At 47.5% G+C, this 69,949-nt stretch overlaps 4 protein-coding genes across 5 annotated transcripts; 2 read left to right on the top strand and 2 right to left on the bottom strand.

The window, feature by feature from the left end:
- Positions 1–19,273: 19,273 nt before the first annotated feature.
- Positions 19,274–27,443, bottom strand: LOC123164323 (uncharacterized WD repeat-containing protein C2A9.03). Its single transcript, XM_044581748.1, has 10 exons — positions 27,274–27,443; positions 26,988–27,182; positions 25,545–25,712; positions 25,368–25,454; positions 22,162–22,296; positions 21,918–22,028; positions 21,050–21,141; positions 20,861–20,966; positions 20,686–20,772; positions 19,274–19,996 (listed from the first exon to the last, which is right to left on the bottom strand). Exons 2-10 carry the CDS (start codon positions 27,165–27,167, stop codon positions 19,583–19,585), a joined length of 1,380 nt encoding a protein of 459 aa, XP_044437683.1. The 5' UTR covers positions 27,168–27,182; positions 27,274–27,443; the 3' UTR covers positions 19,274–19,582.
- Positions 27,444–37,097: 9,654 nt separating this feature from the next.
- On the top strand, positions 37,098–44,832 carry LOC123166999 (fanconi-associated nuclease 1 homolog). Its single transcript, XM_044584837.1, has 15 exons — positions 37,098–37,354; positions 37,441–37,579; positions 38,120–38,655; positions 38,734–38,838; positions 40,152–40,413; positions 40,495–40,557; positions 40,745–40,819; positions 40,902–41,020; positions 42,225–42,295; positions 42,373–42,460; positions 42,546–42,686; positions 42,767–42,990; positions 43,466–43,739; positions 43,872–44,105; positions 44,255–44,832. The coding sequence occupies exons 1-15, from the start codon at positions 37,202–37,204 to the stop codon at positions 44,702–44,704; spliced, it is 2,934 nt and encodes a 977-aa protein (XP_044440772.1). The 5' UTR covers positions 37,098–37,201; the 3' UTR covers positions 44,705–44,832.
- Positions 44,833–45,238: 406 nt separating this feature from the next.
- LOC123167001 (uncharacterized) lies at positions 45,239–47,414 on the bottom strand. Its single transcript, XM_044584841.1, has 5 exons — positions 47,224–47,414; positions 47,036–47,109; positions 46,831–46,934; positions 46,636–46,704; positions 45,239–45,815 (listed from the first exon to the last, which is right to left on the bottom strand). Exons 1-5 carry the CDS (start codon positions 47,295–47,297, stop codon positions 45,552–45,554), a joined length of 585 nt encoding a protein of 194 aa, XP_044440776.1. The 5' UTR covers positions 47,298–47,414; the 3' UTR covers positions 45,239–45,551.
- A 143-nt stretch (positions 47,415–47,557) lies between these two features.
- LOC123167000 (ALBINO3-like protein 2, chloroplastic) lies at positions 47,558–60,414 on the top strand. 2 transcript variants are annotated; one of them, XM_044584839.1, is made up of 16 exons: positions 47,558–48,045; positions 48,291–48,397; positions 48,746–48,873; positions 49,098–49,169; positions 49,821–49,922; positions 50,769–50,828; positions 51,575–51,640; positions 52,110–52,157; positions 52,672–52,785; positions 53,001–53,135; positions 53,225–53,280; positions 53,355–53,472; positions 53,567–53,632; positions 53,713–53,822; positions 54,865–55,069; positions 60,251–60,414. In XM_044584839.1, the coding sequence occupies exons 1-15, from the start codon at positions 47,573–47,575 to the stop codon at positions 55,025–55,027; spliced, it is 1,818 nt and encodes a 605-aa protein (XP_044440774.1). In that variant the 5' UTR covers positions 47,558–47,572; the 3' UTR covers positions 55,028–55,069; positions 60,251–60,414. The 2 variants fall into 2 exon arrangements, with proteins under 2 accessions (XP_044440774.1, XP_044440773.1); XM_044584838.1 differs by lacking the exon at positions 60,251–60,414 and having other exon boundaries at positions 54,865–55,288.
- The last annotated feature ends 9,535 nt before the right edge of the window (positions 60,415–69,949 follow it).

Here is a 69,949-nt window from a genome sequence, read left to right as displayed (position 1 = left end):
TGAAGATTTCCTCCTCCACATCCACATGGCCCGCGGTGACGATCTACATGCCATCAAGTACGTCCCACTAAAACTCAAAGGGCCGGCTCGGCATTGGCTGAATAGCCTGCCGGCAAACTCCATTGGCAGCTGGGAGAATTTGGAAGACGCATTCCTTGACAACTTCCAGGGCACTTATGTGCGACCACCGGATGCCGATGACTTGAGTCACATAACCCAACAGCCGGGGGAATCAGCCAGGAAATTCTGGACTCGCTTCCTAACTAAAAAGAACCAAATTGTCGACTGTCCGGATGCCGAGGCCTTAGCGGCATTTAAGCATAACATCCGCGACGAGTGGCTCGCCCGACACCTCGGCCAAGAGAAGCCGAAGTCCATGGCAGCCCTCACGACACCCATGACCCACTTTTGTGCGGGCGAGGACAGTTGGCTGGCTCGCAGCAATAACACATCAAGAAACCATGGCAATTCAAATGCCAAAGATAGCAACGGCAGGCCACGTCGCAACAGACACAAGCGCCGCAACAACGGCGACAACACCGAAGACACGACAGTTAATGCCGAATTCAGTGGCTCTAAATCCGGTCAGCGAAAAAAGCCGTTCAAAAGAAACAATCCGGGCCCGTCCAGTTTGGACCGCATACTCGATCGCTTGTGTCAAATTCATGGCACCCCCGATAAACTAGCCAACCACACCAACAGAGAATGTTGGGTGTTCAAACAGGCCGACAAGTTGAATGCCGAAAACAAGGAAAAGGGGCTGCATAGTGACGACGAGGAGGAGCCTCGGCCGCCGAACACAGGAGGACAAAAGAAATTTCCTCCCCAAGTGAAAACGGTGAACATGATATACGCAACCCATATTCCCAAGCGGGAACGGAAGCGTGCACTAAGGGACGTCTATGCGATGGAGCCAGTCGCCCCAAAGTTCAACCCATGGTCTTCTTGTCCGATCACATTCGATCGCAGGGACCACCCCACCAATATCCGTCATGGCGGTTCTGCCGCATTGGTCCTTGACCCCATCATTGATGGATTTCACCTCACTCGAGTCCTTATGGACGGTGGCAGCAGCCTGAACCTGCTCTATCAGGATACAGTGCGCAAAATGGGTATAGACCCCTCGAGGATCAAACCCACCAAAACCACCTTTAAAGGTGTCATACCAGGTGTAGAGGCCTGTTGTACGGGCTCAATCACACTGGAAGTGGTCTTCGGATCTCCGGACAACTTCCGAAGCGAGGAGTTAATCTTCGATATCGTCCCCTTCTGCAGTGGCTATCACGCACTGCTCGGGCGAACCGCATTTGCCAGATTCAATGCGGTACCGCATTATGCATACCTCAAGCTCAAAATGCCAAGACCTCGCGGGGTTATAACAGTTAATGGAAACACAGAACGCTCGCTTCGCACGGAGGAGCACACTGCGGCCCTCGCAGCAGAAGTGCAAAGCAGCCTTATGAGGCAAACCGCCAATTCGGCGAAAAAGACCCCGGACACCTTCAAGCGAGTCCGGAGTACCCTGCAAGAGGATCGCCAGGCACGTTCAGAGCTCGCCTAGCAATTCGGCCTCCGTCCTAGTCCTAGTCAAGCGGCGAAATTCGCGCCACGCGTACATAATTACGCACTCAAGATACCGTGGGCATAGGCGGAGGCACAGCTACGGCACGGCCCACAAGGCGGCTCGACCGCTTCAGGACCCGTATACCTTTAACATTTTTCTTCCTTTCAGGCCCCTATTCTCTGAAGGCCCTCTCCGATCGTCTGATTATCGGACCCGTCACGGGAAGGAAACACCAAGGAAGCAAGAAGCTTTGACGTACAAGGGAATCCCCAGGTGGTCTCTGATAACGATCGCTATACCTGTTTTGCATACCCACACGCAGCTTGCCCTTGGATAGGACATGTCAAATAGTCCTATTTTTACTTATTGCACTACTTGTATACATACGTTTTGACGTATCACTTAAATAACAATGTACAACATTAGCTCATTATTGCATTCCTTCACCTTTTTTCCCTTGTCTGCTTATTTACGACAAATTGCACCCGTATATTCTGATACGTCCAGTGCGCCAGGGGCTTCAGTGTACCCCATAACACGGCATGCCAAGTCCGAACACTTTCGACAGGGCGGCATCCCAAACTTATAGCATTATATGCATCAGCTCCGAATCATGTTTTGGGTCAATAGTTGGGTTTGCCCGGCTCCCATGTTTTGGTACCTTACGTTCCGCTATATCGGCTAAGGTAGCACTGGGAGAACTACTGCGATTGTGTCTCGGTTCTTCCGGACGAGCACCTCAGTAGACAAAGCCGAAAGCTGACTGTCATGATGCGGCGAGAGCTGGTCGCTGTTCGAGAGGTCTCAAATCCTTAAAGATTTTTTCCGCTTCGGGCGAAGAGTCGGCCTTGTCCGATTTAGGCGTACATAGCGCCCCAAGTTCGGCCTTCCGAATACTAGGGGCTTCGCCAAAATTTAAAATTATAGACTTCTATGGCTAAGTGAGAGCGATAAAGCTTTATAGTCTGATTGTCTCGTTCGTCGTGCTGAACACCTCCTTCGAAGGGCCCAAAACTGGGATAAAGCGTGATCAGGCTTATCCCGAACACCTCGGTACTAGTTACATGGGGGCAGAAGCTGACGACTCGCCAACTCTCAAATTTTATAAACGGCCGCACAGAAGGTAATATTTTAAATCAACAAAGCGCTATATAGCGCGCATGAACTCGTTTTCATATTACAGAATCACATGAGTACATTCATTCAAATATTATATCCTTAGCACATTCCTCCGCCACAAGGCGAGCACCCTTCAGAACACTATCATAATACTTTTTGGGGTGGCGATGCTCCTTGCCCTCCGGCGGCCTTTCCTTCACCAGCTTTTCGGCGTCCATCTTCGCCCAGTGCACTTTCGCCCGGGCAAAAGCCCTGCGCGCACCCTCAATGCAGACGGACCGCTTTATGACTTCAAGCCGTGGGTAGGCATTCACAAGCCGCCTTACCAGGCCGAAATAGCTGCCAGGCAGGGGCTCGCCAGGCCACATACGGACTATGAGACCCTTCATGGCCCGTTCGGCCGCCTTGTGAAGCTCGACCAATTGCTTCAGCTGGTCGCTCAAGGGCATTGGATGTTCGGTCCCAGTATACTGAGACCAGAACAACTTCTCCGTCGAACTCCCTTCCTCGGCCCGGTAGAACTCCGCGGCATCCGACACACTGCTGGGTAGATCTGCGAACGCTCCTGGAGAGCTCCGAATTCGGGTAAGTAAAAGGAAAGCTTCCTTCACATGCTTGCTTTGCATAATGAATGCCTTACCCGCCGCTATCTTCTTGACCGCCTGAATCTCCTGGAGGGCCTTTCGGGTTTCGGCCTTGGCATTTTGTGCGTTCTCGAGGGCCTTCGCAAGCTCGGACCCTTGCGTCTTAGAGTCACGCTCCAAGGAGTCGTATTTCTTGACAAACTCCTGGAGCTCTTGCCGAACCTCGCCGACTCGGGCCTCTTGCTTCTCGCGCTCGACGCGCTCCTTGGCCGCTTTGCCTTCGGCCTCGGACAGCGCCTTCTTCAGGGCCGCCACTTCGGTCGTGGCCCCTAGCAAAATTCATGACGATCCTGTGATCTAACAACCACCTTATTTTTTTCTTTATCAACATAAAAACGGGGTATCACTTACCTTTGTTCTCTTCGAGCTGCCTTTTGGTAAGGCCGAGCTCTTCTTCAAACCGCTCAAGGTCCCGCTTCAGTCCGGCGACCTCCGTAGTACGAGCGGCAGCGGCCAGCAGCGAAGCCTGCTTATTCACATAGACATATTCTGATTAGACTCCTGCGATTGTTATTTGATCCTCTGTTCGGCCTTTCTTTCCGAACACCAAACAGAGCATCAGGGGCTACTGTCTATACTGTGATATTTTTTCATAATTTGATTACTTACCTCAAAGCCTGTTAGAAGGCTGGCACAAGCTTCGGTCAATCCGCTTTTGGCGGACCGAACTTTCTCGACCACCGCACTCATGACGGCGCGGTGCTCTTCGTCAATGGAAGCGCCGCGAAGCGCTTCCAGCAAGTTGTCCGATGCCTCTGGTTGTACAGAGGCCATCGGCACAGACGGCTCGCCCCCCTTAGCGAGGGGTCACCTGTCAGAATGGAACCATTGGAGGTTCCGGCGCAGTATCCGGCTGGGGGCCAAACCTGCTGCGGCCCCCGTCATCAGAACCCGTGGGAGTCTTATCCCCCACGCGCCCGGCGCCTGGAATGTCGCCTTGGGGCGCCTCTAGAACTATCTCCCCTTGGTCCGGCATCCTCTGAGACAGCACCTCGGTGTCGTCCGTGGGCCGGGGGGAGGTGGCTGTCGGGAGCGAATCGTTGTTCATCGCCGACGGGCCAAAAGATCCATCCGAAGAGGATACGTTGATGTGGGCTTTGGACGGACTGCACGATCATGTTCGACATGATATAAGAAGCAATAAAACAAAAATAGCAGAACTGTTATAGTATCCGGATACTTACGACTTCGCCAGGGGCTTGTCCCTGGGCAACCACTCCTAGTCGCTGTAGGCGGCTGTTGTGGAGTGGTCCGGAGGGAGGGTCCTTCCCTTCTTGGACCCTTCGGCCTCCCTAGATGGGGCGGCCCTCCTTTTCTCCCCCCCCCCCCCGGCTGGGGGGGGAGAACTTTCCTCTTCCTCCTCCTCGTCTTCGGGGGAGGAGCGCGCCTCAGTGTTTTCGGACGATGAGTCCGATACAACCTTGCGTCGGAGACCTTTCCTGGTCCCTGCGGCCTTCTTCTTGGCCTTCTTCTCCGGCGCCTCATAGGGCGCCGGAACCAGCATCTCCGTTAAGAGAGCCGTCGCTGGATCTTCGGGCAGTGGAGTCGGACAATCGATCCGCTCCGCTGTCACTACCCAGTCCTGTTAAAATAGCGTGGAGGTTCAGATCCCTCACACGATTATACTGGGGAAAGAAACATCTTGTGAGATATAAAGAGCTTACCGGATTGGCAGGGCGCTTGGCGCTGAGTCCGCGATCCTCGGTAAGGGGAGGAGGCACCTCGGCGGACTTGAACAGCACCTTCCTGATGTCTTGGTGCGTGGTGTCGAAAAGCTCTCACAGCATCTGGTGCTCCGCCGGGTCGAACTCCCACATATTGAATGCCCGTCTTTGACACGGGAGGATCCGGCGGAAGAGCATGACCTGGACCACGTTGACAAGCTTGATTTTCTTGCTTATCATATTTTTAACACAGTTCTAGAGTCCGGTTAGCTCCACCGATGAGCCCCAGGATAGGCCCTTCTCTTTCCAGGAGGTGAGCCGCATGGGGATGCTGGATCAAAATTCGGGGGCCGCCACCCAGTTGGTGTCGCGTGGCTCGGTGATGTAAAACCACCCCGATTGCCACCCCTTCACGGTCTCCACATAGGAGCCTTCGAGCCAGGTGACGTTGGTCATTTTGCCCACCATAGCGCCTCCGCACTCCGCTTGCTGGCCGACCACCACCTTCGGTTTCACGTTGAAGGTCTTCAGCCATAGGCCGAAGTGGGGCTTGATGCGGAGGAAGGCCTCGCACACGACGATAAATGCCGAGATGTTGAGGATGAAATTGGGGGCCAGATCATGGAAGTCCATCCCATAGTAAAACATGAGCCCGCGAACAAATGGGTGGAGGGGAAATCCCAGCCCACGGACTAAGTGGGTAAGGAATACAACCCTTTCGTGGGGTTCTGGGGTAGGGACGATCTGCCCCGCGTCTGGGAGCCGGTGCGCGATGTCTGCGGCCAGGTATCCGGCTTCCCGGAGCTTCGTAATGTTCTCCTCCGTAATGGAGGAGACCATCCACTTGCCTCCCGCTCCGGACATGTTAGGAGTGGTTTTGCGGAGAAAATGCGAACTTGGGCGCTGGAGCTCGAGTGCGCAAGAATGGATGGGCAGGGAAGAAGAAGGCGTGGGTGAAAAAGAGGAGTCCTTGTCCCTTTATAAGGGCGGTGGAAACTGTGCGCCTCCCCACTTGCCTGGTAAACTCGCTTATTCCCCAAGCGCCGCGATTGATGGCGCGGTTGGGTTACCCGCACCCGTATTGATGAGAATCCCATGATAAGGGGACACGATCTCTGCTTCGACAAGACGTGCCAGGAAAACCGCCTCGCAATATGTGCAGTAGCTGGTTGAGAAAAACGGTTCGAATAATGACCGGGCCATGGCGTGATGTCACGCTATGAAAGTTGTCAGCAGATTAGATTTGTGGAATATTATACTCTCTACGGTGGTATGTGGAATTTGTTTTGCAGAGCCGGACACGATCCTTGTGTTCAAAATCTTCTATGGAGTATTCGGAGGAGGAACCCGCCTTGCAATGTCGAAGACAATCTGCGCGCCGGACTCATCGTCATTGAAGCCTGGTTCAGGGGCTACTGAGGGAGTCCTGGATTAGGGGGTCCTCGGACAGCCGGACTATATGCTTTGGCCGGACTGTTGGACTATGAAGATACAAGATTGAAGACTTCGTCCCGTGTCCGGATGGGACTCTCCTTTGCGTGGAAGGCAAGCTTGGCAGTTCGGATATGTAGATCTCCTCCCTTGTAACCGACCTGTGTAACCCTAGTCCCCTCCGGTGTCTATATAAACTGGAGGGTTTAGTCCGTAGGACAACAACAATTATAATCATAGGCCAGCTCCTAGGGTTTAGCCTCTACGATCTCGTGGTAGATCAACTCTTGTAATACTCATATCATCAAGATCAATCAAGCAGAAAGTAGGGTATTACCTCCATCGAGAGGGCCCGAACCTGGGTAAACATTGTGTCCCCCGCCTCCCGTTACCATCCGCCTTAGACGCACAGTTCGGGACCCCCTACCCGAGATCCGCCGGTTTTGACACCGACAACGGTTGCGCGAGTCCATGGAGGGCTCCACCCACGAAGGGTCCACGAAGAAGCAACCTTGTCTATCCCACCATGGCCATCGCCCACGAAGGACTTGCCTCACTAGGTTAGATCTTCACGAAGTAGGCGATCTCCTTGCCCGTACAAACTCCTTGGTTCGACTCCACAATCTTGACGGAGGCTCCCAAGTGACACCTAACCAATCTAGGAGACACCACTCTCCAAAAGGTAATAGATGGTGTGTTGATGATGAACTCCTTGATCTTGTGCTTCAAATGATAGTCTCCCCAACACTCAACTCTCTCTCACAGATTTGGATTTGGTGGAAAGATGATTTGAGTGGAAAGCAACTTGGGGAAGGCTAGAGATCAAGATTCTTGTGGTTGGATTGGAATATCCTGGTCTCAACACATGAGTAGGTGGTTCTCTCTCAGAAAATGAATGTTGGAAGTGTAGGCACGTTCTGATGGCTTTCTCCACGAATGGAGGATGGGTGGAGGGGTATATATAGCCTCCACACAAAATCTAGCCGTTACACACAATTTACCAAACTCGGTGGGACCGAATAGTCAAACTTGGTCAGACCGATTTGATTCAAAATGTGAACGTTAAAGTTTTCGGTGGGACCAATGGGCTAGGGTTAGGGTAAAACCTCAACTCAGTTTGACCGATTACACAAACTCGGTGAGATCGATTTTGGTAATAAGCAAAACAGAGAGTTGGTCAAGAAAACTCGGTGGGACCGATTGCATATCTCAGTGAGACCGAAATAGTTGCAACAGGCAACAGAGAGTTTGCAAGCCCATCTCGATGAGACCGAGATCCCATCGGTGAGACCGAACTGATTAGGGTTTCTGGCAGTGGCTATGTCAAGTGAACTCGGTGGCGCCGAATAGATCATATCGGTGGGGCCGAGTTTGACTTTAGGTTCAGGACATATGTGGAATTGAGAAAGTGGTTGAGAGCTTTGGAGCATATCACTAAGCACTTTGAGCAAGCAAGCCATTAAGCAACACCTCATCCCCTTTTAATAGTATTGGCTTTTCCTATGGACTCAATGTGATCTTGGATCACTAAAATAGAAAATGTAGAGTCTTGAGCTTTGAGCTTTTGCCAATCTTCTGTCCTTAGCATCTTGAAGGGGTTCCACATCCTCTTGTCCATGCCACTCCACTGTTGAACTCATCCGAAATATGCTAGATAAAAGTATTAGTCCAACAAGAGATATGTTGACATTAATTACCAAAATCACCCAGGGAGCACTTGTGCTTTCAATCCCTGAGAATGATAATGCAGAAGTAGTTAGAACAAAGAAACTTTGTATGTATAGCTGATGCAATCAGAAGGTTAACTTCTCGATTTTCTCCATCATTATGATTGGAGAAGTCTTGGCCCAGTCGCTAGATTGGAAATGCCAAGAACTGAATAAGTTGCTCAAGCAATTGAAAAGAGCAGCATGAAGTTTGTTGGACACAAATTCGGGCATATGAATTACTAAAAATAAAAGGAAGCATGCTCTTGATAACAATGAAAATTTCCAGCTTCTAAATAGTATAGGAGCCATTGTTGTAGTAAATCGCGAAGAACTACACATGCATCATGAACTAAGAATTTGACAAAAATACATGGTACTCGCATCATGTTGATATTTGTACATTTTCAATTTGTAACTGACCATTTGTTTACACAACATATAGCTATCTTTAACAACATTTGCCTACCGAATGCACAATACAAGCCAGGTTGTTAGTTATTGGGACTAATTAGGCGCCACGCACGATTTTCTTATCCATTCTTACATAGCATTATTTAGGTTTTCAGAGGTTCACTTGCAAACAAAGCTTTAAACATCAAGTGTGGGTGAAACTTTGTTTTACAAAAGAAATTTAAAACAAGAACCAGATGCTTTTGGTTTAATTAATCAAAGGCTAGAAATGTTCAGTTAATTACTCAAATTACATATGCATTTCCAAATCATAGATATTAACTATACAACACAATTGATGAACACCCAAGCAAATGTTCAATTCATTACTCAAAGCTAGATAGTCACATGGATATTTATCCTCGGTTGCAGCTCAGATATCATGGGACTAAAAAATTATGAAGCTAGCTACATATGAAACAAAAAATTTAAATGAGTGAAAATTACTCAAAGGTAAAAATCCCACTGCCATGTACAAATCCCACAATTGAAATACCAACCAAAAACACAATCTTTGCCCATCAACATATGATTTTCTTAGTGAATTCAATCTATCCACATCAACACTAGATTTTTTCAGACTAAACACTACTAGGGAAAAGCCTAGCAGTAGGGCGGGTTTTAGGTACATTAGTAGCGCGGGTGCCCGCGCTACTGATACGGCGCTACAGCTAACTGGTAGTAGTAGCGCGGGTGCCACCCGCGCTACTACTACATCCGTTAGTAGTTGCGTGGATACCACCCGCGCTACTACTAACTAGTAGTAGCGTGGGTCTGTAGCCTCGCTACTGCTAACTAATTAGGAATTAAAAAAATAAATTCCAGCCATGGCTGCTTCTGCTAGCTAGGCATCATCATCCTCTTCATCCATGGTCGATGCTGATCCTAGGGGGGATAGAGTCGTCCATGGTGATACACCTCTCCTTTGTTGCTGCTACAAAAAAAGAGACAAGGATTAGAAGAGGAAGAGAGAGATAGAGAGGAGTAGGTGCAGCAACTCACCGGTGGTCACCGGAGTTGGAGCCGAAACCCTAGATGACGCCATGGATGGCGCTCTGCTCGATCTGGAAGATGAAGAGAGAGAGAGAGAGAGAGAGAGAGAGAGAGAGAGAGAGAGAGAGAGAGAGAGAGAGGAGTAGGAAGAACAACTCACGTGTGGTTGTGTCCATGGCGAATCTGGCCTCCGCCATGGATGGCGCTCTGCTGGATCTGCCTCTCCTTCCAACATCAGAGAAGGAGGAGGAAGGAGGGGGAGGGGGCTGCGGTGGGTGTGGAGGTCGCCTGATTTGGGGGAGGCATGAGGTGCGAGGCCGGCGGTGGTGGTGGATGAGGAAGGGAATCGCGGATGGGAGGGAGAAGCGGAATGGGAGAGCCTATGGAGAGAGGGGGGAGAGTGAGGGAGAGAGGAGGGACTCGACCGAGGATATGGAGAATTCACCTACCTTGTACTTAGTAGTAGCGAGGGGTATAAACCCGCGCTACTACTATCAACTTAGTAGTAGCGCGGTTTCATATCCCTCGCTACTACTATGGCATGTCCGGGGGGCACGGTAGAGACTGCTTAGTAGTAGCGCGGGTTAAAAACCCGCGCTACTACTATCAACTTAGTAGCAGCGAGGGGTAAAAAACCGCGCTACTAGTAAGTAGCAGCAGTGAGGGGTATAAACCCGCACTACTAGTAAGCGCCTGTCTATAAGCTTTTCCCTAGTAGTGAAATATAGATCTCAAAATTACCAGCAGCGACAAAAAAAATCAGACAAATAATAATGTTCTCGGGTGTTGACAAATTCCACAACTGAAATGCCAACCAAAACAACAATCTCCAACCCTCACCGCAGAATTCCATACTGAAATCTATGCACATTAACAGTAGCATTTATCACACTGAAACTAGATGAGATGATTGGTTCTTGCCAAGAAGTTTGCGTCTCAGAAACAGGAGCGTCTAGCATTATCTGGGAAACCAAACTACTTATTATGGTACATGAGAGAGTTTTAGTTTTGTATAATTACCTCATGATCCAGTCACCGGTGGCTTCTGAGCAAACCTAAGTCGGCGTCCCCGCAAAGCTGTGTGCCCTCACCTCCGCCGGCCAGCTGGCTATCAGCGATGCTCATGGAATCCTAAGAGTCCACGGAGAAGACATCGGGAATCAACTCAGGCGTCCCTACACGGATCCTGCAGAGAAGTGGGTGGTGAGTCAAGAGAACTCAAATCCATAGAACGGGACACAATCACGCGGATCTAAACGCGGCCATGACCGGCGAGCCATAAGAAGACGCAACCGTGGCACTCAACACCAAAGGAGCACATGTCGCCAGAGAGGAAACTTGGCGCCATCGAGGTTGGGGAGAGAGATAGAGACCTAGCGGCAGAGCCGGTGTGTGGTGACAACTTTCCCACGGTCACGGGGTATGTGGGTAGGGCAAGGGGCTAGGGAGATTCTCACCGGAGAGAAACCAGTGCCACCGTCGGGTTTGGGGAAGAGAGACAAAGACGGAGGGGCAGAGCAGGTATGTGGCCGGCGATGGCCTGTTCTATGGGTTAGGGATAAGGTCACTGACATGGACATGGGCCAAACATGTACGCCTACCTCTCCCTAGCTTGTATTCCAGGCATATTCGATTCCCTAGCCTAACAACCGCCTGACTGATTCCAGATCCCGAAACAACTATGAACACGCACGATACCGGCCTCCCTGATGCCCGGCCGCCATAAATCCGCACTCATATTTACATCAGTTTTGTTGTTGTTGCTATGTTAGTTTATATGTTCTGAAGAATCTCTTTTAGTTTGTACTCCCTCTGTAAACTAATATAAAAACATTTAGATTACTAAAGTAGTGTTCTAAATGCTCTTATATTAGTTTACGGAGTGAGTACTATTAACTGCGTCCTTTTTACCGAGTGGGAAATTCAGATCAACATGATGGATGACGGCCCGAAATTAAGCTTGAGATTTATTTTCTTTTATTTTTGAAAAAATTATATAGTATACAACAAAACTTTGTCCATGCTACCGTAAACTTGATGAAATTGAGCTTTCAGTTGAATGGCATGGGCTTATCTGGTTCTGTGACGACAAAGTGGCAGATATTAGAATTTGCCTAGTGCACTTTGTTGGCGGTCATTGGAATTTTGCTAGTGTACTATGTAAGTCATATGTATGGATGTACCCCATGATCGATGGAACTGCTTTGCTTGGTTGACACGTGTCTTTGCTTGAAATCAAATATATAGACAGCATCAATCAATGCAAAAATATTTTTTCAAAAGGCATAAACATATATAGAAAATAAATCCGAATCCACTTATCTGCTATCATAATAAAGTCATTGTAGATCCATTGGCAGTTGCCGACTCATAGAGACATGATCTTTAATAAAAAAATCATTTACTTGATTCACTCACCATATATTATTATGTTTTTAATCGAAACACTGTAGTAGACTTGACGCTTCAATTTCCATAACTTGATTTTGTGTTGTTTTGTACACTTGAGATTTCAGCAACATATGAAGAAGCAACATTAGTGTTATTACGGTATCAAGGTTTTCTTACCTTCTGTGTAATCTCGCTGTTGTATCACTCCGTTCCTAAATATAAGTATTTTTAGAGATTTTAATACAAACTACATACATATGTATATAAACATATTTTAAAGTGTAGATTCACTTATTATGCTCTTTATGTAGCCCCTTATTGAAATCTCTAAAAAAACTTATATTTAGGAACGGAGGGAGTTGTATATATGCAAATTAAAACCCGTGCTACATGTACTATGCGTGAACAGTATATGAAGACGTGTCAGGCCATCTCCAACGTAACAATGCATACCATTTCCTATTGCATCTCCCCAAGTGAGCTAGGCTCCCGTTCTCACCGAAAATTACATGTTGTAAGAGAATCTCCAACAAACGCGAGGTTGCGCGGCGCGTTATATTTTTTTGTAGCGTCGAAATAGCGTTTTAGTGCGCTGAGCTGGTGTTTTGCTTTAGCGAAAACACAACGCCCAATCCGGCGGCCCCACCTGCAGCAGCTTAGATTTTGCACCGCGCGCGAGCGGACGCACCAAATAAGCAGCGCGCGATGCCGTTTTTTCCAGCGCGCTGAACCTACTTTGTCGCGCGCGGAATTTTAGCACGTCTGCTGGAGGGCCAGTTTCGATCGCGTGCGCACAATATAATCGTTTCTCCCAACGCGCGGCTAATCTAGCGCGTCTTTTGGAGATGCTCTAAACCGGCGAGTGAAACGGTCAAAACAGCACGAGCACACTAGAAAATACATAATTGGCTCTTTTCAGACAGGAAGAGAGAAATCGAACAAGGTACGTATATGGAGACGGAGAAAGCAATGTGAAGGAAACGATAGGATCATCTGACGCGTCAAACCGGTACGTACCAGTTGGAGTAACAAATTACTAAAGTCTATCTAGTGGAGCCAAACCATGCTAGATACTGTAGTAAATTATTAAGACTAGAACCAACCAATGTCGAGCCATGTGTAGAAAGGAACAATTAACAGTAGTTTTTGTTGTTGTTGTTTCGAGGAACAATTACCGTAGTTAAATCCGCGGGGAATGTTCTCGCAGGCTGCTGGTTGATGAAGCAACCGAACCAATTGGAGTTGAATAATCGCCCCAACTTCATGAAGTACACGTGCTTAGCATTTTAACAACCACAGAGCCAGCTTTTGTACGCGTATTCTTTCTTTGTGATCGCTATAGTTTATGGTTTATGGACAGCATAAACAAAGCTTAAAGTGTAGCTGTCGCTGTACACGCCTAGCTAGTGTACTACATATACGCCATGCTAGTGTGCTTCTGACTCCTCACTCCTCACTCGTCGCCATCTACTGAGTCACTCCTCACTCCTCACTCAGTAGCCAGCATCTCTATCTCGCTGGAAAGAAAGCCTTCAACAAGGTGGGCAGGACCAGACCGGGAAGGAGGCGTCGCGTACCTGTAGAAGTGTAGAACAGTAGAAGATTCATTAGAATGGCGGCCGAGTCTTCCTGGTGCTGGCCGTGGCTCAGCTCCGGTGCGGCGTGGTTCCTCTTCTTCAACGTCGTCGTCGGCGCCGTGGCCGTCTTGTCCTGGCGGCAGGGCGGCGACGCGCAGGTGTCTAGGCGGAGGAGGCTCACCCGGAGCGCGTCGTCCATGGTCATGGAGCGCCTCCGCTCCATGTCCGTCTTCGCCGCCTTCCACTCCGTGCCCGAGCACGACTACGGCAGCGGCCTCACACCGCCGGCGTCGCAGTCGCAGCTCCACCACGTGCAAGAATATTACACGTCGACGTCGTCACAAGAACAGGGAGGAGAGGAGGTCGGGCAGGTGCTGAAGCCGGAGCCAGCCCTGCCGGCGACCATGGCCCCGTCGACACTGGCTGCTCCTGATGCCGCAGCAGCGGAAGCGGAGACACGGACGGAGATGTCCAGATGCTTGGGAGACGCATGCACTGCAGTAGTGGCCCGGCAGCGACACGCGCCGGAGCTGGAGCCAACGCCAGCCACGGCCGCCGCCAAGGGTGCTACGACGGAGAGGCCGAGGAAGCGGGAGCCGGCGAAGGAGGCGAAGATCGTCGAGCGGCACGCGTACGCGAAGGTAGAAGAGAAGGCGGAGGTGAACGCGCGGGCCGAGCGGTTCATCCGGCAGTTCCGGGAGGAGCTCAAGCTGGAGCGCATCAAATCCATCCTCAACCAGAGCGCCGCCGCATCGGCACGGTAGCTGTTGCCGCCCATGGTTCGCCGGCTCATCGCGACTGCTCTCTAGGGCCTTTTCTAGTTTTGTTAGCGTGGTCTACTAGAAAATGTTGGTTTCTTTGTTTCGATTATACTATATATGCTTCCCCTAGGCGAGTTGAAAACACAACCTTTTTCTTTCTTTCTCTCTGGTCCCTACGAGTTCTTTTTCGAACTCAGAGGCAAAAGCATCGGTCGATGTACTCCTCTATAAACTTCTACAAGACATTTTAATCACTAAAATAATGATCTAAAACATCTTATAAAAAATTACGAAGGTTAGTTAGCATACGGGTTAATTACGGTGGAGTGTTAAGAACACACCGGCCGTCACGGTGACAGCCAATAGGGGCACCACCATTATGAACTGGCTATGAATAAAGACCTCGCGCACACCGTCGAGAAGAAACACCACGGCCGAGGTTGCCAACAAGTGTCATCATCATCACTCGTCTGTAACTCTGACTTCACTTTTAATGATCATCGATTAAGCTCTCACCGTGTACGTCACACATGGATCAATTCCAAACAGTCAACCACATGCGTCAACGACAACAAAGGGCCAGTCATGTTGGGGGGCTTATAACTGGCTATGGGAAATAAGCTGGCACCTCCGCAACTTATTCTATAGAAGTCTAAACTAAAGTTTTATTTTAAAAGCCTACTAGTTAACCCTTAATGGCTTCTAGAATAAGCTAGGGGGGAGGCAACTTATTTCAACAGCCAATTATAAGCCTCAAAAGAACTAGCCCTAAGTCTGAATACCAAGCCATGAGAGATAAATATGCAAGTTTGGTGCCTTGAAGGGTCGCCGAGCTAGACCACCTCACTTGTCAACAGTCACCATCCGAACCCCGCCACTGCAGTTCCGACTCCTTAGCTACAAACATACCACCACGATCCTGCCAAATGTCGAAGAGAGTACCACAACCTTGTTGCAACCCCGAACTCACTCATTACCATCATCATTGTCACACAAACTGCATCCAACAGGCAACAACTGCCACGAAGGTCCCTTAGGTGAGAACCATCTCCAAGACGATGTTGCCAATAGGGAACACGTGGCCAAGCATAGCTTACAGCACTGCCATCGTCTGATCCGGAAAAACGCAACTATAGGGTTTCCCATGTGGTATTTCGGGTAGGAAGGAGAGAACGACAACCCCGACGCATCCGATCTCAATTTTTCTAGCATAATCATCCAAGCTTTTATTGATCAATCACCTTGGGGATACAATAGGGTTGGCCTAACCAAATGTGAGGTCCCCGAGCCAGCTATAAAGCATGCCTAGCTAACTTGTGAGCTTCATAATCCGGCCACATGTGAAACACGTCCAAACCCATGATAAGCCAGCCCATATGGTGCAACACCTCGCTCTTCCACCCCACTAGAGGGAGTCTAGACCATGCCTGTCAGCCTAAGGGACCCGCATCAGGCAAATCTGAGCCCTTGATCTGGTGATGCAAAGGTTCGTACCTTGCGATGGTAGAGGGCAGGGACGACGACCGAATTTTGGAACCCCCCGCCCCTCATAGAGCACAAATAAGGATTAGAAACCTCTTATATAGTTCTCAAGCATGCCTTGCTTGCTCCACATAACCATCTCAGAAAAGAGAATGCCATCATAGGGCAGTGAGAAGCTCTAGTCATACAGGTGTCTGGTGGAACTGATTGGAAAGGTTATAGGAAATTGTCTCATATACTCTCTTTGTTCCAGAATGCAATGCATATTTTGTTTTCTAAAAGTCAAACATGTCTATGTTTGACCAAGAAAATTGATGGATATTGAGTAGGGATTTCACATCAACTGTTGCTAGCTACTCAATTCGACTTGTTTGGTCTTGCTCACCCTTAAGATCCTGCCAAAGTAAGGTGATTAGATTAATTAGTTGTGCCTTAATTTTAAGATACTACCTCTGTACCGAAATACTTGTAGCTGATGGAAACTAGTACAAGTTTATCCAACTACAAGTATTTTGGTATAGAGGGGATAGCGGCATAAACGGATCACCGAAATCTCAAAAAAAAATGTTTGGCATGGAAATGGCCCCAGATACGCTAGGTATCAGGCAAGGGAGAGCAGCTCAAACCAGAGGGATGCAAGCAAGAGCCGGCGAAAACCCGCATACAAGTATATCGAGAATCAACTAGTGTAGTGTAGGGCTTAGTGGAATGCACGGTATTTTTTTATAGTAATACATGTTTTATTCATAGAACAAAGGTCAAGATATACACCGATTTAACAAAATTAGAAAGATAGTTGAGAATTAGGATTCTTGATCCCTCTCAATCTCTCTTTCAATTCGAGGATCCAGAGAGGTGTTTTCATAGTCATCTCCGAATATTTGCCATCTCGGAACGTTAACATCTGCACAAAGAATCATCGGCCAAGAAACCTACAACCAAAGATCGACGAATCCCTTGAGCATAACTCCCACACCTGTCACCTGCCTCCGGCACCACCGCCACAGCCACCAAAGGAAAATGGATTGAATCACCCCTTCACACGAGCTCGATGCGGCTCTATTGCTGATATGCATCTATGTGGACCTTCAAAGTAGCTTCTCGAAGGTGAAGCCATCGTAGTTGAAAGAATCTAGCCGGGCAAGCACCTTGTACATGCCGGTTTTTTGTCAAAAAGAACCACCTGCACGACGGAATTGCCAGAAAAGACCCTCTTTAGATGAAACTAACAAAAAAGACCCCCTCGGCCGTGGCGGCAGGCGCGCCAGCCGACACGTGGCACCTGCCGCTGTGTGCGAAGGCAGCCAGCCCTGGCGCCAGGCGGCAGGTGTCGCGTAACTTATTTTTTGGCTGAGCGAGAGCTGGAACGGAACGGGAGACACGAGGTGGGCCCCGCCGCCACTGCCTGAGGCGGCAGCTCGGGCCACGTGTTGCTGCCGCCAGGTCCGCTGGCGGCAGGTGCTGCTGTTGCTGCGCGCCCGACGGGACACCACCAGCTGGTGATTTCGGTGGCTTTCGGCAGTTGCGTGTCACCCGCGTTGACACATGCATTGGTTTAGCAATGAGCTACTCTATGATGTATGGGTCCCACGTATTGCTAGAAATTTATGAAAGAAAGAGTATATTCAATATTAGACTCTATTTGTAGAGTTCATTGTGGAGAATACAGTGGTGGCAAGCCAACTCTGAACAACTGCATGTGAAGCAAAGTCTTCATCGCATTCAATACCCCACTTTCGCTACTTGCATATTCTCCAATCACACCATGGCATTCTCCGCATGTGTTGATTCCTTGAAAATCTTGAAGCAGACATGTTCCTAGGTGTCAACAAAAACAAAGCTTCGCGATACCTCGGTTAAGCTGGTTGTGCTGATATTACGGGTGTACACGACGGACCCTTATCCAATTAAGGTGTCCAAAGAGCGTCGTATACGCTAGTTCTTGTCTTCCTTCAAAGGAGATGTCCGGAACTCACCAATGGCTAGATCAAAGAGGATTGATCACAGGTAAAACAGAGTATTCACGTGAAGACCATGAGGGCCACCGCCTGGCCGATTGTATTTGGGAGACATGAGATCCCGCCGGCAACCAGCCCCATCCTCCTTGGACCGGCAGTAACGGCCAGCCCCCGTAGTCGTAGCCTCTTTGGATCAGCGACCCGACCTCCAGCCGGATGTGCGTAGGGACGACCTGGAGGGATAGTAGCCCCGCACGACGGGCGTGGCCAGCTGCGGTCCTACCTCGCCGCGGGCAGCGAACTCCAGGCCGGCGGCCACCCGAGCTGGACGACGGAGGGTAAGGACAACCGGCGGCGGCGCATCTCAGGCGCTAGGGTTCAGGAGGAGTAGCGTGGGGAGCGAGGGAGGGGAAGGAGAGGTGGGGCGGCCCCGCCGCCGCCCAGCCATGCCGGCACTTCGTCCGGCAAGGACCACCGGCGGCGGCGAGGGAAGGGGCAAAGGAGGAGGGGCCGGTAACGGCGAGATTGAAGTTTTATACTTTGATCTAAGAGAAATAATCACCAAAAGAGGGCTAGATAGTAGATATGCACGTATAAAAGCTAGCCAGATTTCTAGTTCGTGTACACCACGTCGCATAGATGCATGCTCTTTCTTTTAAATATTTATATATACAGAGGAGATGCCGTGCGCCGTCTGATCGTCTGTCAGGCCAAAAAGAAGATGCCGCCACTCCCAAAGGCGGCGGGACCCACCTCCTGTCACCCGTTCTGTTCCAGCTCCTGCGCTCGGCCGAAAATCTGTTACGCGGCGCACGCCGCCTAGTCCAATGGCGGCAGGGGCTGCCGCCTCCACGTGGCGGCAGGTGCCACGTGTTGGCTGGCGCGCCTGCCGCCACGGCCGAGGGGTCTTTTCTATCAATTGTATTTAGAGGGAGTCTTTTCTAGCAATTTCATTGGACAGGTGGTCCTTTTTAACAAAAATTTATACACGCCATCGAGCTCCAGATATGGCAACCCTCACATGACTAAGGCCAGAAGAGAAAATCATACCCATGAGGCATCAACCATGAATCCAACACACAATCTTCCAGATGCTCTCAATACAAACCACAATCTGCATCTGCTCCTAAACTACCTCCCAAGCTCAACTCTAACGCTAGAGCATGCAGTCGCAACGGCGGATGCCGAAGACACAACTCAACGAAGCTAAGAAACAACCGAAAACCTAAGCTACTAGGGCCCTAAAACGTAAACGATCCGCACGCGCGGGATCGACCGCCGACTATCGAGAGGTCGTCAGCAGAGGTGAGCCGCCAGAAGACGGCACCGGAAGGCTCGGCTCTCCTGGTGGCGGCTAGGGCTTCTAGTAGCCCGTCTCCAGAGAGAAAACGATTCACGTACACTGACGGAATAATTCCTGGAATGCACAGTTGCATCCTTACTCTAACTGAAGACGCTTCAAACTATACATACTTTATGTAGAGTACGAGCTAACCCAACCTCAGCTCAGCTCACTCAAACGCGAGTCAGTTTGCGTTCGGAAAGTGAAGTTGGTATAAATTCCATACTGATCTCCTTAAAAGTTACTGTTCGGCAGATTTTAAGCAATTCCGCTCTTCCTTTACACGAACACACTAAACTTAGCACCAAGCTTTCTTTCTCTACATGTACAGAGTCCAGGTGCCCGAAGGCACACCTGGACTATCCTGTAATGGAGCACGCTGACATATCTCGCCCCCTCGAACGACAGGGGCTCGTCGCCCGGGCCGAGCGAGATCTTCAAATTTTCAGCAGTTCTGGCGCTCTTTCTTTCACATCAAACACAAAGGTTTTATTCCTCTACATGTACGAGTCCAGGTACCCGTTGGCGTGTACCATCCTGTAATTCAGCAGGCTGGCGTAGACGCGGTCGCACACCCCCACAAACAGGGACTCGTCGTCCGGGCTGAGCGAGATCCCCGAGATCTCGCCGAAGAAGTCGATCTCCTGCCGCTTACGGTAGCACTCGGCGGCGCTGTAGACGTGCACAAAGTCGGCGGGCTCGGAGAAGAGAAGGAACCGCCCGTCCGAGGAGTAGCGGATGCACCGGATCGCGCCGATGTTGCCCCTCAGGACCGCGAGGGAGGTCGATGGGTTCCGGATGTCCCAGACCCGGCAGGTCTTGTCCTGGTTCCCGGTTGCGAAGGTGACACCATCCGGGTGCCACGCTGAGGCAAATGAGTAGTCCAGATGGCCAACTAAGGTAGAAGTTACCTGCACACAGGAAAGTTAAATTGAATACTGATGTCTCTGTCCAGATAACACAACACAGTCAGGATAATGCCTTCAAAATAGTTTTTTTAATTTACAAAAGAGCATGAGCTTTGCCTATTCTATCGATAAAGATGAAACATGGAGGGCAGAGGCCTGTAAAAAAGTGAAAAATAGAAGTGATTGAATGGCGAAATGCAAAAGAAAAACTAGGACATCATTTGCACCAAATCTTATCTGTCGCAAATTTCCAAGCCCCTGACCCCACTTTGATCTTTCCAAAGAGGATCACCAGCATAGTTGATTTATGATTGAAAGCCCCGGCGTTTCAAAACAGGCATTGGCACCACAATAGTATGTCCCATGATATTTATTTTTTACAAAAACAAACGACTGGCAAAATCTTGCAGGGGGAAAGGTAATGGAGAATCTGATGACTAGTGCCCTATGCATGGAAACAAGCAACACTGATGCATTTACATCATTCTCCACAGTAGGAATGGAAGTCCAAGAAGAAGAAAAACATACACCAAGAAACCCTTTCAATGCAGTCATAAATATAATTAAGGTGCTTACATCTCACTTTACTAGTAATGCAAGGAGCCAATAATATAATTATTAAACCAACATAATAAAATCTGAGGTACCTACAAAAGACAATGGCTGATAACAAGCATATACTAGCCAAATACCTTGCCATTTCGTGAATCAACAAGAAGAGCGTCCCGGTCATCTCCAACTACTGCCAAAAGTTTCTTGTCCGGGCTCACGGATGTGTGCTGTCATTGGGGGAACAACAGGTAAGGGGAACAGTTTAGAAAGGTACAATATGAAATCTTTATGTGATCTTGAAGAGATAGAACTTACATTCACTGGCCAGTTAAAACGGAAGTGATTCAAGAGCTGAAATCTTTCCATGTCGAATTCACGAACACCAGAATCATTATTCGATACCGTAATGCGCAAGCTTCCACTGCATGAGTATTTTGCAAACCTTCAGATTTCTATAACAATATCTACAACTTCAGATGCGAGGTCTGCAAGTGAACTTTTTACCTTGTAGATCTGTGTATATCCATAGCATTTGTGATAGCATTGTCGCTCAAAGTAGTCCTTGTGCAGAACTTAACATCACGTTCTCCTAGACTCTGCATAAAGACAGAGAAATGCAGAGCATGTCAGCCTGCTATTCATGATTTAACATTTATATAAATCAGGTATTCGATTAAAGAGAAACTAAGGGCAGTCTGCTGCCTATATACTACTCCCTCCGTCCCATAATATAAGACGTTTTTGTAAGTTAAAACAGCTTGCAAAAACGTCTTATATTGTGGGACGGAGGGAGTACTCCCTTATGCAGTGTCTCTTTTGTTTCTCATTCCTACTCTGCTGCCTATATACTAAGGGAGTATATGTCAGCCTAACAGCAGAAGGGAGATATGACCAGTTTAGAATGCAGAGTGGGAAGACGTAAAAATAGTAAAACCACAGGAATTGGATATCATGTCTCCTGGATTTTTTACGGGAGTTAAAATATCTGTCTGGAAGCTCCACCTGAACTTTATAGGCAAATACTTCTTGACTAGAGAGAGAAGAGGTTGAACTTGTTACTGAAAACATGAGGTTGACTAGATGTTTCGAACTCTCCAAAGCTGAAGGAAGAGTTCATATAGGATTTTTTTCAAAGCTAATCCAACAATCACAAAAAGAACTTCATAGGAAAACTTTCTAGAGGATTATATTCCTATAAAATATAACTAAAACCTTTATTTCAAACAGGCCATAAGGATGGTTTCTGACCATTTTGTAACTTCCGATATAAAATACTTAGCACAAATAGAAGAAAATTGGAAGCAAACAAAATGCAGCAGATACAGAATTCAAGTGGAGGTTACAGTAATAGTAACACTGCCTAACACCTTACCTTGCAAACTAGTTCTCCTTGAAAACCACCAGCGACCAATAAACCCTCATTTACTGCAAGTGTGCTAACTTGAACGCCAGTAAACCCTTCTAGTGCACAGCCAGGGTGTTTCTGTGTAACCAACAAATTAATATAGGTTACTTGCATGATCGGTATAAATCAACAAACAGAACGTCAAACTTGGGAGAAAAAATTAAGAATAACTGATCAGAAGGAAGCACCAGGAACTTTAAAAGAGGAAAACCTTTGCTGGAGCAACATGCCCTGAGAAATCAAGAACATCTGTCATTTTGTGAGACAATGACGACCAGTGGCCTACTGTGGAATTCGACATGAAATAAACATCATGCTTTGAAGTTGCCCATAACAAATTCCGAAGCTACAAGGAAAAAAAAGGTTGGTCAGTGTGAGCAGCATTAAGAATCATATGAATAGATACATCTAATTGGCCTGATCTTCAGTAGAGAATGAGGCAGATATAATGCAATGCAGACAAACACATTGAGTTTACATCATTTTTTACTGTAACTGGCAGGAGTTCTGCTGCTGCATTATAGATTAAGCGAAGAGTGTATGTACAGGTGCAAGAGCACAAGAGTCGGAGAGACCAATTGCTAAACAAGTGTGCTGCATGTACAAGGGATAGACACTGCCTTTGTGCAAGGGGCAAGTCACAGACTGGAGGCTTTCCTCCATGAGGCAACCAACCTGGTGTGGATTAAGGGTTTGGTTGGAGAACATAATTTTATTGCCCTCATTCAGATATGCCAAGCAGCGTAAGACGCCGTCACTGCAGCCTTCTTAGGACCAGAAGCTAAAGCACTTCACCAAGATGACATCAAGCGCTGAAGATTAGAAATCCTAGGCCTCAGGTTCGGGTGCTTGTGACAGGTCAGGTGCCAGACTTTCCTAGCGAAAGGGCACAGACAGAATAGGTGCACCGCAGGTTCAAGAATTTGGTCGCGCCGGGCACACCAATCATCATGTGGCCAACCCCGGGCTTGCAGGTGATCCACCGTTAGTAGCCAATTCGGTGCAGATACCAGATAGCCAAAAAAAATCACCTTGGGCTTCATCTTGAGTTGCCAGATTCTGGAGAGCTCAGGCCTTGGAATCATGCCGTGCAATTGATAAAGAAAGCTGAGGAGGCAGTGTTGGTATTATCTTCAGTCCATTTCCAGAGAATTGAATCCGATTGTTGGCAAAGATTGATACTCCATCTGTTCCTAAATATAAGTCTTTTTAGAGATTCTAATATGGACTACATACAGAGCAAAATGAGTGAATCTACACTCTAAAATACGTCTATATGTAGTCCATATAGAAATCTCTAAAAAGACTTAATATTTAGGAACAGATGGAGTAGATTGCAGCTGGTACAATTACTGGACAAAGGAGTGAAGGTCTTGTTCAGAGTTTGATCTTTGAAGTCCCTTCATCCAGCGTCCTCATAAAGCCCCTCTGCAACAGTAAGTTTTTTTCCTCCGGGCCAGTATGAACAGGCCAGGGGCCAAGGTTTGGGAGACACACCGTTAAGCCAACTATCAGTCCAGAACTTAGCGGTCTTTCCAGATTTTTAATACCCTCCGAATTGCTTAGGCAAGAGCAAATTGAGCTCCCTTGCCTCCTCATCACCAGACCAGAGGAAGCTGCGTCCGATTTTGTCAAAACGCTTGAAACCCCACTTGCTTGGCTGGAAAATGGTCATAAAGTAGGTGGTGATGGAGGTGAGAACAGAGTTTATCAAAGCCAGACAACCTGCCTTAGTCATAAGCTTTCCTTTCCATCCCACAAGCTTAGCAGCCAATGTCGAGGACAGGTTGGATCTGAATTTTACTGGGTTTCCTAGTACTAGGCAGCCCGAGATAGGAACAGGGCAGGGAGCCCAGATCACGCAAGAAGGATGCCAAAGTGTCATTGATATCCAGGTTGGAGCAGTGGATATGGAATGAAGTTGATTCTGAGAAACTTGTGCGCAGGCCAGAAACGTCACCAAAAGCAGCAAGAACAGAGTGCAGGGCATCCACATCGCTTCTCACAGGGTTGATGAACAAGGCGACATCATCAGCACAGATACTAACACGGAACCTTGCATGGCGGCTGGACAGCTGACTCAGAATTCCATCGTTCGTCACCCTTTTGAGGATCTTCAACGGCTCGATGGCAATATCAAGAATAGGAGAGGCGACAAAGGGTCACCCTGGTGGAGGTAGTCAATGCAGGAAAGGAATGCCAGGTACACCGTTGAGGACGCAGGAAGAGGTGGAAGCCAAAGATACGGCAATAAGATCTCTCCACTTCTGCCCGAATCCAAACTGCGCCTTGAAACCGACAGAATCAAAGGCTTTAAAAAAATACGCCATCTAGGAGCATTACAGGACTCACTAGAAAAACACCTAAATCAGACCGAATCAAAGGCTTTTGCAATATCCAGCTTGAGGAAGAGGGCAGGCTTTGATTCGGTCTGATTTAGGTGTGAATCAGGTTCTGTACATGTAGGAAATTGCCCTGGATGCATCTCTTAAGGAAAGCACTCTGACATGGAGAGACGAGTTCATTCAGCTCAGAGGCAAGGTGTAGGGCAAGCAATTTTCTGAGAATCTTCGTGATGCTTTGCAATAAACTGGTCGGTTTATAATCAGCAGGCCAGCAATTTCTTCAGCATAAGCGCAACGTGAGCAGTGTTCAGCAAATCCAGTGTTGGACATTAACTGCAAACGACTGGTTAAGAGCACTCAGGAGGTCGAACTTAATGCTCCAGCACTTCTTGGAGAATAAACCTATAAAACTGACAGGGCCAGGGATTTTTTCAGAAGGCATATCCTTAATGGCCACCTATAAAATCACCATCAAGTTGGAAGGGTCTGCCCTCACTCGTGCCAGGAAGCAAACAGAAGTGGTTGAGGAGCAAATCAGCTTTATCTCTATGATCAGATACCACAGAGGTGCCCGAATGGAGGAAAGGAATATGATTTTTGCGCTGCCGCCCATTGCACGGAGGTGGAATAACTTTGTATTTGCATCACCGGCCTTGAGCTGAGTTAACATAATTGATACAGATATCCAGCTATGTTCCAAATCAATCAGTGCTTTATAAATCCACAATAACCTCCATTGCCCATTTTCAGGGTTATACTCCTTTAACAGTTCCATGTGAAACTCTGTGTAACCACTGCAGCATTTAATTCAAAGCTGCAGTACAATTTATAAAGTTAAACCATTCTAGTGGAACCCTTAAACCAGAGATCCCATAAAAAAGGAAACTAAGTTATCTTTTCAGACTTCTTGCTGATATGGATACAGATAAGACACAGAACTTTGCAAAGAAAGCACAATAAATGCTAATGCGAAAGAAGGAAAATGGAAGTCCATATAACATAATGCTAACGGATGTAATAAGTATGCCATACTACAAATCCTGCATTAAACAGAAGACAGATCACAACTCACCTGAAAATGGAGAATTGAGGGTTTCACTATCCGAGTGTTGTATTGAAATTCATAGTACTTGCTGCTGCTCTCCACTTGCTTGCACAACTATTAACATTTCAGAGGATCCTTTTAGGAAATTTAATCATCTAGAAAATAGAGTAAACATTGACAGATACAATTGATATTAATTAAGACCTTATCCATGAGCTCTCCGGACTGAGGGAAGTTCTCATAGTTCTTGTACTGTTCCAACCTAGCTTTTCTGTAATCCTGCCTGGTGATTTGTAACCTCTCCCATGGTATACCTTGTATATCCTTTCCTGCCCTTGCTTCAGCTGCTGATGTGTCAGTTATCCTAGTGAGCTGTAGAAAATAGTCAAATATCAATACGCTTTAGCTTAATACTAAGATATTTTTATATAAGCACCGGAAACTAATAGGCCTGAACAGTATTATAATTTCGCCAAGCCTTTAAAATATCAAAAGGGCAAAAAAAATCACACAAAGTACTTTTAAAGCAATTATTTATCCTTAATGAGCTACATCACTCACAATTTATTCAACCATGTCGTGATCCTGATGATTAGATAGACTCAGGTACGGCCACATAAATAGTTCTCATGCATACGCCAAAACATGGCGGCCCCATGCGCTAATTTTTATTCAGCAGTTGAATAATCAACAAGGCCAAAGACACAGGTCCTTTTTTTTCTAGTAGAAAGCCATGTTTTATGCTCTTTGGTCTTAGCCAATTCAAAAGGCACTGAAACATCGCATCTACAACGCCTGGCAAAGTGGGGCATTGAAAATTATGCAGTGTACGCCACTTGTGATTTGTGAAAACGACGTTACAGGGAATAGTAAGCCAGATCATTATTGGCTGGAGATAAACACAAGTAGCAAACTTGAGCTGGATGATTGGGCAATACCAATCTGCTCCACAAGCACCATTGACATCAAGTCGCCTCTTTATCATAAATATTGAATTCAGCAACAAAAGACTAAGAGAGGAAATATCAGCACTGTAAACTAGCCCCGGTCTAAAAGTAGCCTTTCCGCACCCTTTTGAGTATAATCACTGGACTAAGGTTCCTCTCGCGACACACGCATGTTTAAAACGAGTGATTGCGCCCCTCGCATAATATAGTGGTTCTTTTTTAGAATATATACTGGTTCTTTTGTTGATGGCAAGTTATGTTTCTCTACTTTGTGGTAGCATAGCAAACTACTGCGACCTTTTAACTTATAAAAGGGATAACTCTCACCCACCGGGTACAAGTGGTAAACATGCTAGAAAACTGAGCTGAAACCGCGGCACTGCAAACTTGCCTCCGCAATCGGATTTCAGGGTGAACCTCCTAATTGTGCCCATGATTTTTTTTTTATTCTGAAGAACCAGCTGCTGCACTAACGAGGAGCCACTGACAATAAACTCCTGAACGCCCTAAACAATATCACGCTCGACTTCGAATCATACTATAAAGAGAAAGAAACCTCGACAACCTATCAATCAATCAATTAGATAACTGAAAGCGGAACTGCAGGGGTTGTGGGATCAGATTCGCGATTCGGAGAAAACAAGCAGCGGAACCACCAACGCCACCGCGACACCAAACCCAAAGGAACGTGGTTACAGACCAGCGCATACTCGTCGTCGCCCTCGCCGTCCCTCCGGTCGCCGTCGCCGGCCCCGCCGGCGTGCTGGAGTTCGCTGCCGGCCTCGACGTCCACGTCCATCTCGCCGTCCGAGACATCGTAATCGTCCACCGCGTGCCCCGCAGCCGCCGCCGCCGCACCTTCCCGCACGCTGGCGGCCATGAATCAATCAACCACCTGCGCGCACCGAACCAAACCACTCAGATCAAACCCACGCGGACACAGACAAACCCACTCCGCGCCTCGGGCGAAGCAACCAGAGCCGTACCTGCGCTGCGCAGAGCAGGGAAGGTCGGGGCGGCGCCGAGCGCGTAGGGCAGGGGCGGGCCGGGGAAGCGCGGATTGGCGGGAGAAGAGGGGACGAGGGAGGAGGGACGAGCTGCGTCGGCGGCGGGGGTGAGGATGGGGGTGGGGGTGGGGGTGGGGGTGGGAGGGGCAGAGAGACGTGTGGAGGGGAGGAGGGCAGCGCGGCTGGGCGGGCTGGCGCTCCCCTTTTTGTGCCGTGCGGCGAAGCGAGGCTCTAGACGGCAGGCAAGGGCTCGATCCAGGATTTGACAGCGGCGGGGGATGGATGTTGGGGAGGGATCAGGCCGCCCGCGCTATACATATACACACAGACGGGAGGGAGCCTCTAGAAGCCATACAACGAGTCGGAGTAGGAGTACGCCCATGGTTGATGGTACCGTGCTTTTTTATTCTTCCCGTCATGTGTTTTTCTGCGAGGGGCGCACTAAACAAAAGCTGTTTTTTCTAGGGCAGGAGAGGGGAGGAGCACGCAAGCGCGGCCCCTTTGTGGGCTGTAATTTGTTAGTACTAGATTGTTAACTGCTGGTGTGTTTGGTTTTAGCACAAGTTTACTCTGTCAATGTGTAACACGTTAGCGTTTATCCGACTGATCACGCTGCACGCATGTCCATGTGAGATCCTGGTTTTCTTCCCATGGAAACATATTTTTGCTCAGTGAAGACACGCATTGTCATAAAATTGCAGATTATCTTTCACTACAAACCTAATCATGTGGAGGAAAAAGTTTTACTTCAGCTAACATATCTTTTCAGCCTGCAGAGTTCTATATTCTTGCAGAGATGCTTTGGAAGCGGAGTTGTGCGCGTGTATGGAGGGGTTATCTATATCCATTCAGAGGTCAAATCTTCCCATTGCCATTGAGATGGATTCTTCGGAAGCGGTGGCCATGATCACTTGTGCTGGACAGAATCGTTCCGTTTATGCTTCCCTTATTAATGAGATTAGGTATCTCTTAAGTCTTCGATCTACTTGTATTACTCATGTGTCGCGAGTGCAAAATAAAGCCAGTGATTGTCTAGCTGCCTTCGGGAGAAGGGAGGGTAGAACTCTGACCTAGATTCAGTCCGGTCCTCCTGAGGTTTTAGAAATTGTTAAAGATGATTGTGTAAAGACTTGATTTTTGAGTAATACAAGTATTTCTCCCGCAAAAAAAAACATATCAGCTCCATCTCTAGAGCAGGAGATGTATTATTAGTCATTGAGGGGTTCACGTAGAGCCGGGACCATGTTTGGTCGGATATCTACTATTAAAGGGAGTCTACGGTCGTGATTATACGTCGTGCTTTAGTTTGATTTCGTATATATGTTTGTCGATTTATGTAATTATGGACAATAACATTCTTTGAATGAGAGGATCACATTAATTATGCAGAGTATCATTCTTTTGATGGGAGAATCACGTTAATTATTTAAAGTGTCATCGAGCGCTGGATGGGAGGATCGCGTTAATTATGAAAGGTGCCATTATTTGGATGGAAAGATCACGTTAATTATGAAAAAGCATCATCGAGCGTTGGATGAGAGGATCACTAGAACATCATGCCCCTTTTGCAACGCATGGGCAATTAGCTAGTGTCTTGTGAGAACCGAGAATTCAAAATGGTTGTTACTTTTGCATAGTCGTTCCGTAATGGCTTGGAGTATCTCCATTACTAGCCCTCGTTCTACAACTCCTAGAGGCTGAATGGGGTTGCCCCTATTTCCCGACCCTAAAAAAAATGCATTGGTACCAGTTGGTGGCACTAACCGGGACTAAAGGTGTGCATTGGTATCGGTTGGTGGCACCAACCGGGACTAAAGGTGTGCATTGGTACCGGTTGGTGGCACTAACCGGTACCAATGCCCCCCTTTAGTCCTGATTGGTGCCACCAACCGGGACCAAAGGCCGCCGCTTCCCGCCCTTTGGGCTGCTGAAAAGAGACCTTTGGTCCCGGTTGGTGGCACAAACCGGGACTAAAGGGGTCATTGGTCCCGGTTCGTGCCACGAACAGGTACCAATGCCCTGGATATATAAGCAAACTCTTAGCAGTTTCGACCAAATCCATCACTTCTTCACCCCCGACGCCCATGCTCCTCCTCGCCGTCGCCGCCCGACGCCCCTGCTTCACGTTGCTGTCGCCGCCGCGACCGACGCCGTCAGGCTGCTCGACGTCGTCGTCACCGCCGCCACCGACGCCGTCAGGCTGCTCCACGTCGCCGCCGCCGCCGCTTTCGCCCTCTGCCCCGACGCCCCTGCTCCTCCGAGTCGCCGCGCCGCCCTTTGCCGTCGCCGTCGCCCCTGCTCCACCGTGCCCCGCCGCCCCCTGTGAGCACCAGCCTGCTCCCGCGCCCCTCCCCTGTCCCACGCCCCTGCGCCCTGCCCCGCCGGCGCCGGCGCCGGCCCCTCCGCCCCTGCGCGGTGCACGGGGCGGATGTTTTGTAGATGTTTTTATTGATGTTTTTAGATTTTTTTAGATGTTTTTAGATGCTATTCTTAGATGTTTTTACATGTTTTTTAGATTATTTTAGTTTATGTTTAGTTTAATTTTAAGATTAGGAAAATTTCAGATGTGTAGTAATATTCATTTAGATGTGTAGTTAATTTAGATGTTGTAATTTGTTCTTAAAAATTGTGCACTTTTGTATAGAAACTTTATTTTTTTCATATGTACGAAAATGTAGAGTGAAAACGAAAACAAACATATAAGGAAAAACAAAGGAAAAAATGAAGAAGGAAAAGAAAACCGCCCGGCCCGGCCACCACCGTATTTTCATAAAGTGTTTCCACCGAGTCCACGTCGCACCGATCGAGCACCCGCGGCGAAGCAAGTCTTTTTTTAAGGTAGTTCTTTGTTAAAGTGAGGGGGGACGTCGGACATTACATGAGGCGGGGGGGGGGGGGGCGTCGGACATGACATGAGGGGGGACGTCGGAAAAAATAAGAAGAGGAAGAAGAAGAAGAAAAAAGAAATCTTCCACTCCTCTATTCCTTCTTCTTCTCCTCTTTTTTTTCTTCTTCTTTTTTATCGGGAATGAGGGTGTCGAGGATCGCCGAGCGGTCGAGGGTCGAGAACTAGGGCGGAGGGTCGAGGGTCACCGAGGGGTCGAGGGTCGTCGAGGGTTCGAGGTGCGAGGGTCGTCGAGGGGTCGAGGGTCGAGGAACGCCGAGGGGTTTTGTTGAATCCTTTGACACTAGCTAGACAAACGTGAAGCATTGCCGAGGCAACCCCAAACCCGAGAGAAGCTAGGTCTACGTTTGCCACTAATATATCCACCTGCTTCATGTTTAGAAAAGTGTATATATGTATGTTCTCTGTGTATATATGTTCATATATGCAAAAGTTAGATTTTTAGAAAAGTGAGCACCCCCTCTCGACCGTGATAACTTATACCACGGGAGCACACCCCCCGGCCCTCTCGCTCGACCAAAACTCTTGAGGACACCCAAACCCTAGAAAAAAACGATGTCGGTCTCCTACCCCCTCCGGTCGCGCCCCTACCCTTGAAGCGTTGCCGAGGCCACCCCAAACCCGGAATAAGCTAGGTCTACGTTTGCACTAATATATCCACCTGCTGTCATGTTTGTGTAATAATTGCCATGTTGTAATATTTGCAGAAACAATGGAGCACGGACGAGACGAGGAAGCAGAAGAGGTGTTGGGGGACATAATCTTAGCCGGAGGTGATGTCTTGTCGTATCTTAATGACAATGATGGTCTGGAAGAACAGGGTGAAGAAGCAGGCTACGGTGATCGAAGAGTGGAGGAGGAAAGACATGATTATGATGGCTCCGGTGACCCAATGCTGGTGCAAGAAGGAGCCCGTGGTGATGGCTCCGGTGACCGAACAGAGTCCGGGCAGGTAAATATATTAGTTAAGCCTGTGCTGACTAGCTAATTGATGCATTCATTGTTTTGGTATGTACACATATTAATTAACTCTCGTCTTTCTTCTTTTTTCTAGCCCTCCGGATCGAGCACAACTTCGGTAAAGAGACGAGGCCCGAAGAGAAAGTTGCGCTCGGATGAAAGGTTTGAGATCACAGCAATCGCGCGCGATGGCCAACCGATTGAACCCATCCGGACAAAGGAAGCATTTGCTGCTCAGTGCGGGGTTCTTGTTAGGGACAAGATCCCGATCAGCATCCACCAATGGTATAAGCCTAAGAAGGAAGACCCTGAGGTGTCTTATGTCAATGATATGCAGAAAGATGATCTTTGGACTGAGCTGAAGGCAAATTTCACCCTACCGCCAGAGGAGGATCCGGAGAAGCCAGTTAAAGAGCAATTAATCAAGTCTCATTCTCTTAAGAAGATGGCAGACCTATTCAGGAGGTGGAAGAATGAGCCGAAAACGTTTGTCGACAAAGAAGAGACACCAGAATTCATCGGCAAATATGAGAAGATTAGAGATCATTGGCCCGCATTTGTGGCCCACAAGACATCGGAAAAGAGTAAGAAGTTGTCAGCGACAAACAAGAAAAGTGCTGCGAAGAAGAAGCTTCACCATCGCACGGGGTCAGGTGGCTACCTCAAAGCCCGGCCTAAGTGGGCCAAGGCTGAGAATGATCTGCTTGATAAAGGGATCGAACCAGAGATAATGAACTGGCCAGACCGTTGCCGGACTTGGTTCTTCGGGGCTGGCGGAAAATTGGACCCTGTATCAGGGAGGTGCGTTTGGACGGACGAGCTTTTGAGAATACCAGTCAAGAGGCTTCAGCACTATATCGATGCAGCACAGCAAGGGACATTCGTTCCACACAGAGAGAACGACGAGCTCACAATGGCCCTCGGGAATCCTGAGCACCCTGGACGGACACGAGGCACGCCAGGCTCCGTTCCGTGGAAGGCTGGTTTTCCGGACGTAGGCGGTTACAAAAGCCAGGAAAAAAGTGGAGCAGACCCAAATTCAGAAGCTGCACGAAAGGGTTCAAGCGCTAGAGGAACGAGACAATCGACCTGCCGAAACTACCCCCGAAGCTACCCCGCCATCTCAGCGGAGAAGCAGCGTGGCTTCCACCGAGCTGCTTCAGCCGGAGCATGTCTTGACGGCTCCTGCTAGCTACCCCGTGGATGCTATCACGGAGTCTCAACATTGCCACCTTATGACGCAATGGCAGAACTTCAAAGTCAAGGCGGCTGTCGGCTCTGTTCGACCTCCTGAACCCGGCGCAACTTTTCACCGTCGTCCGATTCCAGAAGGATATGCTAGGGTGACGGTGGACAAAATAACGGAGGGATTTGAGGACCTCCAGCTTGACCACCCTACCGGTGAAGGGGAGACTCGGCTGGGTTCTGCTCTGAAGACTCCATGCCTATGGCGGAAGGAGCTCATCAACCTTCCGAACTGGACGCCTCCGGTGAGTAAGGGCACTCCGCCTCCTCCTCCGGCGAGTGATCAGGGCACTCAGCCTCCTTCTCCGGCGCGTGGTGGCACTCTGCCTCCTCCTCCGCCTCCTCCTCCGGCGAGTGATCAGGGCACTCAGCCTCCTTCTCCGACGCGTGGTGGCACTCCGCCTCCTTCTCCGCCTGCGCCGGCGCGCCCGAGCAGCCAGCCTCCTCCTTCTCTGCCTCGTCAGCAAGGGCGGAAGAGACCCGCCGCCGCTCCGGCTGCTCCGGTGCGTCGTAGTCCTTCTCCTCCGCCTCGTAAGCAAGGAAAGAAGACAGCCGCAGCCACTCCGTCCGCTCTGCCGGCGTCTAGCAGTACAGTCAGAGGCGGGAGGCAATACAGATTCGGTCCTTCTCTGAAGACTCCAGAGAAGTTACCATACGAGAGGACCAAGGAGGAAACCACGAAGATCGTGCGAGCCGAAGTGACGAACTTCTTTGAAGGTGTGAAAGCAAAGAAACATCCACCTCCGGAGGAGAAGGTAGATCCGGTGAAAGCGAAGCGCACTCTGGCTGCCCTGACAAAACCACCAAAGTCTCCGTCGAGAGGCAACTATGAGCGCATTATTGCAAAGACATTTGTCGAAGCGAAGCGGTCGGGAAGTACTGTCAGTGATCAAAGGTTAAAAGAGCGACGAGCTGGGAAAAAAATTGCCCAGCTCGGTGAACAAGTGAACCAATCGTGCCCCCCGCTCAAGGTGTCTACCGACATCGTCGCTAATGATCCGAGGATGGTGCCCGGTTATAGCAATCTTGGAGATTACCTGCCCGACGATGTACATTACGATTTCTTGGAGGTGGACGAACACAAATACCATTACGGGAAGCCTCTCGTCAAAGATGAAAGATCTGTAACAACAATGATGCGAAGATTACATGATTGGTACATGAAAACCTGCAAAGAGTCTGGGGGGAGGAATACTTTGACGCTGAGAGTTAAAGAGGAGCATGACCTCGTTGGAATTGAACTGTTGAATGTTCCATTTGAGGAGTTCTTCCAGTTTTTCAATCAAAAGGCCCTCGATAAATCAACGGTCACTTGCTACTGTCTGTAAGTAGTACTACTTCTGTCATTAAGTCTCTCTATATAGGCCAGCTCTTTCATTGCATGTATTTATAATTATCCTCACTATATTATGCAGATTGAAGATTGCCGAATTGAAGAAAAGACAAATCGGTGATATTGGGTTCATTAACACAAATCTCATAGATGCAACTGAGGTTAAATATCATGCCGAAAATACCGAGGCAAACTTGCTACGATCGTTGGTAATAAATCAAAACAAAGATATAATACTCTTTCCTTACAACTTCAAGTGAGTGTTACTGTCTTGTGCATATTCGGTTTCCCTTATTAGTCCAGGTTATAGTAATGTAATTGATGACTTATGCATGCGTGCGCAGCTTCCACTATATTCTCCTAGAGATTAAGCTTGAGCAGGGAGTAGTAACCGTCTTAGACTCGAGACGAAAAGATCCCCAGGACTATGCGGACATGACTCAAATGCTCGAGAAGTAAGTTAAATCGATCATTATCCACCATATCAGCAACTTTGTTCATTTCCTAATATCAAGTAATTGTTTTCTTTGTCTGGCAGGGTTTGGAGAAAATTCACCCAAAAAGCTCCGGGACTGCCGAAGAAGCTGCAATTTAGACACCCGAAAGTATGTACTATAGTAGCATGTTCCGCGCATCTCCTAGTGATTCAAGCGCTAGTTTCATCAATACCATTTAGCATGCTTGCTTATCAGTTTGATTGACCTCTATTTCTTGTAAAGTGGTTGTGGCAGGAACAAGAGAATGATTCCTGTGGATACTACGTTTGCGAGTCCATCCGCCACACGACCTGTGAGCGGGGCTACTCTGACGAACAATATGAAGTGCGTAAGCAATAATATTCACAATTTTATTTTATTACCATCATTTGTGTTGAGTTTCATTTATTCATATATATATGTATTGACCCCCTTCTTCAAATTAGATCTTTCGGATGCGGGATGAACTCCTAGCACCAGATCGTATGCGAGCAATTCAAGAGGAATTGGCGGCATTCTTCCTTGACCACGTGATCGCTGAAAACGGAGAATACTATGTGGACCCTGTGTTCTTACAATTTAATTAGGAGATTATATTGTAAGGGATAATTATTGTATATATGTAGCCGGTAGTGTCGGATAGATATACGAGAACTTGTTGTTCGACCAATCTCTCGGAGAAGGAGAGGTGATCGATATCACTTCTCTCTGTATGCATATGTTCATGACGATCTTCTGTTTCATTTGCTTACTAGCTAGCGTGTCTAGTCCTCTCTATACGTATATAGTACGTAGCGTCGACCAAGCACGGAGATAAGAGAGGACACTTCTCTCTATTAATTAGCTAACTAACACAATATATGAAACACCTAAATTAACCCCCCAAAACCCCCAACCCCCCCCCCCCCCTTAAAAAAAACAAAAACCCCAGCCCCTGAAATGCTGACAAGTGGATGCCTATTGGTCCCGGTTAGTGCCACCAACCGGGACCAAAGGCCATCCTGCCTGGGCTCACCGCACCGGCCACGTGGAGGCCCATCTGTCCCGGTTCATGTAAGAACCGGGACTAAAGGGCTAGGGCATTAGTAACGACCCTTTAGTCCCGGTTCAAAAAACCGGGACAAAAGGCCCTTACCAACCGGGACAGATGACCCTTTTTCTACTAGTGTTTTAACAAATATCTCAAAATTAGATCATAACATCAAGTTGGACATTGGACATGTATTAAAGGGCTGCTCACAACAATACAACGAATCAATCTACTCGAAGCTAAGGCAGCAATCAAGCAGATGTGGTCTCTTCAGTATTGTCCTCAAGCGCCACCCTGAACACCCTAGGGCCAGCTGTCCATCCTAAAAATTGTCTATGGGGACGTTGTGGTCATTGTCAAAATGGAGTTAGGTTCGTGTTTTCTAGGAGAGCGCTCCAATAGAGGTGCGAGCGGACCACACCCTTGGTCTCAGTTCACAACTGAAGTTGGCAACCAGAACGCTTGCTGCTGTCGTCGTGTTGCAGCTGACGTCACCACATGCCCCAACTGATGGAAGGAAGGAGATGCATATGATCTTCCATGCAAATGCATGCAGGGAGAAACATCACAGCGACCACTGGGGAGGGTCGTCTCGAGGATCTCCTCTCGCCCATGGCAGAGGAAAACGGCTAACAAAAGTTTAGTCCGAGTCATAGCCGACACCATGACGGTCAGCGGGAACTCTTCGCCCAAGCGGATCCGTCGCCTGCTCCACCTTCGTCGCTGATCATGGGGGTGGGAGAGGAAATGCCAAAGGTTGGAGATTTCCTCTCGGGATTTTTAGCAGTACGTGGTGGAAGAGGAAGGAGAGGGGCGGCGGCGGCGGTTGAGCAAACGGCAGGGAAGCAACGGGGCCAACCACCGACCTGAAATCCCAAATCGACCAGAGTTCCGATTTTGCTACGGGAATAGCGGCCCATCGATGTCAGCCTAGCCTTAGATGATCTGCAGCGCGGCCCATCCCGCATTGACAGAGGTAATTAACGGCCAGGAACGCTTAAAACAGTAGATCCAACGGCTGAACTTGCTAATGCCCTGAGATGGCAGGAAAACTGCTCAGTTATAATGTCTTTAAATATTCAAGTCTAACGTAATGCAAGCTTATCTTTATAGGTACCTGAATGATTTATTTCATAGTATGTTGTATAGAGGTGAGTGTATGCGCGTATATGTGGGCATATGCGTTTGCACTATGTTCAAAAAATAAAAATAAAACAATATGCTGTATACAGTCGATGTTGAAGCATATATGCCAGTAATTTAGGTATTCATGCTTCAAATTAAGCTCACAGGCTATATGAAAAGAGAAAAAAGATGTTTTTAAACCTTAGATTTGATGGATATGCGCGTCTCGTCAATGAATACTCCCTCCGACGTGATTTTTCTTTGAGAAAATGATGTCTCCATCGGTGACAAGATGATTAATCGATCGATTTCGTCAAATGTCAAGCTCCACGGCTCCAATTCGTAGCGTATAGTACATTGTACACGATGAACCAACCAACGGATCGATCTACTCTCCTTATAAAAACACATGCCCGCAGACGTCTTCTGTGCCTAACAAGGTTTCTTTTAACAAGGTTAAGACCGTGACATGGTCAGCCCTAGTGTGAGCACGTGTGGCTTGCGCCCCATTCCCCAAACCCAAAAAGTCAGAAGCGTACGTCGTGCAACGAAGAAAGAAACCTGCAGGCATTTTCCTTTTTTGAGAAATAATAGGCAGGCTCCAGGCAGGCACGGTGCGGCGCACGCAGCCGCCAACCCAAACCCAACACCCGCCGTCCGGCCCATCCTGACCCAGCCGACCACGCCCACGTCACTAGCCGCGAAAAGAAAAACAACCGGAGTGGAACTGGAAGCCGCGAGCCCGCCACTGAGCCCCCCGCGCGGCGCCCCATTCCCATTCCTTCCCGCCCCGCCGCGCGCCGCCTTGCCGCTCCCGGCCCGTCGCCTCCTCCATGGCCCCGTCCCGGCCGCCGACGGCGCTGGCGGGGGCTATGCTGACCGGCAGGGAGAGCCTGGCCCGCCTCATCGGCCGCCGCCGCCGCTCCCCTCTCCCCGCCCCCCTCGCCGCCGCGCTCCTCTCCCCCTCCCACTCCACCCCCCACCAGGTCAAACCCCAGACCACTCCCCGCTTGGTTCTCTTCTGCCCATGCCATCTGTCCGACGCTTATCGTCTCTCTGTTTCTTTCTCCAGGCCGACGACGCGGGCGCGGGCGAGGCGGCCGCTGCGGGCCCTTCTTCGTCGGGAGGGGGCGCCGGCGCGGAGCGGGTGGCCTGCCCCGTCTGCGGCGAGTTCATCCCCGGCTCGGACTACTGCGTCAACACCCACCTCGGTCCGTGCCACCCCCCTCCCCTCCCCTCCACACATCCACACACTTCTCTGAACCCGCCGAATGCTCATCGAGTGCTCGTTTTGCTGGGCCGTGTTTAGTCCAAAATGTTCATTGCTTTCCGCTTTGACTAAACCGTCTAATGCCTGAACATCCAGCCTGAGCTAGATGCAGCAACCTACCTGCCCACTTCCTGATTGCAAGTTCATGTGGACGTGCTTCCCTGCTTGTGCGGTTGCACTTTATCACTCTCACGTGCTGCATTGTCATTTACAGTCAGTCACTGGCTTAGCTATGAACACGGTAAAAAGAATTTAGCTCTCAGAAATATCGACTTGACTATGTCTGTTGTCTCGGTTGATCTAGGATAACCGGTTCATGTAAAAATTTACTCCCTCCGTAAAATTTACTTTAGTGATCTAAACGCTCTTATATTAGTTTACAGAGGGAGTACTTACTACACTGGAATGCATACCAAGCATGTCATACTTACCAGTTCTATAATGTTCTGAAGACTTCTCTGTTTTGACATGAACCGTGCAGATATATGCCTCTCCAGAGGAGCGAAACGGAAGTTAACACAGAGCAGCCTTCTCGATTTCAGATTCAGCAAAAAAACAACAGCTGAGCCTACTCCAGACATTTTGAACAACAGTGACGAGGCAGAAAACAAGGGACTGACGGATGGAGACGTATCTACCGACAGAGAACTTTCCTCCATGAATGGCGTCACTGGAAGTCCCAAGGATAGCGGAACCACTTCATTAACTGGTTGTCTGCATGGTTCGCCTGGCATTTCTAAGACGCTCAATACATGTATACCTTCAAATGCTGGCTTGCCAATTATAAAGAATGCTGAAAATGATGATGCAGTCGAGAAGGCCTCTTCCTGTTTGCTTTCAGCAGGAACAACTTCTGTCAGTATCGATGCATGTCCAGACGCAGATTCTAGCACCACGGTAGCTGTTGATACTGTCATAGTGGGCCGGAGGTTCCGTGAAAGCTTTGAACTGCAAGAAGGCATGGGCATTACTGTTGTAAGAGACCCCCAGAATGCCAAGGACCCTGATGCTGTCAAGGTTTCCATCCTTTATGAATAAACTATATTTCTGTTGACATCCCATTCATGTAGAATTTTTTCTTAATACCATGGACAGGTGCTTTATGCAGGGTCTGACTGTGGGCAGATGCTTGGATATCTGCCTCGAGAGCTGGCTAAAGTCTTGGCTCCTCTACTGGACACACATTTCATGGAATGCGAGGTGATTCCTTATTATATTGCAGAAGAAGTGTAATATGGCATACAGTTTTTAGGTCCTCAAGAGTTATATAGGTTGCTCTCTTGTTGAATAAACATATGCCGTCAACTTTACGCTGAGTGATTAGTGATGAATAAACTAGCCTTGAACACCTGTGGTAAGTTCTCTTAGAAATCTCACTCCATGTCATCTTAGTGAATGCCCGCTGATGCTAAAAAGACACAGTAAATTAACTTCGCATAGTCAGGCTACAAGTTTTAATTTGGATGCTGCACTTGGATAGAACAACTTTAACATCATATATGATCTCTCTTTGTATATTTCTGCTCTAACATTTTACCTCATTTTCTGCTTATGGACTATAAACCTTAATATTTTCATACGGCCTGGCGCAGTGGTGATGTACTCCCCACTTGTGCCAAGAGGTCCTGGGTTCGACAGTCAACACCCTCTCTGCATTGCACTGGGCAGGGGTAAGGCTTTGCCTCGTATAATATTCCCCAGACCCCACCTGGTGTGGGAGCTTCTAGCACTGGGTCTGTCCTTTTCATACCCAGCAGTTGTAAGGAAGGTCTAGCGCATCTCCTGTTCTGCATTAATTCAGCCGTGGTTGTCTTGTGTCTGTAATTTAAGCTGTTTGTCAGTAGTCGGTCTCAACGAGTTTTCTCAGACAGGCAGTTTAGGGTATTTCTCTCAAACTGTAGGCACATCGCCACTGTTTTAATCAGGATTCCAACACATGAGGTCACGGGTTCAAGTTGTGGAAACAGCCTCTTACGGAAATGTAGGGAAAGGCTGCGTACTATAGACCCAAAGTGATCGGACCCTTCCCCAGACCCTGCGCAAGCGGGAGCTACATGCACCGGGCTGCCCTTTCTTTTTTCATATACAAGCTCTCACCTAAAACTCTTTTGTATGGAAACCTACTCTACCCATAGAGAAAGTTCAGTTTGAATAAAGGTTTGTAGGATTGGGAGGTACATTGGCTAACTAAATCCCTGGAAAGGACTGAACCGACTTCATATCCATTTATACTCAGGGCAAGCAGCCCTTCAAGTCACTGGAAGCCCACACTAGCTGTGAAAGTAGTTAAGTAGAATAACACATATACTCTGGTGTAAACAGATCCTTAATCAGAAGTAACACTCTCTTTAAGCCTGAAAGTTTGCTTTGATAGTAATTATTTTATTATGTTTGCTATAGGAAGGTCGTGAGGTTTTTGCTGCAACTTCGATCATCGTTTTTTGGCAGATATTTTTTTTGTAACAAGTGGATAACCATCCAACTCCTGATTGCTTACTTTCCTATTTTGTTAGGGATTTGTGGCTGGTTTGCCTGAACAACAGCTTGACAATGTGCCCATCCAGCTAACTTGTCAGAAATGTGAAAATGACAATCAGAATTATGAAGATCTGAGATACCAACAATCCTTGTGGGAAAATTTTCTTGGTGTTGTTAGAAATGGAAATTTCCAGCAACCTAGCGGTGCAAGATACCAGGCAAATTTCAATACGATGCTATTGGATGTTATGACCAACCATACACACCTTTTCAGTGATACGGAAACATCATTTTTAGGTTGTTTATTTTATTTCCTTCCCATTCCATCTTATGATCAAGAAATCTTAATGACGAAGTATATGTTGTAACATCCAATAGGATCTTTTAAGTCGTTATCGAATGATGGCCAAAGGCTTTTAGTGAAGATTTACACTCGAAAAGGTTAGCTCCTGATGTCCATAATGTCCATTGATAGGTAAAATGTTGAATTGGCTCCATTCATGTTCCATATGTGTATAGTGCTAACGACTTAAGTTTAGTGCATGTATTACTTTTAGTAGGTTAAGAAAAACGGAGCAATTTATTAGGCAAACATAACTTTGCAATTGAATAACTGAATTTCTTGCAGGGCCATGGTTTAGGTTGAGCAGCATTTCGTATTGTGAGATATCAGATGTTGAGCATGCAGCCATGGAGCTGAAGTGTAATAACCTAGCCCTACTCATTTTTTGTTACTAGCATGTTGCCATTCTTTAGGTATTTGAACTGGAAGTTCTTTTTTATAGTGGCAGGTTACATAGACATGTTTTCTGGCACCGATGTTCCATTTGAACATGATATGAAAGAGATTCTCAATGTGCTAAGTGTTCCTGAAATGAAGGAAATCCTAAAGGAGCTCCCTAAGGTTTCAATCTTATCTTCAACTCTTTTCTTATTATGCAAAAGTATGTTGTTTGCCTTTTCCACCCCAATCATTTTCCTATTGTCATTTAGAATCACCATTTGATCATGTTGCTACTTAGGGAAGTTATACACTACTTTAGGATTGGTAGTAGCACATCTATATCTATAAAAAAGGACTGACCCAATGCTAGAAGCTCCAACACCAGGTGGGGTCTGGGAAGGATTATATGAGGCAAACCTTACTCCTGCACTATATCTATACCAATATAAAAAGATCCAAACGGCAGATCCAACTATCAAACCATGTCAATCCAGTGACCTACATGGCTCTAATGTTGAGCGCCTGACATGTTTAGCATGCAATTAATGTCATACCTAATATAAACGTCACTGTTAACCACCTGATTAACACACATTTAATATCCTACCTAATATCAAGCGAGAAATTAATGTCCTACTTAATACCAACGTGCATTGCACGCACAGGATTACTAGTTTATTTAATACCAGTATGGCAGCATATCAGTGCGAACTTGGTTGTAGTGCTGTTGATCTACATTGCATCCACACATCCTGATTTACATATAGTCACACAATAGCATGTCAGTGATGGCACAGCCATGATAATGCATAGCCTGCAAAACAACTAAGGCATATGATCTGGCAATAAATAGAATATCAGTCATTTATCCATAATGTTTGTCTACCAAACCTCAGAGAAAATGATGTGGGTATACAACTACACCTTTTCCTTTAAAAATGCCCAACAACTTCTGAGTATGATACTTGGTAGCACATAATGTACACGAATGAAAGATAGATATTTAGAAACATGTAATCTTGCTCTAATTGGTAGAGGAAAAGCCTGAGAATATGTATTAGCATGGGAGAGTTACGTTGTAACTACCATCCATACCTGATTTCAAGTGTTCTATTCAATTTTAGGTTTCCTTCAGAAGTTGTCACAATCACCACAAGTCTTGAGGCATTGTTAACACTTAACACAGTGTTTCTCTAATATGCAAGAATACAAGCATCACATTTCTATATATTGAAAAATAAAATAAAAATCGGAAAACTGATTGATATTTTGATCAACTACCAGCTACTGCAAGTTGTTTTTCTCTCTGCGCTAACCTGCAGTTGATTTCTATACTCAAGCTGGTTTTCTCAACGAATATTCATTCCTTTATTTTGCTTCCCAGGATAACACAAACTGCACCCGTCGACATGAGCTTCTTAGCACCCTTCTCTCTATGCACAATAATGGAACCTGGTAAAGGCTCTTTCCTTGTTTCATTCAGTCATTCTTGGATATTATGGCCCTGTAAGCAAAATCACCTCCTGATGCAGCACAGTGCTACCAAAGCGAATTTTTAAATGGACAGGAACCTGTATAAGAGTCTCCAATATGGCTGATGAACTTCTCTGGCTTGTTCAGGTGAATATAGATCTTGCTTAAACTGTTTATCCTATTTACAGTATTATTCCATCCAACAGTCTGATGATGGAGAGCAACCATGCAGAGGCTATTTTTTCTAAATGGTGATCAAGATCTTTCATCCTTTCTATTAGTGGATCTTGGTCTGGTGAAATTCCCAGACTACACATGCAGCGTTGTTCATCGTATTTTTCAAGAAAGAAATGATTTACTTCAGTATGAAGAGGTGAGCTTTTCATTTCTTTCTAAACAACAGAAGCATAACCTGCCAATCTGCATGTATTTAACATCTTATGTTTCAAATAGGCAATTCGAGTGGCACAGTTCATGGATGAATCTCTTGATAACGATAACATGGAATTAGTGTCAAGATGCACTGATTTGTCTGAGAATCGACTATGCACTTCGTTAAAAGAAGAAGATAGCAGTTTAGCTGATTCTCCTCCATCATTCTATTCATGCTTTTCATCTACCTGGATCTATTCCAAAATACTCACATTAGGTGTCTCTGTTTACGAACGCGAACGCAGGTAAGTTGTGATAAACTTATGGATCAACTCAACTGATATTTGCATGAATTTATGTGTTTCATTCAATTTTGATTGAACTGGAACCCTTGACTATACTATTTCTTGGTTGTGTGGACATGTCTTCTGGTCTGCTGTACGCATAATTGGGTGCTTTAGTTCTCTTACAGCTGTCAGATATTTAGTTGCACTATTTAAAAGAAAAGAGATTTAGTTGCATACACTTACACTAGGCAGGCTGTAAAGTTTCATCTTGTATGCAAATTGTTGATTAATGTAAAGTTTTGAACTGAAGCTCAGTTTTTTTCATGAAGAAACCTAATCTTCTCAGGAATATATGAATGCATTCACAGGAGGGATTATTTCCTTTCTTTGTTGAAATTTATAATTTTAAAGAGCTTCTGAGTGTGCTGTTTCACTCAGTACCTATCTTGTTAATTTTTGGGGAACTAGATATCACACTGACTCTATTCTGCAGGTATGCAGATGCAATAAGGACTCTAAAGATACTACTTAGTAAAGTTGCTTCTGGTAGACGGCGAGGATATTGGACACTGAGATTATCTATTGATTTGGAGCATATGGGTCGCCCTAATGAGAGCCTTTCAATAGCTGAAGGAGGAGTGACCGACCCATGGATCCGTGCTGGGTCAAAGATTGCACTGCAGAAGAGAGCTCTGCGTTTAGGCAAACCTCCACGGCGCTGGAAAGTTCCCAGTTATGCTGATTCTCTTAAGAGAAACATAAAAGAGGTATATATGTATCTCACTCTGATGGTCAGTCAGGAGAAAGTTTTTTTTGTGTCTGTCTACTGGATTGAGGTGGTAACATGGAAATGCTAAATAATCTATCATTGGGATACATCACACGTTTTTTGTCACCAGGTGAACATCGAAGGAAGGCCATTAAATTGTGAAATAGGAGCAAAGAATGTGTTTTATGGCTATGATGGTGACCGTTGTGGGGTAGAGCAATTAGCTTTGCAGTATTATGCTGATGAGGGAGGTGGCTGGCAAGGTACCCATTCAGAAGGTGGCATATGGATGACAATCTTTGGCCTTCTAATGTGGGATGTAATATTCTCAGAAGTATGCGATGTTTTCCATTCTAAATTTCAGGTACTTGGCTTATGGAGCATTTTTTTTGCTAGAGTCGCATAACCTGCATTGTGTCGGCATGTTGCAACGACTACGCTTTTGATACTGCTACTGCTTGCACCTTTCCTTGCAACGATTTTGCACAGCTTGATTTGTGTGTTCTCTTGCAGACAGCCCCTCTTGATTTTGAAACAGACGACTTCTACAAGTCAAGAAAGGACCTTATAGAAGCACAGTTGAAAAGGATACAAGATGGAATGGCCGAAGAGATGCTTATCAGCTCCTGGGAGCTACATCAAGGGACATCCTGCAAGGGTGTCAATTGGGACCGGCATCCAATGGCCGATGTACGGGCTGTCGTTGCGGGCGTTGGTGGGCATCGCTTGGCACTACTTCTCCGGCATCTAGCCCTCGATTACAGGAGCTGGTCCAGCGGGATGCCTGATCTGCTGCTATGGCATTTCCTGGATGAACGAGGTGGTGCTGAAGCTAAACTTGTGGAGGTCAAAGGACCAAAGGATAAGCTCTCTGAGCAGCAACGGGCTTGGATTTTCGTCCTGATGGATTTTGGGTTTGATGTGGAAGTTTGCAAAGTGAGCCTAGTTTCTAAGCGGCGATAAGCTTCCTTCATACAAAATGTATTGATATTTGCATTGATCTATTCTGCAAATGTATTGAAACAACAGACCAAAAGCTGTAACATGTAAAAGCAACAATGTTCTTGGTATTTACATTGATGTTGTCTGGAGTAAAACCTTCTTACAATTTGTTTATATGGTGCCATTCTAACAAAACTCTAAAAGCTCAGAACTGAGAAATGCCTGGATTAATTTAGTCTGATGATGAAATATGTAGAAAACTACACCCTCCATTCCTAAATATTTGTCTTTTTAGAGATTTCAAATGGACTACCACATACTGATGTATATAGACATATTTTAGAGTATAGATTCACTCATTTTGCTCCGTATGTAGTCACTTGTTGAAATCTCTAGAAAGACAAATATTTAGGAACGGAGGGAGTACAAATTTAAGTATACTTGTAACCACACTAGAGTTGATAGTTCAATACTAGAAATATAAGTATACTCATAACCGCACTAGAGTGAGTGGAAGGGTGATATGAGAGATCACACAAACTGGTAAACACGATCTGATAACACTGATATTATATTCAAAAGGAGCCGAGGTTTGATGAACAACAAAATCATGCCATTACAGGGGAGCAATGACAGAAGTTTCAGTCATTGGCATGATCATAGGTACATCAATATGCAACTTCTCGACTTGCAAAAAGGGACGACCACTGGGCCGCTTGATACTGATCAGACACTTCAATCCCTTCTGCTTGATGTCCAAAATGTAGGCCACAACCAACAGGTTATAGCTGGACAAGTACGCGCTGTGGTATAAGGGTCGTAATAAGTTAACCATGCATCCTCTGGGACAGTTGCTGCGCCCTAACCTTTATACGAATATGCTGCTAAATGCCTCCTCCAGTGCTCTTCGCCTACCCAACTCAGCAGTCCAACCACCTGCCCGAGCTCCTCTCTCCGCGCGTAGCCGCATGGTCTCCTCGTCATATCCATGTAGAGGATCGGATGAACCACCGATTGGCTGCGGGGCGTTACCTGTCGGACGAGGCTGATTCAACCCACCAGGAACGGCGGCAGGTGCATACTGGCCTTGAACTCCTGCTCCACCACTAATACCCTGGGAGGTTCCAGCAGCCTGTTACATTGACATTTGCACAACAAAAATACAAGAATCACTTCAGATAGATTGAAACACAATGCTTCAACTTTCAGTAGTACAGAACAGGAATCATCAGAAAGCTGAAGAGGACTCAAGCTCTTTATGGTTTACAGGTAAATATGCAAGTAGTCAATGTGGTGTAAATAAAATAACTGAATATAATTAGCAACTAGAAAATCAGGGCACAAAGTTAACATGATAATAGCCTGTTGATGATAAGACAACTAAACAACCATATCTAAAGTTGCAATACCTCTATTACGCAAAAATGGTTTGAAGATAGGATGCGATAAATTGGTGACGAAATGCAAATTCACTGCAAGCTGAAAAATGCTAGTGGAATATCGAGCTTGCTAAAGTTGACCATTCCATCACAAACCAGCTAGCTTATTTCATCCAGATTTAGACTTTCATAGTATTTGATTGACAGATATCTGATATGGGCATTACGTTGTCAGATCTAAAAAGTCGGCACTTCAAAAATTAGCATTTCAACAACAACAACAACAACAAAGCCTTTAGTCCCAAACAAGTTGGGGTAGGCTAGAGGTGAAACCCATAAGATCTCGCAACCAACTCATGGCTCTGGCACATGGATAGCAAGCTTCCACGCACCCCTGTCCAAAAACACTGATACCATTTTATAAACAAAATGATTGGTTCTAATATTTGAATAATATTAAGTAAGTGTCGAACAAAAACACTGAATATTCTCCATACATGAAGGCTTGTAATTACACAAAGCTGATGAAACTGGACATATGAAGTGTATCATAGACTGCGAATATCAACTAACCATATCACTGGGGCCAGCCTTTACAGCAACCATTCTGCTCGCTTTAAGCGCCGCGGCGAGATCTTCAGCCTGCACACCGGCCAGAAAACTCTCAATCAGGGTCGACAAGCCTTATCAGTGGGTTAGAATGTACAGTACACAAAAAAAACATCATCTTACTGAATTTTTTACTGAATGTATGTAAGAACAGCATACCCTTTTAGCTCGCGACAGGTATATCTGCTCAGCATTTTCCTGCTGATACCTGGCAATCCTCGCCTCGATCGCCTCGACGTCGATTCCTTCGATGAGGTTGAATGCTTCATCAAAAGACACAAAAATCGAAGCACTGATCAAAATCCGGCCAACTGCTGCATCCAAGAACGAACCTCATACGAACAGGGATGGATGGGCAACTCACTCATATCCTCGACCTCCTCCAGGTAATCGTTGTAGTCTTTCAGCGACGGGAAGTGCTCCCGCGTCTTGTTGAATCTGCGCCGGCATCCACAGAAAAAGGAATCAGTCCTAGCAGCCTCGACAGCGGAAATTTTGTTCAGAGGAACCTGGGGAGTCGAGGGCGGAGGGAGGGAGGGGGCGCGCACATACATGCTGGCCATCCTCCGGCGGAGGGTCATCTCCTTCGCCCACGCATTCCCGCCGCCGCCCCCCACCACCACCATCTCGCCGCCGCCGACCGGAGCGCGAGATCGGCTGCCCTGGAGTCGCGCCGCGGTAAGTGGGCTAGGGTTCGTTACCGGAAGCAAAGCAGAAGGGGAGAGGCGGAGGCCCGTGTACGCTATATCGAGAAACGTGAGGGCCGTTTGGCAAAAAGGGCAGGCGATCGCGGATCCGGGCCGCCCGATCGAGATCGGACGGCTGGGAGGAGCGCTTGCACGTGCTTGTAGCCTCGGATCCTCTTTTGGCCCCTCGGCCACGTCACGGACTGGCAGACCTCATGGCGCTCCCGCTCCGACTCCTCGGCCGCATCGGCGGCGGCGGCCGCCGCGGCCGCCTCCCGCCGCCGCTCGCCGCCCTCGCCCACCTCTCCGCCGCCTCGCCCCACCGAGGCCCCACCCACGAGCCGCCCTCTCCTGCTCCCCCGCTCCATTTCCCCTCTCCTGTCCCCCCTTTCGCCGTGCCCGCGCGGGGCTTCTCCTGGTACTCCCGCTCCCCCGCCAGCCCCGCTCCCCCCGCGGCCCCGGAGTTTCCGGCCGACGAGGGCGCGACCGCCGTGAAGGATGGGTTTGTTTACTTGGATGACGCGAGTACGGTCGATTACGGTGAAGAGCTCGCCGCCGCGGCAGATGGCGCGGCGGATGCTGCCGTCGGGGTGGCCGCCGGTGGCAATGGGGGCGGCCTGTCGGGGTTCGCCATGGACTCGTTGGTCGGCGTCCTCGACGGCTTCCATAACCTCACCGGTCTGCCATGGTAGGCGTTGTGCGGTGGAAGGCTCGTCAATTTTGTCAATTTTCCGTTACTGTTGCTGCTGCCATAGCCGGTGTTAATTTGAACTTAGTAGGTTTGATTAGGCATTGCTCATGCGATTACATGGCTCCTCTGTGGTAGTACTTGCGTGTGCTGTGGCTAGTAGCCCTTGTCGCTCAGAATATGCCAGATCCTTTATGTCTAAGAACAACTTTGGTTGTGAATGTAACCGCTTATTTTCATTGCAGGTGGATAACAATCTCCGCCTCCACTGTGGCCATGCGGCTAATCATACTCCCCGCCCTGATAGTACAATTTCACAAGACTGCTAAAATCGGCCAACTTTTTCGAAAATGTATGTTCCGCCAGCTTCTCACTTTACTTTCTTGTATTCAAATGTTTGGTGTGCATTGGCTTGCTAGTGCCGACAGAGTACCCGATTCCGCAGACCACTGTTGTTTTATCTTTCATGAAATTGTTCTTAAATCTCCGGATTCATATAGCATTTACCAACTGGTAAACTTAATTTGTGGGGAATACCCCTTCCAGACCTTTTGTATTCTTGAAATCGAAATGTTCCTTTTAGCTGAGCCTCCCATAGTCTATTCTATTCCTGTCTGATTGAATTCAGATTGTTTATATTTTCTGTTTCTGTTTCTGTTTATGTGTCTCTGATTTTACTCTCATATATCTCCTTTTAAAGTGCCCCCTCCATTGCCCCCTCCTCTATCAGGAAGGAGTTATCGTGACCAATACTCTCTTTTCCAGAAGAAAAGGCGAGAGCTTGGTTGCCCCTCCTTTCTTTGGAATTTTGCCTACTTTTCAGTTCAGGTAATGATGCGAATCTTGTGATAAAATCTTCTACGATTCACACTGTTTGAGAATAGATAACATTGCAGTTGATTATCCAAAGAAACCCTTGTATGTTTCTTGTTCCTAATCTCCTTTCCCTCCTATTTGTTGTTTCAAAAGCAATTAAAAGAGCAATCAACACCAACTAATTCTGCACTTTCTTGTTATCGTCTCTTCACTCAGCTGTTTGGTCGTTTATGCAGTTCCCTTGCTTTATACTGTGGATGGCAAGCATCCGGAGTATGTGCCTCAGTAATCACCCTGGATTAGATAATGTATGTTCAAGGTATCTCTGTACCCAATTATCTTTTATTACATTCAATCTAATATTCCTAAGCTTCTTTAAAAGAGTATTCGTCTGTGAAGGTTTGGTGTTGTAACCATACATGTTTTCCAATGCATATTTTATGTTGTATAGGCATTCATGAACTATGCTCACTTGAGTAGTTTATTATCGGGAGAATGGAAAAGGCTTGCGTTTCATTTCATTGGAAACAAATCACTTGAGTAGTTTTGCAGCTTAAATTTCCATTACAGAGATGATGATTCATATGCAGCAGCATTTTTTTTATAATTTCGATCATGATCCAACGGATGTAAATTATATGAGAACAAAGTCTGGTATTCACACCAACTTAACTACTAATATCTGTAATTCACATTTAAATGAAGGAAAGTTGATGAGCTGAGCTCAAAAAGCACATAACTGATAAGTGATGCAATTTGATATTTTTTGTATCATATAGGAAATTGTAAGAAATTTTCTTAACATTGGCATTGTTTCTTGTGGCAAAAGAGAGAAATTTCTTGCATCTTCATTAATAAGATACATTGTGTAGTGGAAAATGTTCAAGGTTTCTGGTTCTTTTGTCTGTGGAAAATGTTCAAATTTCTTACATTCTGTTGGTATTTCTTGACAATTACAGGGCGGTATTCTCTGGTTTAATAACTTGACCGAGTTTCCACATGGTGCTTTAGGTCCTGTTTTTCCTGTCTTAGTTGCTGGGCTCCATTATCTAAATGTCCAGGTACTCTACTGTTTCGTATCGAGTTTTTTTGTGTGTGTAAGATTTCGCTTGCCATTTCCTCCTTTTTTAGTTTTTTAGTTAGTTACCTGTTATTGCCTGGCCAACACACAGTTGTAAAAGGCAAATGCCAAATATGGGTTATGTTACACAAAATTGATATCATTGGATTAGTAATCAACAATACCTTTATGATATCGGTTTTATGAAATATGAACAGTATTATACTGGAAAATTGGAGTCAAAATTTTAAATTGGGGAGTCGAAATGTGCCCAACAATTTGAAACGGAGGGACCATGTGTTGTCTTACATCGTGTGATCATTAATTTCAATGTCTGGACACATCTGATAGTAATTTTCTCTTGAAAAGAGATTGGCATGTCTTGGAATATTGGACATTCAGGTTTACAAGTTCAACTGCTATACTGGGAGTTGTAGGCTGGAACTCATCACGTGAATGTGAATTAAGATATTGCAATTAGGGCTTTAACTAGTTTCGAGCTGATTAGAAGTTGGTGTTTTTTTTGTTGGTTGCTAATGACCATCTGTCTGTTAGTGGAGGGTCCATGATATCAAAGTTTGAGCTATCAGTCCATCTGTGAATTAACCTAACACTAGAGTAGCAATCTTTCTTTTCTGTTTCCTGATAAATCACTTCTCTTGATTTAATCACAAAATATCTTCTGATAAGAGTTTATATGCGAGATCTCTTCTGATGAGAGTTGAAAAGTTATCTGTTCTTTTCATCGCTAACTGGATGATAACACTACTTTATATATTCAATGAAGCTAGGACTTGCTCCAGTTTGCAGTAAACTATCTTTGACTTTGTTTTCTTGCCTTCCTCAGATTTCCTTCCAGAAAAGCCAGGCAAAGCACTACCCTGGAGTTTTAGGTTTATTAGCAAAGGCATGTTTCTCAAACCAATGGCATATTTGATACAGTTTGCTAGCTGTCGCAAGTTACCTGTAAATTACTCGCATAATTGGCATATTGCTAACATCTTGTGTAAAGAGTGTGTAAAGAGCATGAATGGTTGGCAGTTCACTTGGCAAAGTACATATTTTCACTAGAATTGTTTCAGTAAGTAACACTGGATGGGTTTGTGCACTTATGGGGTTTAGTTGGTCAGTACTACCAAAAGTACACTCCACATGTTTTCTGCGTGTAACTAGATTGCACAAGGTTGAATATTTGATCCTCCTCTTTCAAATGGCATATATTTTTTAACTGTATGATGAATACTGTTATTCACTTAAAAAAAATGTTGTACTGTTATGGGCATGCTAATGTTGCTGTTGCTGAGCTGCTATGCTGACTTTCTGGTTTAATATAGTACTCTCTCTGATCCATATTAATCGTCACTGCTTTAGTATAACTTTAGTACAAAGTTGTACTAAAGCAGCGACGATTAATATGGATCGGAGGGAGTAGAAGTTATGGTCCTGCGGTAAGATGAATAAAACCTTGCGTAGGCATGGACTTTGTTTGGTGAAAGCTCCAGTGTTGGCCTTACTTATCTGCAATATGACATTCATTTTTTTATTTAAGAAAACTTGCTCAATAACATTTGAATGCCCATGACTTTTATTCCGGAATGATCTTATGTGTATCTTCACTCTTATGTTGTGAAAATATTTCTATCTTGCTTGCAGTACTACAAGATTTACCTTGATATTCTGGCTATTCCTTTGTTTCTTATTGCATATGTGGTCCCTCAGGTCAGTTCCTTCCAATTTGCTTAGACATATTAATTCTGCAAATTAGATAGTTATATCTTTCTGCTCTATTTCGAGGACAATTTCTGCCCCACATTACGATCTTTTCAGTGCACAGTACTGAAAAGTACCTCCACTTATCCCTGTTTGCGCTATCCTAGCAAACTGCGTTGCATCGGATAAATTAAAGATACTGCAATTGGAGGGGGGAAGCATATCATATTGAAATGTTAACGGCTCGAGTTGTTTGAAGTAATCAAAGTTCTTGGGGCAGAGCTTTAAGCTAATGTTAGGAATGATGTTGTACTAAGAGTTCAATAGAAGGTGATTTTTATTATCTTAAACGCAATCATGCATCATCATCCAACAGACTGGAAGAAGAATCATTATTTAGCGCAAATTTTGTTTCATTCAGGTCACGTTCAGATGATAGTGATGCATTTTATTTACTCCTATTCTCTTTGATTGGCAGGGGAGCCTGGTCTACTGGACTACCAATGGTTTATTTCACGTAGCTCAGGTCAGCTGAAGTTTTTCATTCTTGCAATGGAAGCCATTTCTTTGTTAAGATATTGCTGCACCAGTTTTTCTAAGAACTCCATGCTTACATATATGTATATATTTGATGTATGCAAGGAATGCATTTTAAGGCCCACCAGTTCTTTTACGTTATTTTTTTCTAGAGTTGGAAATATAATTATGTGGCATGGACTAATTTTACATATTATGTAGAAAAGGAAGAACATGGGTCATAACAGATCTGGTAGAGTAATGCAAGGAATGCTTTTAAGGCCCACCAGTTCTCTCTTTCGTTTTTGCCAGCTTGCCGTTAGCCCAGCATATGTTCTAGTATCAGTGATTTTGGCATGTGTACATAGTTATGATGTAGATTTTTTATATTGCTGTTCCAATAGTCAATAAAATGGCCAGGTAGCTTCTCGTATGCTTTACTTAAACAAACTTAACTGTGCAGTTGAAAGTATGTATTTTGCTGTTTGCATTGCAATCTAATTTTTTAAATGATTAAAATGCAGCAATTGTCCCTCAGAAATGATATTGTCCGCAAGATGTTGGGATTGCCTGATACTGGAGCTCTCGCTGGTAATACATCGCCAAAATCTCTTCACGAGGGTCAGAAGATAATGCAGGTAAAACCATCTGAAGGTTTAAATGTTGTAGCCATTCACTGTTCTTATTATATTTGTATGCATCATGTGCAGTTGCCGTCATGCTAATCTAACTATTGGTTTGGTAATTTTCCATCCTGTTCCATCTCAGCTAGAACAAATTATTGCAATTATTTTTAGTATATACCTGTTTTGCTGCTGCAGTTTGGTTTATTCTCTTATAATATAACTTGCAGCGGTGGCCCCTTGGAGATTCTCGCATGCAATCGAAATTGGAATCGTCTACAGCTCCAAAGTTTATGTTTGAGGATAGTAAAATGATGGATGAAAATGTATCTGCTGAGTCCAGTTCACCTGAGGAGCTTCTTCAAGTATGGATGACTGCAATCTATAGAATCTTTGCCATGGAATATTATTTTATCATTAATTCTGAAGCATATATCTGTATTTTCTCTGATAGCAAGCGTTACAATATTTGGGAACTGGCTGCCAAGATCAAGCTGTTCCACTTATCAGGTATAATTTGTATCTGGTTGCCTTTTTGGTTCATCTGCAAACAGTACAAGTTGATGAACAATCTTTTACTACAGAACAGCAATAGAGAAAAACCCAGATCTACATATAGCTTTGATTGGAATGGGACAAACCTTGTTCTCAAATAAGTTGTTTCCTGAAGCCTCAGTGTGTTTTGAACATGCTATACCAAAGGTATGGTGTAATCTCATATGTTCTTTGGTACTTTGTTGGTTATGGATTGATGTAATATAACACACAGTAAGATTTACTGCTTTCTGTTGTGTAGATTGAAGAACAAGATCCTCTTCTTGTGCTTGCATACTTTAGTGCGGGTCTTTCGCGCAAAAATCAGGTAGAGTATCTGTTCACCTGTTTTTAAGCCATTAGAAATAGCAGTGAATAACATAAGCACTCCATCATCTCCCATTGTAGGGCGATAAGGAGACGGCAATCAAGCTCCTGCAAAGACTAACAGAGCTCAAGGAACCAGAACAAGTGATGAACAAAGCATGCTATTTCCAAGGCTTTATTGCTCTAGGAAGGTAACTAAACCGTTTTCAGATCATTTTATCAATGTAAGCTTACAACTTGAGTAGTCTCCACTCTTCCGAGTATTGATCGCGGCAAAATGAGCTAGGAACACTTGCCAGTTCCCCCATTTTGTATTGCATCTTTTTTGTGTCTTATAAGCAGCAGGAGCGTGTGGGCATACATAAGTTCACTGTTGCGTTTGGTTTGAACACTTGGTATACCTAGGTTTTGTTGTAGTGTCAGCTGCATGTAGCCAATTTAGTAACGCAGTTAGTTCACTGTTATTCAGGTTATCTGCTTGTAGTGAACTTATGAAACTTAGTTTAACTCCACTACTAGTTAGCCAACACAAAGATTAGAGCATCACCAAGCTGCACAAAAAGCTGCTCTAACAGATGATGTAGATGCAATTTTTTTTACTGGAGACACCTTCCCGCCGAGCGCCCGCCGCCCGCCTGCCGCCGTCAGACCCCATGGATGCCTCTTCAGACCTCGTGGCTGCCAACGCTGCTCCGGCAAACCTCACCATGGCCGCCTCCACGGTGATGTAAATTTTATATCATCTGTTGGAGTTGGGAGGTTTTTGGTGATGTAAAAACCCACTTTTTGGTGTGTAAATTTTACTTGAAGCGATGTACTCCCTCCGTCTCAAAATAAGTGTCTCGACTTTGTACTAACTTTAGTACAAAGTTATACTAAGGTTGTTTTACATCATCTATTGGAGATGCTCTTAAGGTGGGTCAAAAGAGAGGTATTGAGGAAAAAAAGGCTAGACGAACCTTGCATGGGAGGTATGCATCGGCTGGGATACCATATTATGCATGTGTATACGATGAGTGGAGAAAAAGCTGCACAGGGCTAGAACGGGAGGGGGTGACTTAATGCTATCTCTTGCAGTTGGACTAGTATGCGCACCGTCTGAAACAAAAAGGAGCAGAAATATTTGCGCCCTGTAAAATATGAAATTGACTTATTATATTTTTCCACCCCTTGGTTTTGGAAGAGAAACCTAATTGCTATGTAGTAGCTGAAGTCACTGACATTTGTTTGCAGTATACTGTCAAATGAAGGTCGGAAATCTGAGGCTGCGAAATACCTGCGGGCGGCTACTGCTTATGATCCTGGTGTTGAGAGATTTCTGAAGGAATGCGAGGAAGCAATGGAAGATCAATCAAGTCAGCAGAGCACTGAGCCACCAAACCTGAAAGGACCATAAGACGCGGGTACTGTTCGACCGCACGTCTACAGCAGCTCCCAGGTGGCTAACCCACTTCGCCGGGTCTCTAGCTAGGCCAAACTGTCCACGCACTTCATGCGCCTACGTGCGCCCGCACGCCCTGCATGCCATGGGTGCCGTTGTACTCTCTCTCTCCCTCTGTGTACTCCCTCGATATAAGCCCATCGAGGCTAATGTAAACTGTGTGCGAGAGATATACGACTCAACTTGGTATCAGACACCTCCGATCCTTCTTCTTCATCTCTGCTTCCGCCATGGATCGACTCCTTCGTCGCTCCCGCTCTGCCGACCTTGAGTCTGCCTACGCCTCTCCCTCCGCCCGGCGTCTCTTCACCGCGGACCCAGTCACCGTGCGCCCTGCTGCACTGGCCGCGGCCCCCGTCGCCGTGCCCATCGCGGCCACCGTCCCGGCCTCCGCTGCGGCTCCCGCGGCCCCCGTCGCGGTCACCGTGGCCCCCGCTCCACGCCTCGCGCCCGCGGTCGTCCGTGGCAAGGAGCCCATCCCCGAGGCTGCCCCTCCTTCCTCCTCCACGGCGCCCCCCGGCCTCCACCTCGCCGCGTCTTCTTCTGCTTCGCCCGCCACGACTCAACTTCGCCTCGCCGGGAGTGTTCCGGTCCCGCGCCTCGACAATGCCACGCTCCCCCAACTGGCCCCGCCGGACGTCGGCTCGTCCTCCTCCCAGCATCCATCGCGCATCACTTTCAATCCCGGCTGGAGTTGGAATCTGGTAACTACACCAAGTGGCGCAAACTCTTTTACTGCATCTGTCGTCGCCATAACGTGCAGACCCACCTCGACGAGCCCGCCGCGCCACTTCGCCAGAGCGCGGTTTGGCGCAACGGTGACCTCACGGTCGTTCTGTGGTTCCATGGGGTTGTCGCCGACGAGCTCCTGGACGTCGTCGCCTCCCCGGAGAGCACCGCGTTCGACATCTGGTCCGAGCTGCACCTACTGTTCCGCGACAACCAAGCGGGGCGCGCCGTCATCCTCGGCGCGGAGTTTCGCAACCTGGTCCAGGGGGACCTGTCCATCGCCGAGTACTGTCGGCGGCTTAAGTCCCTCGCCAACGAGCTCGAGGACGTCGGCGACCACATCACCGATCGGGCCCTGACTCTCCAGCTGATCCGTGGGCTCTCCCGCAAATTTTAGATCATGGCGACGCTCCTTCCGATGCAGACGCCGTTTTCCTCGTTTGTGCAGGCGCGCTCGCGGCTCCTCATGGAGGAAATCGCGGCTAATGAGCGCGCTCGCCTCGACGGCCGCCCCGAGGCCATTGCCACCGCCCTCACCATCGCCGGCGGCACAAACTCCTCCACCGACCGGGCTCCCTCGGGCTCCTCCGCGGACCGGGGCTCCTCCGCAGACAAGGGCAGAGGGGGCGCTGCCTCCCCGACCGGCGACCCTGGCTCCCGCGGCCGTGGGCGTGGCCGCGGACGTGGCCGTGGGCGCGGCTCGTCCTCATCTGCTGGTTCCTCGACCGGGCGCGGCGCCTCTACATCAACTCCAGGCCCGCCGCTCTCTGGCTTCTTCACCCCGTACGGCACCATGCTCCCTGGCCCGACCCCGCCTCGTCCTACATGGGCTGCGCCCAACGCCGCGGGCGTTCTCGGCCCGCGCCCGCCGCCACCACACCAGGCCTATTCGGTGGCCGCTGCGCCGCCGACCGGCGGGCCTTCATGGGAGCAGTACAACCAGCTCTACGCAGCTCTTCAGAACCTGTCTATGCAGCACAACGCCGGCGGCGGCGGCCAGGAGTGGTTCCTGGACACCGGAGCCTCCTCTCATGTGACCGGTATGACGCACACTCTCTCCAAGTTTTCTTCCCCATCTTTGCGTCATTCTTCTGGTATTGTCGTTGGAGATGGGTCTCGCTTACCCGTTACTGCTGTTGGTTCTACTACTGTCTCCTCCTTCTCTCTCAACGACGTCCTCGTTTCCCCCACGATTATCAAAAACCTTATTTCTGTTCGTCGCTTTACCATTGACAACTCTTGCAGTATAGAATTTGACCCGTTCGGTTTTTCCGTGAAGGACCTAGCCACTCGCAAGATAATCATGAGGTGCAATAGCCATGGAGACCTCTACCCCTTCTTCTCCAACACCAACGTGCAAGCCCTTCTCACTGTCATCGGCGGCGACGTGTGGCACCAGCGCTTGGGGCACCCGAGCAATAAAACCATTTCCATGTTATCTACTTATTTCCTTCCAAACTGTAATAAGGGTGTGTCAAACACTTCCGTTTGTACGGCATGCCAACTAGGCAAGCAGCCACGGCTGCCATTTTCTCGTTCCCATTCCTTTACAAGCGCTCCTTTTCAATTAATACACTGTGATTTGTGGACCTCTCCAATTAGCAGCTTTTCTGGTTTTCAATATTACTTGGTGATATTAGATGACTTTTCACACTACTCTTGGACGTTCCCCTTACGCCACAAATCCGACACCGTCGACGTACTTCACCGTTTCCATGCGCATGTCCTCACTCAGTTCCACGTCCCCATATAGTGCATGCAGTGCGACAACGGGGGTGAATTCCTCACCACCTTCCTCCGTGATCTCTTCTCTCGCTATGGCGCCTCCTTCCGTCTCTCGTGCCCCCACACATCACCGCAAAACGGCAAGGCCGAGCGCCTAATCCGCACTACCAACGATATCTTGTGCGTTCTTCTCATCCACGCTAACCTACCCCCCGCGTTCTGGGTCGAGGCCCTCCACACCGCCACATACATCCTTAACCGGCGACCTTGCTCTTCCATTGCCTCCGAGACACCTTATCATCGTCTCCTCGGCAAACACCCCACATACAATCACATGCGCGTCTTTGGGTGCTTATGTTTTCCCAACACTATCGCAACCAGCCCCCACAAGCTCTCCCCTCGCTCCTCACGGTGTGTTTTTCTCGGGTACCCCCTCGAGCACAAAGGGTACTGCTGCTTGGACCTCTCTACGCGCAAAGTGATCATCTCCCGCCACGTTATCTTCGACGAACGCGTCTTCCCCTTTTTCTCTGGCGACACACCGTCTTCCCCCGCGCCTCGTACGTCCACAGAAAATCTCAGCCCAGAAACATTCCCAGATTTCCGTGCCGCACCTACCTCGTACCAGCCTCGTCCGCTTCCGGTGTCCGCCAACCCATCGCTCCCTTCCGCTGGACCCGTAGCAACCCCACCTGCCGCTCCGGGATCACCGCCCGCGACCACCCAATCCCCGCCTCTGCGCTCGCTACCGGCCAACTCTCCCCGATCCCACGCGGCCCCCACGCGCTCCCAATCCCATGCGCGCACCCCACCACCCGCGTCCCCGGGCCATGCAGATCCCACGCCACCTAACTCCCATGCAGAACCCACGTCCCCAACTAGCACGCATGCACCCGAGCCATGCACGCCTCCCACAAGCACGCATGCACACGAGCCATGCACGTCTCCAACGCCCACACCATGCGGGTCTCCTACCGCTCCACCTGGCCCCGCGTTGCCTCCTCGTGCCATCCCAGTTACGCCTCCAGTCAACCTCCACCGCATGCGTACACGAGCCAAAACCGGATTTGCTCAGCCAAGGCCTTCACCACCTCCACTTCGCCCCCGACCACCATCAGTCCCATCCCTTCCTCCTTCCGGGTTGCTCTTCGAGACCCGAATTGGTACAACGCCATGAAAGAAGAGTTTGATGCACCGATGCGGAATAACACTTGGAGTTTAGTGTCGCGTCCTGTAGGTACCAACGTCGTCAGGGGCAAGTGGATCTTCCAGCACAAGTTCCACTCCGACGGCTCGCTCGCTCGCTACAAGGCGCGATGGGTCCTACGCGGCTTCACTCAGCGCGCTGGAGTCGACTACGACGAGACATTCAGTCCCGTCGTCAAGCCGGCGACCATCCGCACGGTTCTCAGCCTCGCCACCGGGAAGGGGTGGCCCATCCACCAACTCGACGTCAAGAACGCCTTCCTTCACGGCCACCTCGTGGAGACAGTCTACAGCGCCCAACCTTCTGGCTTCGTCGATGCTACCTCACCCTCGCATGTCTGCCGGCTGAACCGTTCCCTCCACGGCCTCAAGCAGGCGCCGAGGGCGTGGTTCTCGCGCTTCACCACGTACCTGCTCTCCATCGGCTTCGTCGCATCGCGGGCGGACTCGTCGCTGTTCATTCTCCGCCGTGGTGGGGACCTCGCCTACCTCCTGCTATACGTGGACGACATCATCCTCACCGCCAGCTCCATCGCCGTCCTCGACACCGTCATCCGGGCGCTCCATCGCAAGTTCGCGATGACCGACCTAGGCTCGCTCCACCACTTCCTCGGGATCAACGTCACCAGCTCGGCGCGCGGCTTGTTCTTATCACAGGAGCAGTATGCATTGGAGATCCTCGACCGCGCCGGGATGCTCAACTACAAGCCGCTCTCGACGCCGGTGGACACACTCGCCAAGCTCTCCGCCGACACCGGGCCTCTCTTCCACGACCCATCGCTGTACCGCAGCCTGGCCGGTGCACTCCAGTACCTGACGTTGACGCGCCCCGATCTCTCTTACGCCGTCCAGCAGTGCTGCTTGTTCATGCATGCGCCGCGCGACTGCCACTTTTAGCTCGTCAAACGCATCCTCCGATACCTGCGAGGGACGACACACCTCGGGCTCCAGCTCCATCGGGATACCTCCACTGAGCTCATTGCCTACTCCGACGCCGACTGGGCAGGTTGCCCTGACACGCGCAAGTCGACCTCCGGCTTCTGCATTTTCCTGGGCGGCAACCTTCTCACGTGGTCGTCGAAGCGGCAGAGTACCATCTCTCGGTCTAGTGCCGAGGCCGAGTACCGTGCCGTGGCAAACGCCGTCGCCGAGGCCGTGTGGCTACGCCAACTACTCGGTGAACTTCATCAGCCTCCCACGCGAGCTACAGTGGTCTACTGCGACAACATCAGCGCTGTCTACATGTCCAGCAGCCCGGTGCAACACCAACGAACGAAGCACATTGAGATAGATCTCCACTTCGTTCGTGAACGCGTCATGTTGGGCGAGCTACGCGTTCTTCACGTCCCTACGAGCTCCCAGTTTGCGGATATCTTCACCAAGGGGCTGCCGACACGCGTCTTCAACGACTTTCGGTCCAGCCTCAACATCGGCGAACCCCATGTTTCGGCTGCGGGGGGGGGGGGGGGGGGGGGGGGGGGGGTGTATGTTCGACCGCACGTCTACAGCAGTTCCTAGGTGGCTAACCCACTTCGCCGGGTCTCTAGCTAGGCCAAACTGTCCACGCACTTCATGCGCCTACGTGCGCCCGCACGCCCTGCATGCCAGGGGTGCCGTTGTACTCTCTCTCTCCCTCTGTGTACTCCCTCGATATAAGCCCATCGAGGCTAATGTAAACTGTGTGCGAGAGATATACGACTCAACTGGTACAATATACCGTTTCCACAAGTTTTGATCGGCAGTTTAACTGTGGTTTCCTACTCGGCAAGTTCAGTTTCATCCTTGTAGTACTTTTAGAAGGTGTTTGAAATCGGATAGCGTCAATCACCTAATAAACCCTGAATCCCTTGGAAGTATTGGGATAATATAGGCGCTTCAAATTTTGTAGGGTAAATATACGAGGCACAGATGTCGCCAGCGATTGTATTATTATCATAGACATTAGGGTTTTATATATTTTTGCATGGATGTTCTTGGAATCGCAGCCACAAAATATAATGAATCTGTAACAGAAATGACTTGGAATCAGCTGCTAAAAAGGGCACTGAGTAAATGAGTTGAATATGTGTCGAGAGGATGTTTTTCCTTCACAATGCATGCTGACATGTCAGACCAGTAGCTCCCAGTCTCAGATGAACCGCACACAAAAAATTGTGGACAATATGTTCATATTGTGTGACATGGCACATCATATTACCAAAACAGTTAAGATACTGGTGCAGTAATACCAAATCCTTAACGAGCCCTTCATTCTGTAAATCCTCCTTAACACGACCAAGTCAGCCAGTTAACCATCTTCCTTCCGCGAACTTGCTTTGCATGAACATGTTGCCAACGAAAAGGAAAGTTCAAATTATTGAATATTTGCGCGAACATGTTGCCGACGAAAAGGAAACTTCAAATTATTGAATATTTGTGCGATGTGGCGTTCTTGCGATTGGGTGCTACTTTAGTGATCTAAACGCTCTTATATTAGTGCCGACGAAAAGGAAAGTTCAAATTATTGAATATTTGAGCGAAATTTTGCCAGATGCCTTTGTTCCTTTGAACCCCCAGTGTTCCAAGCAACCTTTACATTCCAATTTGATTACATTGTGTACAGAGAGGTAGATCATCAAGTTTATTTCCTTTTTAAGAATCCACTGTTCCCATGCAACCTTTTAATCCCAATTTAGTTCAATTGCATACACCCAAGCAGCTAAGATCATCTACAGCCGGGCGCCTCAAACCAGCCTCATACGTCTGGCCTCATTGGTCGCATTTATAATACATTTTGAGTAGACCGGAAGAAATGTCATGAACTTTATCTTCAGACAGTCATATACACCTTGAGTAGTTGAAGACTAGGAAACATTCTCACACTAGTAGGGTGTCCTTTTGACCTCCTCTTAACATCGAAGTTTCAAATAGCGGGCTATGTCATTTAGCAACGGCTCGGCTAGAAGCTATGAAAAGCCGTAGTGAAGCTTAAAAATTTGAGATGTTCATTTAGCCTTTTTTAAATCACAAAAAGTTGAAATAAGACATGAGTTGTTCCAAAAGCAAAGCTTAAAAATGGTTTACTCGCATAGCTCTCTAGTTTTCTGGTTACCCTGTTGTCCTCAATAAGTCATTCATGTTCTAGATATCACACAAAATTAGATGGGCTTTCTTGAGGAGCATGTAATACTAGATGTAGAGTTGAGGACTAAACTTAGACTTCAACAATAATTATGGAACATAAATTATATATATCTTTCACCAGAGGTTCCAACTTTCTTTCTTCTAAAAAAGACAAAGAGGTGTGTGGAGAATCATACCTTGTTGGGAGAGTTGGAGACTACATTTACCATGGACATCCTTCAAATGAAGAATAAATTACCATCTTTAAATGTGAGCGGCATCATTTATCAGTCATGACTTTGAACAATAGTCCTCTCGCAAGATTTATTGTACTTCCAATGGGAAAAAATCACGATTCTAAAAAATATTCACGATTTTGAAAAAATATTCACGAAATGAAAAGGAAAAGAAAACAGAAACATAAAATAAAAAACGGATACGAAAAAAAAGAAAAACAAGAGAAGAAAAAAAAGGAAAAACCTGGTCTGAGATTCTTTTTTTTTTGAGACAAACCTGGTCTAAGATGGTTCTAGAACTTTTCGAAAACCGGAAAAGTGACCCACGTTACTTGGACCGGCCCAACTATCTGCTTAAGCGGTAAATGGGAGACACAGTCGACGGCGGCAGGTTTTTTTTTTGTTAGAAACGGGATTTATTTAGCTTTTTTTAGAGAGATACGGGCTTTATTTATCTTAACTTCTGTTTAGCGGATTTATTTAGCTTTTTTTAGGGGACAACCAAATTTTATTCATCAAAGACCACAATGGGTGGGATACAACTCGGATCATGGGGCTGACCTAACCAGAGGTGGCGCCCCGGACCGAGACTAAGCGAATATTTGGCTAGTCTATGTGCTTCGACATTAACAACACGGCCTTCAAAAGAAAAATTACAATGAAAAAGAGTTGCTCTAGTGTTTATCTCCTGGATAATAGTACCACTCTTGCCTGTGCCTCCACTTAAGATGTCAGCCACTAGATGCAACGACAAAATTATGCAGATTAAGGTCTTCCGCCAGCGCCAAAGCCTCTCTGCAAGCGATAGTCTCTAGTATGGCTGGGTCCTCTAGACCGGCGATCACCAACGCGGAGCTGCCTAGGAAATTGCCTTGCCTGTCCCGACATACAGCAGCTGCTGATCCACCTTTCCTTGCTCTTACTCCCGCGTCCACATGAATCTTGGCGTAGCCGATCAGGGGAGCTTTGGGGCGTGCAGCTCGTGACAGGCCCATAGATTGAGCTCCTCCCCTCATAGGCCTTTCCACTTTAATCATGTTTAGTTCAGCTATGAAGCGTCTGACAAAGTTGTTAGTTGCCTGAGGCGATTGGAATATTCCTTCATGAATAGCCTTGCGCCGCGCTGTCCAGATCGCCCAGAGAGTGACCGCAAGCAATACAAACTGATCATGTGATAGCGAGTGCATGAAGGTGAAGAGCCACTGCTTGGCGTTGGGTTCCATGGTTGAGACTAGGTTTTGTGCTAGCTCCTCATCAACTAAAGCCCACACACATCTCGAGCTAGTGCAGTTAACCAGAGAGTGTCTCCACGAAGCAGCTGAGCCACATAAACCGCAAGAAGCGTTATCTGCCATATGCCGATGAGCCCTGACGTCCTCCGTTGGGAGAGAGTGCTTTGATAAACGCCATAGAAACATTCTGACCTTTGCAGGAACCTGGGTCTTCCACAACGTTTTCCAAGCCCCTTCCTCCGACGTGCTGTTTGATGTTCCAGCAGTGCCCTCAAGCCATGCCTCCCGGCGCTGTCTTGTCGCTACAAGCATGCGGTAAGCAGATTTGACCGTGAAGTTGCCAGTCGTTTCAAAGTTCCAGCTCCAGAAGTCATGGAGATTGCGAGTGCACACCGGGATCCCCATAATGGTACAAGCATCCATGGGCATAAACACTTGGTTGATTAGCTGGCTGTTCCACGAAGTGCTAGTGTGATCGATCAGTTCCGAAACCAAGGTTGGCGGATTGGGGTGAATGCTCCCATATGGCCGTAACATCTCATCTCTTGGCAGCCACGGATCCTCCCAAATACGAGTAGATTGACCATTGCCAATTCTACGGATGAGACCTTGTTTGAGTGTATCTCTGCCTTCGATGATGGCTCGCCATATCTGACTGGGATGGTTGCCCAAGGTCGCCTCCAAGATGGTAGAATCAGGGAAGTATATGCTCTTCAACAAGCGTGCACTGAGGAACTCTGGTGTTTGGAGTAATCTCCAAGCCTGTCTTGCCAGCATCGCCATATTAAAGAGTTCAAAATCTTTGAACCCTAGTCCTCCCATTCCCTTCGGCTGTGTCATACTTTTCCAAGATACCCAGTGAGGTTTCCTTTTGCCATCTTTGCCCCCCCACCAGAACTTCCTAATAAGCATATTAAGGTGTTCACATAATCCCCTTGGAAGTTTAAAGCATGACATTGAGAATACAGGTATGGACTAGGCAACTGATTTCACCAAAACCTCCTTGCCTGCGGATGACATGGTGTTTTCCACCCAGCCCTGTACCTTACTCCATAAACGATCCTTGAGGTATTTGAAGGCCCCATTCTTCGAACTCCCAATATTTGACGGCATCCCTAGATACTTCTCATTTAAAGTTTCATTGGGAATATTGAGTAAACCTTTTATTTATGTCCTCGTAGCTTCCGGCACTCCCTTGCTAAAGAAGATTGATGATTTTGCAAAGTTCACTCGCTGACCGGATGCTTGGCAGTATGTATTCAATACTAGGTTCACCTCATTAGCTCCCGCACAATTTGCCTTACAGAACAGCAGGCTGTCATCAGCGAATAATAGATGGCTAACTGGCGGCGCCGTAGGAGCCACTTGCACACCACCCAGATTGGATGACTCACTCTTTGATTTTAACAGGCACGACAGGCCCTCTGCTGCTAGCAAGAACAAGTACGGAGATATTGGGTCCCCTTGTCTGATTCCTCGCGAAGGTTCGAATTCCTCCAATCTTTTCCCATTAAACATGACAGAAAACTTAACAGTGGTAACCAGTCCCATAACTATGTCCACCCACCTCTCAGTGAACCCTAGTTTCACCATGATTGCTTTCAGGTATGGCCACTCCACCCTGTCATAAGCCTTCATCATGTCTAGCTTCAGAGCAAACGACTGGTGCTTTTTAACTTTATTTCTTTTCATAAAGTGTAGGCACTCGTAGGCAGTGATGATGTTGTCAGTTATAAGTCTACTAGGGACAAAGGCAGATTGTTCCTCAGATATAATGTCAGGTAGTATCACCTTCAGCCTGTTAGAGATCACTTTGGACGCTATTTTGTAAAGAACATTACATAAGCTGATGGGGCGGAACTGGCTCAAGAGGGTTGGGTTTTTTACCTTAGGGATTAGCACCAAGACTGTCTCATTGATACATGCTGCAGATTCTGTGCCCTCAACAATTTTAAGAACGACTTTGGTGATTTTGTCTCCGCATGTCTCCCAGTGCCTCTGAAAGAAGTGAGCAGGAAAGCCATCTGGTCCCGATGCCTTGGTGGGAAACATTTGAAAAAGGGCAGTCTTAACTTCTTCCGGGCTATATGGGGCATTCAACGAGGCGTTCATTGCATGCGTAACCTTGCATGGCACCGTTTCTAGCACCTGTGCCATATCACCAACCCCTTCCGTCATGTACAAGTCCTTGTAAAAGGAGGTCGGCATGTTTTCCATCTCCAGTTCATTCTCCGTTACCTGCCCATCAGCTCGCTGCAAGGATTTAATTTGGTTTTTCCGCCGACGCCTACTCGCTCTCATGTGGAAGAAATAAGTATTTTTGTCGCCATGCATGAGCCAATCAATCCTAGCTCGCTGCCTCCACAAGATCTCCTTGCGATGAAACAACTCGATCAGGCGATCGCAGATTTTTGTCTCCTGTCGAGAGGGACCAGATCTTCCTGGGAATTCTCGCAACACCTGTAGTTCCTTTTTTAATTCGGCTATCTCTCTGCGCACGCTTCCAAAATGTTGCCGATCCCACGTCGACAGGTCGCCCGACAGTATTTGGAGTTTAGCCTTCACCTGGTCCACCGAATCCCCAGGATGCTGATTCCACCCCGCATGCACCACTGTCTCCAGTGTTGGGTCGCGCTCCCAACACAACTCGTATTTAAACGGCCGTGGTCCCCTTCTGCATGCATGCATTGCTTGAAGCCGAAGCAACAACGGGACGTGATCAGAAGTAGCTGCGGTGAGATGCTCAAGGGATGCATCTGGGAAGGCCAAAGCCCATGCAGGATTAGCCACGCTCCGGTCCAAGCGCACCCTGGTGTACGTACCTGTAACACCCCAGATGTAACTTTCCATATTTGTTAACTCCAACTCTTACCATTTTCGGCTATGTGTTATGATATTCCCTCCGTGGTTGGGTTTTGTCTTTCGTTTTGCATTTTGTTCATGTCATGCATCTCATATCATGTCATCATGCGCATCTCATTTGCATACGTGTTCGTCTCATGCATCCGAGCATTTTCCCCGTTGCCCGTTTTGCAATCCGACACTCCCACATGCACCGGCGCACCCCTCTTGTCTCTTTTCGTGAGCGGGTGTTAAACGTTCTCGGAGTGGACCGAGGTTTGTCAAGTGGCCTTGGTATACCACCGGTAGACCACCTGTCAAGTTTCGTTCCATTTGGAGGTCGTTTGATACTCCAACGGTTAACCGGGTAACCGCAAAGGCCTATTGTGTGTTGCAGCCCAACACCCCTCCAAAACAGCCCACTAATCCAGCAAACCCCCCTCCATGCTCTCCGCCGTTCGATCACGATCGTGTCGGCGAAAACCGCACTCCATTTGGAGTCTTCTAGCTCCCTCTACCTATATAAACACCCCTCCCCCGAAAATTCCGGTTCAAAACCACCCCTAACCCTAGATCAATTCCCCTCCGCGCCGCCGGACGTTTCTTCCTCAGCCGGCCGGACATGTCCGCCGCCCTCACCGCGCCACGTGGCGGCTCCTGATTCGCCGAGCCGCTGCGCCCACTTCGCCTGCGCGCCCGCACGCCGGCCCGCCGTGGCCCGCGCGGGGCCCTCCCGGCCCGGGACGCCGCCGTCCTCCGCCTCGCCGCCCGCCGTCCTCCGCCTCGCCGCCCGCCGTCCTCCGCCTCGGCTCCGCTGGCCGGCCGCGCCCGTCGCCGGCGACCGCGCCCCGTCGCCCTGTGCGCCGCCGCCCGGCCCCGACTCCGGCGCCGCCCGTCCGGTCGCTGCCTCCCTCCTCCGAGCTCCTCCACCGCGGCCGCCGTCTCCCTCTTCCCCTCCGTCTCCGGCGGCAGCCCCGATCTCCGGCGAGCCTCGAGCCGGCCCGATCCAGATCGGGACCGAACGGTTGACTTCTTCCTCCCCTCGATTTCTCTAAGTCCTGAAATTATTGCATTATGTTGCATACTTTGACGCACCATAACTCCTTGCATACTACTCCATTTCGTGCGTGTAATATATCGAAATGTTCATCACGAGATGCTCTTCATTTTGTTCCATTGGGCCATGCTCATTTGAGCTCATCTTGATGCCCAAATCTCTGATGCAAGAGTGCTATGTGATGTTTACTGCTGTTACTTAACAGAACTTGGTGTTTTGTTATTTTTGTTGCATTTAATGTGTGCATATTATGAGTAGGAGCTCTACATGTGTTTTGATCTATGCCATGCTATCTGTACATAGGTGTATTCCATGTATTTTTGTGATCTATGTGGTGACTAGCACAAGCATGCAAACTAGACTTCGTGATGTTTCTGTTTTCAGAGACTTAGAATTTTGCTAAGTCTTTACCTGCTGATATTTTTTATGCCATGTAAACTTGATGCTACAGTGAGATTCATGCTTATTTTGAGATACTTCAGTAAGGATGTTTTAAACATATGGTTATGCTCTATCCATCCATGCCTCTGTTTGCAATTATGGAGTGCCATAGCATGTCGTAATCTTGCTCTACTTTTGCTATAAAATGTTTCTGGCAGATTGTTAACATGATATTCAATTTTGCCAAGGTTGTTGTAGTTGATACATACATTCTATGACTTTGATCTTGCCATGGTTAGCTTCATAAACATGCCATCTTGCTGTAGGTATGCTTGGTTTGTCATGCATTGCTTTTTGATGAGTGCATAGAGCTAACAAAGATGCCTTCATAATGCTGTGAATGCCATGTTCTGTTTTCTGCCAAGTCCGAAACCTGTTAACGAAACTATGTTTACATGGGTGCCATCATATCTTTTGTACCTTTTTGGCTCATGGTCAGTAAGGTTCATTTGTTCTATGCATTTAGTAGATTCATGCCATGCCTTGTTTTGCTATGATAAGTTCCTGTAGCATGTGTTTTGCTTGCTCTGAACATTGCTACCTGATGCTGTTTCAGCCATGTCCAATATTTTCTCAAGTCTGTTAAACTGATATCTTTTGCACTTTTTCCATGCTTGTTTGAACCTGTGATTGTGTGATCTAGCCGTAGCTCAGTGTTCATCTTTTGTCAAGCATCTCCTGTAGATTACTGACATATGCTTTGTTGCTATGTTGGGGTGCTGTAGCATAGTTATTTGATGCATTCTAAGTGCTATCATGCTGTTAATCGCAGGTTCGTTTCATTCTTGTTTTGCTTGCCATTTGCAAACCGTGCATCCGTTTCCGGTGATCTTTATATTGATTTCGACCGAAATCATCTCATCTTTCCAGTGGCATACTTGGTTTGCCAAGTTGCTGCCTTGTTCATCCTTTTTTCTTTCGGAGCACGCATATGCATCGCATATCACATCTCGCATATCATGCATGTATTGCATCATGTTGCTTGTGCATTTCCCATGATTGATTGTGGTTCCATTGCTTGTGTTCTTGCTGTGGGTATAACCGGGAGACGAGTTCGTGAACGAGGAACCTGTTGAGTACGCTTACGAGGATCAAACTTTCGACAACTCTGAGAACCTTGCAGGCAAGATGACCATACCCTCGAAATCACTTCTATCTTTGCTTTCCTAGTTGTTCGTTCTATTGCCATGCCGCGCTACCTACCACTTGCTACATCATGCCTCCCATGTTGCCATGTCAAGCCTCTAACCATCCTTTCCTAGCAAACCGTTGTTTGGCTAAGTTACCGCTTTTGCTCAGCCCTTCTTATAGCGTTGCTAGTTGCAGGTGAAGTTGAAGTTGGTTCCATGTTGGAACATGGATATTTTTGGAATATCACAATATCTCTTATTTAATTAATGCATCTATATATTTGGTAAAGGGTGGAAGGCTCGGCCTTATGCCTGGTGTTTTGTTCCACTCCTGCTGCCCTAGTTTCCGTCATACCGGTATTATGTTCCTTGAGTTTGCGTTCCTTACGCGGTTGGGTGATTTATGGGACCCCCTTGACAGTTCGCCTTGAATAAAACTCCTCCAGCAAGGCCCAACTTTGGTTTTACCATTTGCCACCTAAGCCTTTTTCCCTCGGGTTTTCGCGAGCCCGAGGGTCATCTTTATTTAAACCCCCGGGCCAGTGCTCCTCTGAGTATTGGTCCAACCTGTCAGTCGTCGGTGGCCACCAGGGGCAACTCTGGGCTCGCCTATCGGAAGCTTGGACAATCCGGTGTGCCCTGAGAACGAGATATGTGCAGCTCCTATCGGGATTTGTCGGCACATTCGGGCGGCTTTGCTGGTCTTGTTTTACCATTGTCGAAATGTCTTGTAAACCGGGATTCCGAGACTGATCGGGTCTTCCCGGGAGAAGGTTTATCCTTCGTTGACCGTGAGAGCTTATAATGGGCTAAGTTGGGACACCCCTGCAGGGTATTATCTTTCGAAAGCCGTGTCCGCGGTTATGAGGCAGATGGGAATTTGTTAATGTCCGGTTGTAGAGAACTTGACACTTGACTTAATTAAAATACATCAGCTGTGTGTGTAGCCGTGATAGTCTCTTTTCGGCGGAGTCCGGGAAGTCAACACGGCTTGGGTTATGAATGAACGTAAGTAGGAGTTCAGGATCACTTCTTGATCATTACTAGTTGACGACCGATGCTTTGCTTCTCTTCTCGCTCTCATTTGCGTATGTTAGCCACCATATATGCTTAGTGCTTGCCGCAGCTCCACCATATTACTCCTTGCCTCCCTACAAGCTTAAATAGTCTTGATCTCG

This window comes from Triticum aestivum, chromosome 7D, assembly GCF_018294505.1.
Source record: "Triticum aestivum cultivar Chinese Spring chromosome 7D, IWGSC CS RefSeq v2.1, whole genome shotgun sequence".
Classification (NCBI taxonomy): domain Eukaryota; kingdom Viridiplantae; phylum Streptophyta; class Magnoliopsida; order Poales; family Poaceae; genus Triticum; species Triticum aestivum.
This window is presented reverse-complemented; position numbering and strand designations above follow the sequence as displayed.

What these genes read in the sequence shown, in the direction of transcription:
- LOC123164323 (XM_044581748.1), bottom strand. Translation starts at nt 27,167, where the DNA reads ATGGCCGCCAGCGTGCGGGAAGGTGCGGCGGCGGCGGCTGCGGGGCAC. An exon ending in GGCATGTTGCTCCAGCAAAG is followed by an intron (nt 22,029 to 22,161) that starts GTTTTCCTCTTT and finishes TTGGTTACACAG; the next exon opens with AAACACCCTGGCTGTGCACT. An exon ending in GTTTTAACTGGCCAGTGAAT is followed by an intron (nt 20,773 to 20,860) that starts GTAAGTTCTATC and finishes CCCCAATGACAG; the next exon opens with CACACATCCGTGAGCCCGGA.
- LOC123166999 (XM_044584837.1), top strand. Translation starts at nt 37,202, where the DNA reads ATGGCCCCGTCCCGGCCGCCGACGGCGCTGGCGGGGGCTATGCTGACC. An exon ending in AGGACCCTGATGCTGTCAAG is followed by an intron (nt 38,656 to 38,733) that starts GTTTCCATCCTT and finishes TACCATGGACAG; the next exon opens with GTGCTTTATGCAGGGTCTGA. An exon ending in GTTTACGAACGCGAACGCAG is followed by an intron (nt 42,991 to 43,465) that starts GTAAGTTGTGAT and finishes TCTATTCTGCAG; the next exon opens with GTATGCAGATGCAATAAGGA.
- LOC123167001 (XM_044584841.1), bottom strand. Translation starts at nt 47,297, where the DNA reads ATGGTGGTGGTGGGGGGCGGCGGCGGGAATGCGTGGGCGAAGGAGATG. An exon ending in ACCTGTCGCGAGCTAAAAGG is followed by an intron (nt 46,705 to 46,830) that starts GTATGCTGTTCT and finishes GCCGGTGTGCAG; the next exon opens with GCTGAAGATCTCGCCGCGGC. An exon ending in AGGCTGGCCCCAGTGATATG is followed by an intron (nt 45,816 to 46,635) that starts GTTAGTTGATAT and finishes TCAATGTAACAG; the next exon opens with GCTGCTGGAACCTCCCAGGG.
- LOC123167000 (XM_044584839.1), top strand. Translation starts at nt 47,573, where the DNA reads ATGGCGCTCCCGCTCCGACTCCTCGGCCGCATCGGCGGCGGCGGCCGC. An exon ending in GTTTATTTCACGTAGCTCAG is followed by an intron (nt 52,158 to 52,671) that starts GTCAGCTGAAGT and finishes ATTAAAATGCAG; the next exon opens with CAATTGTCCCTCAGAAATGA. An exon ending in AGGGTCAGAAGATAATGCAG is followed by an intron (nt 52,786 to 53,000) that starts GTAAAACCATCT and finishes TATAACTTGCAG; the next exon opens with CGGTGGCCCCTTGGAGATTC.